The sequence below is a fragment of the Cricetulus griseus genome, chromosome 5, assembly GCF_003668045.3.
Source record: "Cricetulus griseus strain 17A/GY chromosome 5, alternate assembly CriGri-PICRH-1.0, whole genome shotgun sequence".
In the NCBI taxonomy this organism is placed as follows: domain Eukaryota; kingdom Metazoa; phylum Chordata; class Mammalia; order Rodentia; family Cricetidae; genus Cricetulus; species Cricetulus griseus.
Window position 1 is genome coordinate 147925950 of NC_048598.1, and position 72089 is coordinate 147998038.

General features: G+C 43.4%; 1 long non-coding RNA gene across 2 annotated transcripts; it reads right to left on the reverse strand.

The window, feature by feature from the left end:
• Positions 1 to 49442: 49442 nt before the first annotated feature.
• Positions 49443 to 54114, reverse strand: LOC107978579. 2 transcript variants are annotated; one of them, XR_003485401.2, is made up of 4 exons: positions 53995 to 54114; positions 53493 to 53570; positions 53260 to 53376; positions 49443 to 52014 (listed from the first exon to the last, which is right to left on the reverse strand). It is a non-coding gene; the product is annotated as an uncharacterized LOC107978579 (long non-coding RNA). The 2 variants fall into 2 exon arrangements; XR_004770298.1 differs by having other exon boundaries at positions 53905 to 54026.
• Positions 54115 to 72089: the final 17975 nt, after the last annotated feature.

Below are 72089 nucleotides of genomic sequence, written 5' to 3' on the forward strand. Positions count from 1 at the left end.
TCATCATCCCCTCCACCCTTATGAGGCTTATGAGGGCTTTTCTCCTTGATGGCCAAAGAAGACCAGCAGGTTCTAACTTTCCATCTCATGTTTGCAGAGCTCTTGGCTCTCTACCCCAGGAGGCCATGACATCGAAGAGATCCCAGATAAACATGACCTACTAGAAGATCCTCCATCTAGTTTATGGGACAGTGCCAACCATGGCAAGTACTGGGACCCTGGGACCACAATAGAAGAGGTCCTAATGATTACAGCAAGGGAAACTTCTGCTTTGATTCACTCTTAAGACACTGTCAGTTGGGTTGGGGGGTGCAAATTATCTTCATGACTATGTGATGTGGCAATGGGATGGAGAGGGAGCCTGCGAAGACACACGGTGAAGGAAGATCGGATACTGGCTCTTTGAGTGCTGCCGTTACTCTGGGGCTGCCAGTCTTTGCTAACGACCTGGAAGAGTCCACCGTTTTTCTTTTACTTTCTGTCACATTGGTCAGATTCTCTAGAGATGGGCTGATTCTACTCACAGTGGAGGGTTGTCTGAGGATAAGATGATAAGCGAGAGAAGCGTGATGTTTACAGAGTGAAGAGAGGAAGCAACTTACCTGAAGCACGTCTCCCTTTCCTAGAAGGGCTCACACTGTTGCCCTGCACGTGTGCCATTGGGCAGTTCACCTCTGAAGGAGCCCTGGGGCTCTGGAACACAAGGATGTTTTGAGATGAGCCAACCTTGGTTGTGCACCTTTTATTCCCATGGCCTCCACCTACATTTTTTTCTTCAATGCTAACAAATTCTTTCTGTGGCTCTGCACCTCAATACCTGTTTTACCCACCTGGCATGACCCCTGGTCACCTGGTCAATCTCCTGTCTCATCAGCATTGATGCCTTCAGTTTCCTTCTTGGGAAATCAGACAGATGCAGCCTCCCAGGACTGATGTGACAATTAACCCCATATTAACATGTGTAAAGATCTGGCAGGTCTGAGCCTTGGATGGCACTCAGTGAGTGTCTGTGCTTCCTTCTCGCCTTCTTTCTGTATACTACTCCTGTAGCCATTTGCTTGTGACTCTCAGGTTGACACAGGGATTAGTTCCTGTTTGTGTCTGTTCATGAACTTCTGAGGATAACAGCTCTCTCTTTATAGCACTGAGCTAGATCCAAGGCCAGGGACAAGGGACATGATCTAAGGTTGATGTCAAATGAACGACTAAAGGCAGGCAGACCTGTGGGCATGGACACTCAGACTGGTTAAGTGGAGGGCTATTCTGGTGGTTGCCAAGGAAACTGATCTAAAATTAGAAATACAGTATCAATTAATTTAGAATTTTTACGTATTGCTCCTGGTACCACTGGCAAAATGCCAGTAAATCTTTCCTTTGGTAACTTCAATGTGTTTTTTTTTTTTTTTTTTTTTTTTTTTTTTTTTTTTTTTTTTTTTTTTTTTTTGCCTCCCTCTGTCTTCTGAAAAGTATGACTTCTGATTATTAATTTTTTTAATGGGATGAACACACAAAGAATCAAGAGAAAGGTACTCCTCGGGTGCCCAGAATTGGACCAGTTGTACCCCATGACTCATCACTGGCTGAGACTTGATGCTCTTTTATTTTATATATGTATAAAAGAAAAAGCACCTCCCAACCCTCTCAATTCCAAGATTCAGAACACTAACAGGTACATTCACCATCCCGTCTTCCCTTTCCTGCCACCATTGCTTTGGAGTTTAGCATTCCTCTCACTCCTTTCCTTTGTAAACAAGTTTGGTTACACCTGTATTATGTCTTTAAAATACACTGTTTCGTTTACTTATTTTGTTCTTTGATAATAGACTATCATGGGGCTGGAGAGGTGGCTCAGCTATTAAGAACAATGGCTGCTTTTCTAGAGGGCTGGGTTCAACTTTCAGCACCCACATGTGGCTCTGAATTTTTGGTTAACTCCAGTTCTGGGGGGTGAGGGGGAATCTGATGCCCTCTGCTGGCCTACAAAGGCACTGCACACATTTGGTGCACAAATACACATGCAGGGAAAACACCCATACACATAAAAATGAGAGAGAGAGAGAGAGAGAGAGAGAGAGAGAGAGAGAGAGAGAGAGAGACTATCATGCTGTGTAATGTGGCCTTTTGGTACTCTCACCTTTGGTGATGAGAATATCAACCCAGGGTCTCATGTATGCTGAGCCTATACTTTACCACCGAGCCAGACCTTGAGCTAAGACTTGCTTTATCATTCTGCATTGTGCTATCACTGAGTCATTGACATTGTTGCCCAACTGAAGTCATTCATCCTAACTATTTTATACCAGTCTATACAGTGAATGTGTTGGAATATGTATCCCATTGATAGGCATTTGGTTTGTGTCCAGTGGATGCTTTTATGAGAAGCACTGACGTGACATTCTCATGCATGTCTGTTAATGCACCCATGCAGAAACAAAACTCTTCATTGTCAATGATAGAAAATGCTAAACAACAACAGCAACAAAAACAAAACACACCTTAAAATATGGGTGGGAATTATAGAAATGGGGTGTGAAGTTAGCAGAAAGTGAGAAAAATGAACACATAAAGAGATAGTCCATGTCTTAGTCATTGTTCTATTGCTGTGAAGACACACACGACCAAGGCAACTTATGAAGAGAAGCATTTAATTGGGGCTGTCTTACACTTTCAGAGGGTGAATGCATGACCATCATGGAGGCAGAGGAGTGTGGCAGGCAGGCAGGACACTGGAGCAGTAACTAAGAGCTTATATATGATAACCAAGGTGGCAGTAGGGTGGGACAGACAGGGCCTGGCATTGGCTTTTGAAACATCCAAGCCCCTCCCCCCCACCCTAGTGACATACCTCCTCCAATAAAGGTCCCACTCTGCTCAGAGACAAGAGGCAGTTTGCTCTGAGAACAGTCACGGAGGAGAAGAGGGTGGAGGAGGGCATGTGAATTAGAACCAAAGACATTTCCATTTTCTGTTACCATCATGTTATCTCTTCCACCTCCACTAAGCATATGTCCAAGAAATAGTAAAGGAGAATGGGGAGATGGCTTAGTGTGTAGAGTGCTTGGCTTGCAGACACAAGTGCCTGAGTTTGAAAAGCTAGGTGTGGTGTGTGGTATAGTTTTGTAATCTCAGCACTGGAGATGCTGAAGCCAGTAGATCCCTGTGGCTTGCTCACCGGCTGGCCCTAATCTAGTTGGTAAACTCCAGGCCAGTGAGATACTATTTCAAAACTAGAATAAAGAGAATTGGACATGTGTCTGATGAACCACCCTCAAGGTTGTCTTCTGACCTTCACACATACATGCACCTTCATATACATGTGCACTTGTACACATATAAACACACACATGCAAGCATACACACAACAACAACAGCAACAACAAAGTGTAAGTAAGCCCCCAATTAAATGTTCTCTTCATAAGTTGCCTTGGTCGTGGTGTTTCATCACAGGAATAGAACAGTGACTAAGTTGCTATTTCTGTGTTCTTTTTTTCTCACACCTGCTATAGTTCCTACTCATATATGAAGAATATTGATAGAATAAATTTTGAACCATCAACCTATTGAGTGACTTGTTTTGACTTGACCCTGTGAATTTGTGGATCAGTGAATGAATGAATGAATGAATATTCTTGGAATAAAGGAACATCATCAGCTCTTTCAGCACCAGCTTTTAAGGGGGTGACATCTCTGGCCTTTGCATTAAAGAGTATGCAAATGTGTGTGGATAATTGGCATGTCAGAATATAGTGCTTCTCTTTGAAGAAACTCTAGAAGTTATTTAATCTTGATTTAGGTTAGTTCTTTACCGGTACCTGACCTCAGATTACATACCTATAGTGAGAATCATGAGATAAGTCAGCAGAACCAAACTTTCCACAAATACGTTCTCTGCATTTTCCCTTTTGATATTTGGTAAATTAAGTGCTATTTCAGGTGGTGTGGTTCTAGGGAAATGACAAAGGCAACTTTATCCAGGCGTCTGCTCCTGTGTCCTATAAACTGAAGTGTGGCTAGTAGCAGCTTGGTGATGGGGGCGGGGGTGCAATCTTGTTCCTACATACGCCACCTGATTGGACTGCAAACAATGGTCCCTTCTTCCTTAGGATGCTCTGTATTGCTGTGGAAATCTGAGCATTTCCCACTTCAAAGCTCTTATTAGACCCCCGAAAACTCAAGTATTCGGGGTCCCAGGCCAGGTTCGCGGTCACCCCAATCACCAGGCGGATTCGAGAGCTTGCTGCAAACTGCACGAGGCTTTATTGTAATTTAACGAGCTAACCCTATGTTAGCTCGGGTCTTTCACCCACCCGCCATGGTGGACGGCTAGAAAAGACGGCTCCTACGGGCTCCCAAAAGATCTTATAGGGCAGCCTAAGGGGAGTGTCTAGGGGTACACACAGGCTTACGATTGGTGTGCTTCCAGGCTTGGAGGGCTTGCCCTGTGTTGATTGGTCAACTGGTTGTTATGGCCCATAGGCCCTCCCAGGGTGGTTGTTATGCCCTGTTCGTCATTGCTGTGCGCTTGTCCGTAAAGCACACCCAGGGTCGTAAAGCATAGCGCCACCAGGTAACTTCTGATTGGCTCCCTGTCACGAGACAGGCATCTGACTTTCTAGTGTCTAGGTCAAGGTCATAGAAGCACATGTTAGACTATTATGGCTGCCAAAAGGGAAGCCGGTTCCTTCACTCTGAGCTTGGTAATGATAAGAGGAGAGTGGCAACTTCTCTAGCTTCTATGAGGCAACATAAACAGTGGCCTGTTCTATTTAACAGGTGCCTTACAGTGAATGTTTGAATTTTATTATTTTTACAGTTATGAACCCAAAAGATCCATCTGTTTTGCTTAGTTGTCAAAGACAGTTTGAAAGTCTGAGCTCAAATTAAGAAAGGCTGTGTACTCATAAATATAACAACCAGGGGAGTGATCTTCTGTTTGCCCTTTTGGAGGAAGGGAGCTATTTCTTTTTACTTTTAAAAACTGACACATTGGTGGATATGATGGCACATGCCTATAATTGTAGTGCTTGAGAGGCTGAGGCAGGAGAATCGCAAGTTTGATGCCAGCTTGTGCTACAAAAGTCTGGGGAAAAGAAAAGACATGTAATAATGTACATTATATAGGGTACCGTGGGATGATTTGATGATGTGTACAATGTGTAATGATCAGACTAGAGCATCTCGAAGTCCTATAGCCTTAGCAATTCAGCATGTCTTTATCATGGGAACACAAACTCCTTTACTCCTTCGTCTTTATGAAGTACATAACAATTATACATAATAGATGGCAAGGCAGAGCCACCCTACTGTGCAGTAGAATATAGATAGAACTCATTCCCATGTAAGTTTTTGAAAGAATGCATTCACCAGGCAGCTCCTATACAGGGCCCACTTCAAAGGACTTTGGCATCTGCCTTTGTTGGCCCAGGGCTTGTTGAAGCACTCAACGGTCCTGGAGAGGACTGTTCCACACGGCACACTCTGCTTAAGAGAAGCAGTCTACTGCTCCCCCTTGCCCCCCCAACCCCAAAACCATTTCCAGGACAGCCTACACAATTTGGGGGTTCACTGCAGAAGGAAAATGCAGGGTCCATTGTTGACTAATAGAGTTGAGAGATGTCTTAGTGGGTAGACTAAGCCTGCCCAAGACCCAGTCCTCAGGACCCACATGGCAAAAGAGAATGGCCTTCTACACATGTCCCCCACCCTCAGCAAATGAGCAAATTAAAAAATAAAACTTTAGAAACTGAAGATGATAACAGCAGAATATTAAGGTTGGGCCTTATTCGTGGATCCCTGTGTGACTCACAGGTCACATGTTGGCACAACCCTCTGGGCTCTGACCTCATAAAGGAGATTGGGCAAGAAGGGAAATCCCCTTGTTTTTCTCTGAGATGATGCAGAGTTTGTAGCACGTACTCATGGGCAGGAGGCAGCAGCTTCTGAGAAGCAGGGAACCCCTCCATCAGGGCTTAGTGAGTGGGACAGCCAGGGGTCTGGAGTAAACAGCTGGAGTAAACAGGCCCCTTCAAGGTCCTTTCATTTGCTTTGTTAACCTCAGCAGAACAGTCTTTATCCTGAAGGGAGTCTGATTCTAATTCTTCTCTTCATTAATCTTCCCAAACTGAGAACTTACCTATTGTGACCCCATGCTGGCCATTTGTCATCATGGTGCCTCTGTTTCCTCATTTGTAGAAGGAGTCCTTACTTCATGGGATTAAACAAATGATGCATGTTAAGTAGAATCCAGGCACATTGTCAGCTCCCAGGGAACTGTGGCCATTATTGCTATTATTGTGGTAATCCCTTGCTTTTGGGAAAGTGTATGAGAGAGAAAGGCTGCCTTTGTGTACCAACCCACTCAGGCCCAGGGTGACAACTCAGTGAAAGGCCTATGGTGCCCCTGTAGACCCTTCCCTGACTTGCTTCTCTCCAGCCTCCTCAGCTTAACTCCTTTCAAATGTAGAGCCTTTTGAATATGATGAAAGTCTACACACTAAAAAAGCCACATGGCTGCCAGCAAGGTCACCCAAGGAGAGGCAGCCATGTCCTCTGGGCAGGAAGAACTACATGCATTGATTCAGACACAGGGAGACTTGTATTGCTGCACTGAGCTGTGCCTGTGTGATGGTGGTCTGACAGCCTGTCTTAGGGCCCTGGACATCTGCTACACTCTTAGAGGAGCTTTGCACAGATCGTCACTGCAGACAAGAGGTCCTAGTTGGCCCCTAGCAGAGTGTGGAGTTGCTGTCCATCCTTGTTTCCTTCTCTTCCTCCACAGAGCATAGGGTGGGATGGGACCCCTGTTATTTATTATTTGGCTTAAATTAGAAGCCTGGAGATGGAGATGGAACATGAACTGTGGAGGGTAAATTAAACATAAAGTTTATTACAAGGCTGGAGAGCAAGAGGGGGAGAAAGAGAAATGGAAGAACAGAGCAGGGCAGAGAGTAAGAGGAGAATTAGTGGTCGACCACTGGAAACAGAGAGAGAGCTGAGAGACGTGGGTGCAGGCTTAAAGGGAAGCTTGCACATGCGCAGAGTCCCTGCATAGTCCTGTAACGAGTGATGTAGCCATGACGTGGCCACGCAACACAGGGCCCTTTGAGCTGCCTAGGTATTTGCCTGAACCTTTCAGCCCCTAGTCAGAACCCTCGTAGAGCAGTGTTCTGGTGTATTGGTGATTTTTTTATTTGGAATTTTATTTATTTATTTATTTATTTATTTATTTATTTATTTATTTATTTATTTATTTATTTATTTTTCGAGACAGGGTTTCTCTGTGTAACAGCCTGGGACTCATTCTGTAGACCAGGCAGGCCTCCAACTCAAAGAGATCTGTCTGCCTCTGCCTCCCAAGTGCTGGGATTAAAGTGTGTACGGCCATGTCTCACTGGAACTTTTTTAGTGTCTGCACTTACAGTCTCAGAGCTGGAGGAGTCACTTGGACTTAGCAGGTCACCTCCTCTACGCCTCCAACTTGCATTGCATGTGACAGTGGAACTCAGGCTTTCCCTCAGGGACTCCCTGGTGTAGGCATCTCTGCATCCAAAGGCTTCAGGATGAAGAGAAGGATGCTCTTTTTTCAGCCAGTGGAGCATGCTATTAAAGTATCTGTACCCTCACTTTAGTTCTGCAGCACATGGCTGAGTGAGACTTTAGGCTTCCTGGCATTGTTGCTGTGTTCTTTATTTTGTCTCGGAAAGTGAGAATTACTACTGCTACTGCTATTATCTGTAGATAAGAAACTAAGGGCAGAACCCTCAGTGGTACCCGGAGTCCTTGGCAACCCAGGTTATGGCAATCCGCTCTATTATAAATGACCATAGTATCGGGGAACTCTCATCACAATGTATAACTTAACGTTTCATCATGCAGTCCTTTGATGGTGTTAGACCCCCAGATAAACTCAGGCTTCCAGGATCTCAGCCCATGACTGCGGTCACCCCAATCACCAGGCAGATTCGAGAGCTTGATGCAAACTTCATGAGGCTTTATTGTTTTTTACCGAGCTAACCCCATGTTAGCTTGGGTCTTTCACCCACCTGCCATGGTGGATGGCTAGCAAAGACAGCTTGAACCGGCTGTGGAGAGATCTTGTAGGGCAGCATAAGGGGAGTGTCTAAGGGTACTCAGAGGCTCACGACTGGTGTGCTTCCAGGCTTGGAGGGCTTTCCCTGTGTTGATTGGCCAACTGGTTGTTATGGCCCATAGGCCCTCCCAGGGTGGTTGTTATGCCCTGTTCGTCATTGCTGTGTGCTTGTCCGTAAAGTACACCTAGAGTCATAAAGCATAGCGCCACCAGCTAACTTCTGATTTGCTCCTTGCCACGAGGCAGGCATCTGACCTCTTAGTGACCAAGGCAAGGTCATAGTGAGCACGTGTTACTGTCATGGCTGCTGAAATGGGGGGCTGGTCCCTTCAGTGGGTGCCTATCTCCGTTAATGTCAAGTTGTCTCACCATTTCCACTGTGCCTAGAACAGTTGCCTGCCACATCCAGCAGATTTAAAATCTTTCAATGAATCAGGTCATAAGAAGAAGTCGGTGAAGTTCTTTCTAGGAGTCAAGAAAGAGTGTCAAAAGTCAGTCAGCGCTGCCTCCCCTGGCTCTGTGGATAAAATGTGTGGCGGATTCCATATTTATCAGTGCTCTGGACAAAGATCCAGAAAATGCTGTCTTTTGCAAATACAGCCTTTGATCCTCTTCACTTCCTAGAAATGCATTTATCTTTGGTTGAAATGCTGTATTGGGGCAATAAATATGTCCTTTTGCTCTGGCCATGGAGTTTTCAATCACCATTTCCCCTATTTAAGGCCAAAGGTCATTGGGAAAAGACAAAGGAAAGTGGATCTTCAAGCTTCACAAGGAGAACTAAGGTCCAGAAAAAAAAATGTTGGGGACTCGGTGAGCCATTTACAGCTGCCAAATAGCAAATAGTCTCTCTCTCTCTCTCTCTCTCTCTCTCTCTCTCTCTCTCTCTCTCTCTCTCTCTCTCTCTCTCTCTGCCCCCTCTCTCCATAGCCCTGGCTGTCCTGGAATTCACTCTGTTGACCAGGCTGATCTCAGACTCACAGAGATTCAACTGCCTGCCTCTGCCTTCTGAGTGCTGGGATTAGAGGCATGCATTACCACACCCAGCACAAACTATTTTTAAAACACATAAAATGTCTACATATTAATGTTTCACCACACGATGCCTCTTCATCCCCCCTTTTTTTCTTTCCTTTAAAAAAGAAGTGTTTGGACAGCTCTCATGTATACCAGGCTAGCCCCCAAATCACAGTGTAGATGGCCCCAGAACTTCTGATCCTCTATCTCCAGAGTGTGGAGCCTAGGACTCCCTGCCTGTCAGGGATGTGCTCTATTGGCTGTGACAGCCTCAGCATTACATGGTATTACAATATATGTAGACACCATGTTCTGTTTAAATCATCTTAACATGTCTGTTCCATTCAATAGCTTTTGTAAATTTTAAAGATATAAAAATACATAATTATCATCTATAGTACTTCTCACATTTATCCGCTGCAACTTACTACCTGTCAGTCAACCATTCTGCATGCCTCCTCCCCATTTCTTTCACTGGGTATCTGGTACCCAGCACCTTTCTACTCTAACTTTCTAAGAGATTAATCTTTTACGTCCCATATGTGAATGACAAGGGCGTTGCCTTTCTGTACAAGATTTGCTTTACTTAACATAATGATCCCCAGTTCCATTCATATTGTCACAAATAACAGAATTTCTTTTTTTCTGGCTTAGTAATAGTGTGTGTGTGTGTGTGTGTGTGTGTGTGTGTGTGTGTGTGTGTCACATATTCTTATCATATATTATTGGCTATTGTGAATAGTGCTGCAGTGGACATGGGTGTGCAGATGTGTCTCTGGCAGGCTGACCCTATTCCTTTTGGAGAATATATATATATATATCCTGGGACACACAGGAGTTGTCTCCCAAACCACCCTAATTCACACCCCCACCAACAGTGCACAAAAACCTCTTCTTCACACCCTCACCAGCACTGGTTACTTTTTGCCTCTTTGATGATTGCCATTATACCAGAGTGAAGCTATCTTTTGCTATGTTTTTGAATTGCATGTCCCTGATTTGTGATAGAAATAGGTTTTCTGTGTACCTGCCGATCATTTGCATGCCTTATTTTATTGCTTGATTTTAATTAGTTTATCTCTTGTTTCGTTCTTAAGCTTTTAAAATATTTCTATTAAAATTCTTCAAGAATTTCATATAATGTATTTTGACTATTTTCACTACCAATTCTTTCCCTGAACTCTTCCCTGGTGTTCCCCTGCCTCCCTATTCCCACAATTTAAAATCTGCTTGTTTCTTTTAGTCAATAAGCCTCTGACGTCAGTTGGTTCTATCCATATATTTCTGGACGTGGGACGATCCACTGGAGTAGAGTCTACAGGAGCCACACCCTTAAGGAACACTGGAATTCAGTCCCCTAGAACCCATCAATTGTCCACAGCTCCTCAGTTAGGGATGGGAGACCTTGAGCTCATTCCCCTTCCCACGCTAGAGTGTAGCCTCTACTGGTCTTGCGCAGGTCTTGTGTAGGCCACAGCTGCTGTTGAGTTCAGGAGAACAGCAATCCTGTCACATCCAGAAGACACTGTTTTTCTCTGGTCCTCCCAGACCCTGGCTCTTACAATCTTTCTGCCTCCTCTTCCATAAAGATTCCTAAGCCTCAGGGAAGAGTTTGAGAACAGATGTCTTGTTTGTGGTTGAGCGTTGTGCCGTTCCTTATTCCCTGCATTTTGGCCAGTTTTGAGTGTTTCTGAGACTTTAAATTCCTTAACTATTATGGGCATAATAGCTTCAGACACAGAGCTCATGAACATTCTTTCCCATTATATAGCAATTTTCTTCATCTTGATTGTTAGACCCTCGGAAAACTCAGGTATCCGGGGTCCCAGGCCACGACCGGGGTCACCCCAATCACCAGGCAGATTCAAGAGCTTCCTACAAACTGCATGAGGCTTTATTGTAATTTAACGAGCTAACCCCATGTTAGCTCAGGTCTTTCACCCACCTGCCATGGCAGATGGCTAGCAAAGACAGCTCGAACCGCTGCAGAGACAGATCTTGTAGGGCAGCATAAGGGGAGTGTCTAGGGGTACGCAGAGGCTCATGATTGGTGTGCCTCCAGGCTTGGAGGGCTTGCCCTGTGTTGATTGGCCAACTGGTTGTTATGGCCCATACAGGGTGGTTGCTATGCTCTGTGCGTCATTGCTGTATGCTTGTCCTTAAAGTACACCCAGGGTCGTAAAGCATAGGGCCACCAGCTAACTTCTGATTGGTTCCTTGTCTCGAGGCAGGCATTTGACTTTCTAGTGTCTAGAACAAGGTCAGATAAGCACATGTTCGGCCGTTATGGCTGCCAAAAGGGGAGCTGGTCCCTTCATGATGACTGTTGGCTTTGCTGTGCACTTTTTAATATGGGATAGTTGAGTTTCTCCCCTGTACCTTTAGAGGCTTGTGTAATCTAATGTCCTGAAGCGTTTCCTTTCCACTTTCTTCCAATGGTTCCGTTGGTTTCAGGGCTTATATTAAAATCTCTAATCCATCTGAGCTGAATTTTGCAGCTGGAGAGCAGCACAGATCTAGTTCCATTCTTTTGCATATGGATATCAAATTTTCTCAGCATCATTTACTGAGATCTGTTGTTGTTATTACTACTATTAGTGTTATTATTGTGTGTGTGTGTTTGTGTGCCTGTCTGCCTGTATGTCTGTGTCTCTTTGTCTGTGCAGACACCACTGTGCAAGTGCCCTCAAAGGTCTGGAGAAGGTGTTGGATCCCCTTGGCTGTAGTTACAGGTGATTATGAGCTGCCTCACATGGGCGTTGGGGATTGAACTCATGGTTCTCTCAAAGAACAGCAAGTTCTCTTAACTACCCTCAGCTCCACTTATTGAAAAGACTGGCTTTACTATGTCTCTGCCTCTCTCTAGCTGTGTAATCCTGTTTACTTTCTCTATGACTTCCTTGTCTCATCGCTAGATGGGGATGATTATAGCACACACCATGTGCAGGCTTCTGTGAAGGGTACCTCAGTTCATCTCACATGCTTCAGGAAATAGCAGCCGAGATCGTGAAGAGCAAGGGGTTTGGATCCCCAACAGCCAGGGTCTGAAGGAACCCTGACGCTGCTGGCTGCTGCCATTGCCCGGCATGGGGCCAGCTACTTCACTTCCTTGCCTAGTATCCTTTTTATGGAGATCATTTGGTTGTCATGAAAATGAGTAAGTTAATCTGTATAAAAGGATCAGGTGACACCTGTACTCAGCAAGTATTGTGGGCTGCAATTAACATGATGGATGATACAGCCCAGATTGAGTGTGGTTTACAACAGCCATGAAATAATATTTTCATTCTACCGGAAGCACAGATTAGAGACTGAAGCTCGAGGAGGGGCTCCACCCCTTGCAGCTCAACCGATCTCATGGTGTCTCTGTGGGTGGCTGAGCTTCATCTGCTCCCACAGGTGTGGTCACCATGGCATCATGCCTTTTTACTCAGTCATCATACCTTTGCTTCTGGAATAACCACCCAAGACATTGTTCCACCCTCAAACACAATGCGCTCAAATACAGCCAGGCAGAGAAGCGGCTACCATCCCCACCCCCTGTGTTGGGTGGCTGGCTGACAGCTTGCTGGAACCGGGACTTTCCTTTTGCCCTGGGCTCTGCCTGTGAAACAAAGCACATGAAAAATAATTTCCTTAAGGAAGCTGTCCTGGTAGACAATGCCTCTTTGTTTGCAGGTAAACGATGCTGCTGAGGCCTGAGATTTTGTGGTCTGGAATCTGAACAGCTGGGCTGTCTTTCTGGCATCTAGGGCCTGCTGGGAAGTTACTTCTCCCTGTGTCTCCAGTGTGCCCTTCCTTGAAACCCTGTCCTACTGGCTTTCACTTGTGCTGTTAAAGCTTGGCTTGCACTGAGAGACAAAGTGCAGGATGGGAGGTGGCTGAGAACCAATTCCCCTGCAGGGGAGATCCCAGAGCACCAGGGCAGTGGAGCTGCTTCCTAGGGTCCCTGAAGTCACACTCCTGTTTAACCCCTGTGCACCTCTTCTCACAAAATGAAGGTGACATTAACTGACTCTGGTGAATAGCCTGAGACTAATTAAATCTTTGGGAAAGAGTTAAGGAATATAGGTGATGGCTTTGTTGACAAAGCTGTTCCACTTATTAGACCCCCAGGGGTTTCAGGGCCCAAGGGCATGGGGAGTCAAGAAGAGTGCAGGTAGGAGGGCTGCATAATTCTTCCCACCTCCATTTCATCCCATTCTTCCTCCCCAACTGCCTCCTCTGAAGACCTTGGAGGTTTTCATGAGAGGCTGCTCCCTTGAGCAGGTCTGAGAAAGACACACATTAGTCTACAAAATTTACCCTTCTCCTGGAACTTTTCATTTCCTTTCACCCCCTAACCTCCCTAGGAGAATTCGTTGGCTTGACTTAACTCTCCTTTGGTTTTAAACAAAAAGGAGCCAGCAGTTGTTAGGGTCCATCACAGCTGCTACCCAGGGAGCCTGGTGTGTGTGGGGGGGTGGGGTGGGGGGGGCTTTTCCTCTGGAAACCAAGTCTGAGAGCCCAGAGAAGGGCGCATTTCATCCTTTGTACTCAGGCTGGTCTGATAACACTGCAGACTACAGCCATGCTGTCTCCTAGCTCTGGCATTTCTACAAGGCATCATTTCTCCTCAGAGGGTTTTAAAAGTGACTGCTACATTCCCATCTCGCATGCCTTGTGTGATGAACTAGCTTAGCAAGTAAACTCAGGATGCCCAACATAAAGCCAAAGAGCAGGAGGACGAAATAAACCCATCTCCTTCAAATTCGGACTTAAGGTAAAAATTCTAGTCAGCCACCAGAGGGTGCCCACAGAGTTCTCTGAAAATGACCAAAAACATGAAGAATTACAGGAGAAAAAATTTCCAGGGTGTATAAAACCAAAATAGAGCGTGCCCACCCCTGACTTAGGCAGAGACTGGTGAAGAAGCTATGAAAAAAGCAGGGGTGAGGGGGTCTTAGGATGGGAGAAGGGCGTGATAGAACTTACCAGAATTTGAGCTGAACATGTTGCTTCTGGATTTTAAATTGGCAATTGAAATAGCACTTTGTGTACTGGCCCAGGAAGCATTTTCATTTCTAAGCAAAACTCTCTACCCTACCCATCCCCCATCTCTGTGTACAAAGGAAATGCAAATACATGTAAATATTAGTCTAAACCAAAGGCTTCCTGGAAGGTAAGGCAGCTGGTACTGCTGCTGCGTAGAAAAAGAAAAGAAAAAAGTGAACTGTGATGGAAATGAAAGGATAGATTTTTTTTTTTTTTTTTTTTAGCCATGGGTCTTGCCCTAGGGTGAGATCTCAGAAGTAAGAAATGAAGGGACTATGGATCTTCTAATAGGAGGTCTGGTTTGAACTGAGTCAGACATCAAAGCACAGACCCTACCCTCTCTAGCAGGGCCTGGTGTGTAGGCAGTGTCTGGCATCTCTTGCTCCAAGGTCTGGCAAGATGACCTACAAGTAGTAGGCACCTGTGAATGTTTGTTGAGGGAGTCATGAGTGACTGGGAAGAGAGCTGGGCGAGATGGGACTGCCTATGCTGTCTGGGAGCATGTGCCAGGATGAAGACGAGACGTGGGAAGAGGAGTGGGCTGGGGTGGAAGGGCAATTTCCCTACGGGCAGTTCTGTTGCTGTTGACTCTTCCCTACAGGAAGTTCTGTTACTGTTGTGTCACAGTCTGTGCAGACAACAGTCAGGCTTGACCACCCATCCTGAATAAGCCAACTAAAGGAGCCAAATTAATAGTGAAAAGCAGAAAGAGGAGACTTACTCAATGTGGCCATTTGGGGAAGGAGGGACAAAGAATCCTAATGACTTCCCCAAGTCTGTCTTTGAGCGTTCTGACATGTTGAAATAGAAAGCAAGAGATACAAAACATAATGAAACAGTCTCCAAGGTGTGGTCCCCTCCCCTGCATCGCCTCAGCTCCAGCCTCTTCTGCAGGTGAGTCTCTCCTTCAAAGTCATCCAACATGTACGTGTTTCTCCTGGAAACAAGTTCTTCTCTCTGACCGATGCCCTCCATTTCAGCCATTCCTTCCCCAGCATGGGAGATTCCTGAGGACACTGCAGTTACTCTGTGTCCATTCTCTTACCAGTCTGATAGAGAGGCTAAGTGCAAGCATCTCTGTAGAACGTATTTGTTCCTGTTAGACAGATCAGTTACATGGCGTTGTGTTAAGTTTGTGTCACCATGACAAAATAATTGAGATACATAACATGTACCTTTTGGCTCATGATTTCAGATCATGACCAGGGGACTCTGTTGTCTCTGGGCTTGAGGTGACACAGACATCATGGTGGGAAGAACTTGGTAGAGCAAAGCCACTCACCTCAGTGTGGTGTGATTTTCTTGGGGAGATGTAGAGAAACACCATATTTGCTCCAGATGTTGTGCTGACAGATCAGAGAATGATTCTACCCGGGGCCTAGGCTTTGGGGACCAGAGAGTTTTGGGGTCACTTACCTTGCAAATGTACCGCCTGGAAATCCCAACCTTTTAGTACTGACACACAGGCAGCTGTACCCCAATAAGACTTGCACCTCTGCATATGCTAACACCCCCTGGGATTGGGGGAGGATTACATGCAACTGGGGAAGGGGCAGGAGGGAGTAAGGACTAGAGCTTGCAAGGGAATGTTGATTTCTTTGTTATTACTACAGACTATTATTCTGTTTATTTCAATGCCATGACTATGGACCAAAGTTTTCTATGGCTCACCATAGAATCTCTGCTTTGAGGTGGTCAAAGGTTGTCACATGTTCATGGTGGCTAGGAAGAAATAAAAAGGAAGGAAAGGAGAAACAAGCAAGCAGACCAGGTATAAGCACATGCCTGTGACCTAATTCCTCTAACTAGATCTCACTTTCAAAAGTTTCCACCAACCCTCAATAGCCCATTAAGCCACAATTTTATCAATGGATTAACCTACTGATGAGGTTAGTAGAGCCTTCCTAGTCCAATCACCATCCAAAGGAGTGGCCTCCAAACACTGCTGCACTAGGGATCTTGGGGACATGAGCTTTGGGGAAACATTTCAAATCCAAAGTAACGCATGCTCCTTCTAGGATTCCTCTACCTGCAGTCTTTGCTGTTAACGTCCAAGGCTGCAGAACAGAAATGTGAACGTATTGACTTTGTCCTTATGATGTCACTTGTCCTGTTTGAACACTCCATTCATTCACATATGTTTCTACTTATTCAGAGTTCTTGAGTTCTTGACTCTGGCCACTGCTTGTCCCAGAGAAGGACCACAGTCTCTCTTAGCAATTTTTTTTTTTTTTTGTCCTGTGGTAAACTAGGAAAGTAAATGTTGGAGGCAGTAAGTACCCAGCAGGATCTCAAGTTCACTGGGAATCCAGCCAATATGGAATGAGGCTGAAGAAATGGTTGCTGGGCAACTAGGCTGCCATTTATCTTTCTGGGTAAGTGAAGGCACTGTGTATATATGTGTCTTCTCTCTCTCTCTCTTTTAGTGTGTGTCTGTCTCTGTCTCTGTGTGTGTCCATGCAAGCTTGTGAGGGCTTAGTGATGTCTTGCTCTGACATGGGGTCAATCACTTACACAATGTTTTGGCAGCCTTTATTGTCTCTTCCTGGTGTGTACAGTGAGAGTAGATATGATTCACATTTAAATTTAGAAAGAACTGTAGATCTATAGTTTGGAGACAAGTTGTTTCCCTTAGGTTTCTGTACTTCCAGTACATCACAGAGGGAATTATGATGTCCATGCCTTAGCCATGGCATAGTAAGGTAACTCTGCATGTTCTCTTTTCAATATTTTCCCCTTGAAGTTACTTCTACATAAGAGAAGTGTTGTGTTTCTGTTTAAACTAGATATAAAGAAAAAGAGGAGTCCCAAAATGAGACATATTAACCAGGTTATTATAAGCCCAGCAGAGTGGGGAAACTAAAGGAGAAGAGAAACAGGGTAAATGGCTGACCGCCACGGTCGGTTGCCATAGAGAGAGAGAGAAGAGAAGCAGAAGCAAACAGAGAAGAGGAGAAGAATAGAGAATAGAGGGAAGAAGAAGCAGAGAGAGAGAGTGAAGAAGAAGCAGAGAGAGAGTGAAGTAGGGAAGTTGGAACTTTTTAAAGGGAAGACTGTGCATGCGCACTGATGTTCCACGCATGCCCAGAGTCCTCATGCAGGCTGTAAATGCGTGGTGGGTGATGTGGTAATGGCACATCCCTGTGCGCGCCCTGACTGTTGTCAGGGGGCAGGGGTGTGTGTGTCTGTCTCTTAAAGAGGTAGAGCCGATCAGCATTAAAGCCTGAACCTTTCATTCCCACCTCTACTTATTATTTTAAAAGGTGGGGTGCTAGACATGGCAGATTAAGGAATAAGGGCATCAAATTCTCAAGACTGCTTCCTGCTGACATGGGGCATTGACTATCTTTGGGGGACCTGAGAAGGTGTGGGTGCTGTCACGTCCTAGGGTAGCTGGTTGTTTCATTGCAGTCCAGGCTGTACAGAACTCCCTGGTGCCTCTTAGACCTGGCAAGATGTTGGCAGCAGAGGACAAGGTTAAGTTTAGAAATTTTTTTTTCTTAGGTCCTGTCACTTGAGGGGATGATTATAAGATGAGAAAGGGGTTCCTGAGGAGTCCCAACATGAGGGAAGGGAGTCCTGGGACCAGGGAAAGATTGAATAACTGGAGTGAATCTGACCTGTTTGTTTGGATCCAATTCAGCTCCCTGGAACTTACAAGAATCCTTAGAGTTTGTGGAAACATAAGTATTAGACACATTAGCAGCATATTCTTGTTAGAAGCAACTTGGCTGAAAGCATTGCCATTTTAAAATTGACAGATAATTTTTAGGACAATGAAAAGCATCTTAGTCTTGACCTTGTAGTTATGATCCTTTAGTGGTATTATAGAACTTTACTATGAACAGTATCATGAGAAAGAGAAATCAGGAACATATTTCATTCTTTTTAATGTCTCAACTCACTTTATCATCACTTAAGCCTTTTTATCCTCAGACCTTCATAACTTGCATTTATCTACTGTGTTAGACCTTTTCAACCTCAGATCTTTGTAACTTACATTTTCAGACCTTTATATGCCTTACACTTTCCTATCTTTACATAGGTAAACCCTAAAATACCTATTCCTGAAATCTGTTTTGCTTTAAGCTGGCAAGACTACCAGTCGTCAAAGCATCAGAGTTCTTGAGAAGGATAAGATTTTACCTGAATTAATGATTAAAGAATAACAGAGACTTGCCAGCAGGTGCATGGACAGCCATCCCCAAGGTCCTCCATCCATAGTAGGAGGATGCAGGACACCTGCCTTCCTGCTGATAGCATTTGACCTGTGGATTACGGACCACAGGAAGGCTCCCTACTGTTAGCCCAAGCAATGTAGGGAAAGTCCATTCCACTGTCCTCTTGTCCAAGGTCTGGAGTACTTTGTAGCAGTTGAGGTGAAGGGCAGGTTTGCTCAGTGACCAGCGTTGTCACTGACTCGAGATGAAGTTTCTTCAGTGCCCATCAGTCTTCTTGGAGGAAATGGGGTAGAGCCAGCAGCTGGCTGTTATAAAGCTCTCTGTTATAAAAAGCTTTTTAACAAAACATTTTAAATGCCATGTTCTCTAGATCTCTGAGCATTTTGAAGACTGTCTGTTTAGTATCTCAGCAGTTAAAAATCTGCCTTTAGTTAGAGAAAAATCCCTTTTTGTAATAAAAAGCTATACCTTTGCAAATGGCTTACAGGATGAACTGAGTAGTATAAATATTTTGTTAATTTGAAATAGACCTTTATGATTTTAAACTTTCATCATCATTTAAAGATACATGAGTTAAATTTAAGTTGTATAGAGTTAGTTTATATTTTAAATATAGTTAAATTAGACCTTATGACTTTAAATGTTTACCATCATTTAAAGATACATAGCAATTTAGAAATATGAGACTTAGCACAGTTTAATTTAAATTGTACATAGTTAGATAGGTATAAAGTTAAATTGCAGGTACAGAATCAAGCAGGACTGGATAAGAGTAAAAGAGGAACCAGAATGCAATCTCTGATCCATACATTGTAGCAAACACACAGGAGATTTAAAGAGACAGAGTAGACTTAAACAGAGGGCTCTTGAAAGACACAGTATTCTGTAAACATGAGCAACAGAGCCAGTGAAAGAAGAAATCATAGACAAAAAAAATAAAGAGCAAAAAGAAAAGTCCGGCTGCCAGATTTGATGGCACAGGCTGCTGGAGTGGACGTGCCTACAGATATGTCACATGGCCAAGATGGTGGCCCCCAGGTTAGCCCACATGGCTAAATTGACGGCCCCCAGGTCAGCCCATATGGCCAAGATGGTGGTGACCATAAGCTGCTTTTTTATCTGTTTATCCACCTGTTGGCTGCAACCAGAAAGGTTCTATATGCATTTCCCATTGGTGAGGCAAACAAAAATGGCAAAATGCACTCTCCTCAGCCTGGAAATGGTGTCAGGGCCATGCCCGAAAGACACAGGAGTCTGATGGGGAGCTCAGCAGCCCCGATACCAAGGAGGACCGACCCAGCAGTCCTAAACGAAACACACCGCTCCCAGAGCAGCATGCTAGACCTGACCTGTGGGAGAAGCACCCAACAAGTGAAAAAAGAAATCAGAGACAAAAAATAAAAAGCAAGATGTCTGGCGGCAGTGCTTGTCTGTGCAAGTCACTGCACTGAGAGGGCAGGCCTAAGCTAGGTCACGTGGTCAGGATGGCAGCCCCCAGGTCAGACCACATAGCCAAGATGGCAGGCCCTCGTAAGCACATTCTCAACTGCTGGAAGAAGTTTTTCTCCATGAGTGAGGCAGTAAGATGTGTGAAACCAATAGGACACCAGCGTCCAAACAGCACAACATCCAAAAAGACCACCATCAAACCTCATTCGTGTGGAAAAATGAAAACCAACAAACAAAAAAAAACTCTCAGAGCGTCTCGAGCAGACACTGCCAACCAAGGAGAAACACGGTCAGAGATAGAACAAACAGAAGATGAGGGACATTCCCAGGTGAAAGAAAGTTCCCACTGGGAGGCAGAAGAACTCTGCTCATTTACCTACTCGCTGGCAGTAACCAAAAGGCCCCGTAAAATGTATTTCCCATGGGCGAAGCCAAAAAATGGCACAGATTGCTCTGTCTGAGAGCACCCAGCAGAAAGCCTGAAAGAGGCTCAGCAGTCTAAAACCGAAAAATGGACCCAGTAGAAGGGGTATCTTACTGGACTGCAGCGAACAGGCAGGTGAGTGAGTTCCAGAGATCCTTAGTTTGAAAAGTGGCTAGTTGAAGTGTACAGAGTCCTGGCATCTCAGGCCGCTGCAGGCAGGAGGAAGTGTCAGGAAAAACTGAGAAAAGTGGATTATGAGTTCGGATTTTAGGATCCCTGAAATTTCCTGTGCCCCTGGCAGGAGAGGTTACAGAGAAAGCCTATCCTGCTAGCAAACTGCAAGAGAGCTTACGGAGAGAGCCTAAATCATGTGGGCGCCAAATGTTATGTATTTGTTTAAATTAGATATAAAGAAAAAGAGGAGTCCCAAGATGAGACATATTAACCAGTTTATTATAAGCCCAGCAGAGTAGGGAGACTAAAGCAGAAGAGAAACAAGGTAAATGGCTGACCGCCATGGCCGGTTGCCAGAGAGAGAGAGAGAGAGAGAGAGAGAGAGAGAGAGAGAGAGAGAGAGAGAGAGAAGAGAAGCAGAAACAAAAAGAGAAGAGGAGAAGAGTAGAGAGAAGAAGAAGCAGAGAGAGAGAGTGAAGAAGAAGCAGAGAGAGAGAGTGAAGCAGGGAAGTTGGAACTTTTAAAGGAAAGACTGCTCATGTGCACTGATGTTCCACGCGTGCCCAGAGTCCTCATGCAGGCTGTAAATGCGTGGTGGGTGATGTGGTGATGGCACATCCCTGTGCGTGCCCTGACAGTTGTCAGGGGGCAGGGTCTGTCTCTTAAAGAGGTAGAGCCGATCAGCATTAAAACCTGAACCTTTCAAGAAGAGTTTTAGGAGTTGTCCTGCTTCTCCCTCCCATGCCCATGGCTGTGTCTGTCCATCTGACTACGCTATAGTGATCATCTTTCCCCAGACAGACTGGGGATGGCTTCCTGGCCTGGAACCTCTTCCTTAGCAAATCTCACACTGATGAAGCCCTGATGATTCCTGGGTCCTACCTGAGCCCACTAGGGTCCAGTATATTTTGAGAGGTATTTGAAAGTATACATTGTGTGTATTTCAGTACATCTACAGTGCTGTTTAGCCAGAGAAGGTCAGACTCAAGACATGTTTGCTCTCAAGAGGCTGCAGGACAGTGAGAGAATCAGACAAGAGAGCAGACAGTAGCAGAGAGGCAAGCTTGTGACCACTGTTGGATCTCCTGGTCCATTGCTGTAGAAGGAGTCCAAGACTCACTTCACAAGTACTGGGTCAGAGATGGGCATCTAGTGATTGGCAGGAGTCAGGTTCCCTCCTGGAAAAACAAACAAACAAACCCATAACTGTAATGCTTAGATATTTGTTAGATGATGATTGGTGAGGAAGGGCCCAGCTCATTGTGGTAAGTGCTGTCCCTGACAGTTGGTCCCAGGTTGTGTAAGAAAGTAAATTGAGCAAGCCAGGAAATCGATCCAGTAAGCAGCCTTCCTCCATGGCTTCTGCTTCAGGTTTGTCTTGAGGTCTTGCCTTGAGTTCCTGCCCAGACTTCTCTGGACAATGTTCAGTTCTCTTACAACTCCTCAAAGCTGTAAAAGATGAAATAAACCCTTTCCTCCCCAAGTTGGTTTTGGTCAGTGTTTTATCACAGCAACAGAAAACAGAGAAATTGGTAGTAGCATTGTGGGATATTGCTATGACAGAAGTGATTTTGTGGGGATTGTGGAAGTGTTTTGAATTTGGATAGGGGTCAAAGCCCTTTAGTGCTCAGAGCTTAATTAGACATTCTGTGAGAGCTTGGAAAAGTTTGGGAGTTGTAAAATGAAATAATGTAGTCAATGTTTTATCACAATAGAAAACAAGCTAGGACAAAGTTTAATCTTTGGGTAACAGGAGAGTTGATGCTTTCTGAGGGAGAAACCATTACAGGCATCTCATCTGTCCATGGTATCCTTTGGTTTCTGAACACAGTGCTTCAATCTCTGCCTTCATCTTCACCAGGTTTTCTCTCCACTGGGCCTCTGAATTGTTATTCTTATTATTTTGTCTTTTAAGGATATTTTCAATTGGATTTAGGTCATCTTAATCCTGGATATTCTAGTCAAGAAATCCTTAATGTGATTATGTCTTCCAAGACCCCAATTCCTAGACCCCTACTCTATTTTGATGGTTGGAGTTGCCATACCTTTAGTGGGTAGACATAACTGAGAACACTACAAATAAATGGTGTGCATTTGTGGACACCAATCAACTGGTAGCTTGATTATGAGATGCAAGAGACTTGCAAGTTTGTCCCCCCCCCCAAGTACCTACTCTCTTCCAAACTGTCATGTGCCTTTGGAACAACTCAGCCTTTCCAGTTCTGGGTGGCCTGATTGATCTAAGAGAAATCTCATTTCCTTGTCAGTGATCGATTGGACATGTCCATCAGTTGTGACCCATGAGACAGAAAACTTCTGAGAAATGTCTCCTCGTTCCTAAGGGGGACAGAAGGAGACACTTTCTCCTCTTCTACAGTCTCATCAGTTCTGGGAGGGCACCTGGAAAAATCCATGCTGTATTTCCGTAGCCAGACATAGGATGATGGTCAAAACCTGACTCTGTGGTGACAGAGCAGGACCCAGAGCCTGTCTACTAGAGGCTGCAGTTCTGCCAAACAATGCATTTCCTTGTTGCTGAAGGCTGTTCCATCTGGGCTCTGTGACTTGAAACTGAAGGCAGTCTGACAGCAAGGCCTACTCTTTGGTAGCTTCTTGGCTTGAGTTTAAAGTGTCAGGCATAGGACTAAAAAGGTCATCTCTCTCTCAGGAGTCTGGTCACGCACTAGGATTTGGGAATGGGAACTATGGTGTCCTCTGGTCTGGTCCTCAAAAGCTTGAGCTGGCTTCATTTATTTGACTCTACCTCTCAGGGGGCAGACAACTGAGTAAAGCCTGGTTATGAACTGTCTGAGGGACTGCTACAAAGCCATGAGGGCAAAGCCAGAAAAACTCACTTCTGACTAACCACTGGCCAAAAGGAAAACTTGAGAGACATGAAAGTTTTTTAAATTGAAGTATAATTAGCTTGAATTAAGCTTTGGAGACTTGAAACAGTGTGTGTGGTGCATGGATAGAACAATAAAATAGAGCAGGGAATTGAGAAGGGAACCATCCACGCCCACACGTTCTATGAGTAGAAAACTCTGAATCAAGAAATTTCATCTGCAGTGACCATGTACAGATTCACTGTATCCATTGGTTTCTAAACAATGTAAGCAAATACCATATTATATTCTTTACATGCCTGGTGTCTACATGTAAGTTGCTCACTTTGTACCTTGCCAAACATTCTAGATGGATATGTAGGAGATTAGACACATAAAAATTGTGACTGCTTTATTTTTTTAGTTTAATTTTTAAGATTCATTTTTCATTTTCTTTATATGTGTATGCTTGTGTGTATGTGTGTGCCATGAATGTATGAGTGTCCTCAGGTGCCACATGAGGATCTTGAGCCCCCTGGAGCTAGAGTTATAGGCCGTTGTGGGGGTTGGGGACCTGTGGGAAAGCTGTGAGTGCTGCTAATAGCTGAGCCATCTCTCCAGCCCACGAAGCTTTTTAAACTAATTTATGGCTGAAAAAGATCCAAAGTACAACACACATCACAGCAGTCATTAAATAAGAGATTAAAAATTTAGCTACATAAAAACAACCCTCTTTGCATACAGAAATGGCCATAAGCAAAGTCAAGAGTCAATACTGAACAGAGAGGAAGACTTGCAGATCATTGCTACGCAATCAGTACAGAAAAGGCAGGCCCAAACACAGGATATTGTATCCTGAGTAGCAATTTGGCAGTCACTATCAGGATTGCAAATAACATACTCTGGTTCCGCAACTTGATTTGTAGGCATTATTGATAAGATCTACCTCATATGTTAGTGTCAGTTCTATTAAATGACTTGTACACATCTCTAAGTAGAAATCACTTGGGTAGAAAGTGAATTATTATGGATTGTTGGAATGATCACCAATAGAGAAAATGGTTGAACAGAGGAAGCCGTGCTAAAGTAATAGCTTACCATCCATCAAAAAAGATTGTATGCTGGTGTGGAAGGGTCTCTAAATTAGTGAGTGAAGACAATTGAGAGACAGAGCATAATGGCAAGCTACCATTTGTATAAATAAAAGACAGTGGGTGGTACTTTTATACAAACTCACTTAAATATTTCCTCAAAGAAAAGTAAGACTCCAATGCCCTGGCTTTGTATGAGAGTTGGGTGGGTGGAGCTACAGGGAGCAGGATGGCCCCACTAGATATAATTATGTGCCTGTTGAATTAGGAGTTATGAGTTACAGGAATGTGTTATCTATCCAAATCCATATGTTATACTTTTAAAATATTTTGAAAGACAGTATAAGAAATAAACTCCAACACTTGAGAAAAACTCATCTGGCATAGTGGCAGATGAAGGTTGAGGCAGGTGAATCATGGGTTCCAGGCTAGCTGGGCAACATAGTGAAACTCCACCTTAAAAATAGAAATAAATAGAGAAAACAGAAAATAAAGAATTATGAATCAGAGTCTGTGAAGCCGGTGGACCCATTCAACATGAACAGAGCCAAACATCCACATCTGAATCTCCCAATCTACCCACCTCAGGCCAGGCTGAGGCTTGACTAGTCAACTCCAAGCCCCTTCAGCCACTTCCTGTCCCTCCTGGTCAAAGACCAAGTCTGTCAACCAGAGATTTGCCTCTGTGCTTCTATCTTCCATTTGTTCTGGGAGATCTGGGGCAGAGCACCCAGGTGAGGTCTCCTAGCTTTCTCAGCTGGGCACAGCTCATGGGTGCACATGATTCTTTGTCTGAAGGAAAGAGAGAAGAGTGAAGACAACTGTGGAAAGTTTGACTAGGACAGAGAGAAATGACTCCATTGTACCTGAAAGATGCTGTAATGTGGCAGGACGGACCACTAAATAAATCCTAGAAGGCAGGAGAGCCGCCTGCTTACCACACTTCCACTGAAACTCTCTCTCTTAGAGCTCTGTGGTTGATGCTTTACTAACACTGGAGGAGATCTGATGGCTTGCTGTATTCTGTCCTGACTTCTGAAATGAAAAGGATGGAAAGTGAAAAGTATGGAAACCAAAAATCAATTGCGTTCTTTAGTTTTCACCATCCCTTCGAGGAGTCATGGACTAGAACTTTGAGTGCCTTCATTGTTCAGGTTATTAATAACAAAGAAGCCAAAGCATTTCAGTTCCTAAAGAGTTTTTCATCTCTAAGGAGCCGATGTAATTCACTAATTCAGTTACCTGAGCTACATTTGGTAATTATTTGAGGATCACTTCACCCAGAGGTGAATTCCAATGAGTGGTGTGACACAGCCCATAGTCACCTCATTCTCCAGTCAGTGCCAAAGAGAAATGCATAGCTAATCGGGATGCCCTCCTGGAGGATTTTCTCAGTGGAAACTTCAGGGAGATGGATGCTGAAAGAATGTAATTAACTGCCCGAAATTAATATCTCCAACCTTACTCAAGGTCTCCTGACCTCTTTACTAGTGTCAGGGTGGAGAGGTAGCTTGTTTCAGAATGGGCCTCTCTAGTGGCTGAGAGACCTGGGAACAGCAGGCACTTCACTGCTATTTCATTTCCACCTGCATCCAGTGTACCATTCTTTTAGTGTGTGTGTGTGTGTGTAGGGTTGCAAGTAGCACTGTGTTTATAATTATTTCCATACATTCACTTCCAGAACCTGAAAGCACCATTGATTTTGCAAGTTGTACTTGTGACCTTGCTGAACTCACTCACTGGTTTGAGAAATATTTTTGAGGATTTCTAGAGATTTTTCTCCTCCAGCCATCGTGGTGTCTATGAATGGAGACATTTTTGACTATTTTTATATCATTTATTTCCTTTTCTTGCTGTGTTTACCTGGCTAGCTCACAGCTGTCCGTTCTTGCAGATGGTTTTCTCCCTAAGACCTTCCAGTCAGAGGAGAAAAGTGTTCAGCACTCTGCCATCATGGAGAGCTCTAGAATGCTGTTTGCAAAATTTTTTGTTTGCTTTGGTTTGCGGTTTTGTTTTCCTATATTTTTTTGTAGATTTTTTAAATTTAAATTTCCTCTTTAAAATTTACTTATGTTTCTATATGCCTGCATGAGTTTATGTGCACTACATGCATGGAGGCATCTATGGAGACCAGAAGAAGGTGTTGGATCCCCTTGAACTGGAGTTATATAGGTGGTCATGAGCTGGGAATCAGACTAGGTCCTCTGTGAGAGCGGCGAGTGTTCCTGACTGCCAAATCACCACTCAGTCCCAACTGTAGAAGTTCTTTATCTCACTGGGGAAGTTGTTCCCTTTCATAGTTTCCAAGTCTTTAAAGATCACGAATGACTGTTTAATTTTATGGAATATCTATGGTGTCTGGAGCTCGGACTAGTTCCAAGATCAGTACTCAGATGCACTGGGGAGGGGCCTCCAGCTGAGTCACTGTACAGAGGCTTTCTGGGCTTTTTGAAGGGATGGTCCTTATATGGGATGTAGGTAGGACTGTTCCTTCCCCACTACAGAAGCTCTGTCAGCAAAGAAGGCGAGAGTCGATACGGCAGGGAACTGAGAGATGTGCACGCCCTCTTAGTGAACACATGCCTGGATTGTAAGTGATCTGTCTATTCTACCTACAAAACCAATTGTTCAGTGCCTGAAATTATGTTTTCCTAATCAGAGATACTCAAAATTCCTTTATTAGACACTTCAATTTTATTTTAGAAGACAAGGCTCATGAAAAAAAAAAACTAGCTTATTATTTGTTCAAGTTGCTTGTAATTCTTTTAAGGCATTGGAATCTCTTCAGGTCATAATCCTATTCTGTGAGAGAGGTGGCAGGTGACAAGGTGTAGGTCAGCAATATGTTAGTCTGTGATCAAAATGGGGAGTTAGATTGTGCTTCTAGGCACATTGATCGCCCCCCCCCCCTTTGACCTGTGTCCCTCAGGATTCTTTCTTGTTTCTCCAGGAGGCATCAGCACCCACTCTGTCTTTTCCTGTCTAACTTACAATTGTGATGGGTACCATTGGTACATAGTGAACTACGGATGCCCGGAATCCACGAAAGATGAAAACTGGGTGTGGGTTAAACTGATCTAGAAGCAGCTATACTCTTTTCAAGCTTTTTATAAACCTCATACCAGTTCCTTCATTTTTCCGGGCCTTGTTCCATTTTCTGTAACTGTGGGCTTAGACTAGATGTGCTCTGTGGACGCGATATTCTGAGACTGTGCTTCCTGCTCCCTTTGTCTTCCCTTGGAATGTGAGTCACAAACAGGGCTTTATTGAAGCTACCCACCTACTTTCTTTCCTCAGGAAGAAGAGTATTAAAAGCCGTCCTGCTTCCTAAGTTTCACTCATGGAGACTTGAGATTTGTTTTCCAGATACTAGAAGGTTTTCCCAATGTAAGTTTTTAAGTTGAATGCCCACAGCTGTGATATGATACCTGTTTGTTCTTGTCCTGTTGACTGTATGGTTGCTCATAGGAAAGGCTGAGACAAAATCAAAGTAACAATAGGATGAAGAACATTTCCCAAGAGGAAGAAATGGCATCTGGGTTGCTCATTGTCTTCTTATGGCTTCATTTATTAGCTGATTCTGTCAATCAAGAACACTGGCTGCCCAATACACCCAAGTCACTCACGACACGGGGAAAAACTGATTTCCGTGCTGACCTGGTCTACACTGCCAATTGCTACTGTGTGACATCATTCTTTGCCCTACACGTGGCACTTTTTTTTTTTTTTTTTTTTTTTTTGAGGCAGGGTTTCTCTGTGTAATAGTCCTAGTTGTCCTGGAACTCACTTTGTATATACCGTGTTGGCCTTGAACTCACAGAGATCTGCTTTCCTCTGCCTCCCAAGTGCTGGGATCAAAGGCATGCGTCACCACCTCCCAGCACATCTTGTTCAATCTTCACAAAAAAAAATATAATATGGGATTTTTTTCATAGAATTTTACTGCCTTTGTCTTCTCTGTTCTTATAGCTGATATAAAATATTAACCAAATAAATTATTAAGGAGGTTGTAAATATTCCCTTCCTTAATCATTTGTTTAGTTGATATTTTGGTGGCATATAGCATGTGCTGTGTCAGGGCTTATTGACGGGAGGGGGAAACACAGCTCAAACCTCAAAGGGAAAAAGTTTATTTTTGAGCTAAATGTATGTCATCATTGCCTGGAAGCACAGGGTCAGGTTACTACAAATATTATGTCCCAACATCTTCAGTATTTCATGAAGTCTTTGTAGTAACAGAACAAAGAAAATCATGTATCAGGTCCCCTTTGTGCTCACATTGGTGGATCTGTCTGTCAAGTTAGGTTACAGTGAAGGAACCGGCTTCCATTTTGGCAGCCATAATGGTCGAACATGTGCTTCTATGACCTTGCCCTAGACACTAGAAAGTCAGATTCCTGTCTCGTGACAGGGAACCAATCAGAAGTTAGCTGGTGGTGCTATGCTTTACGACTCTGGGTGTGCTTTACAGACAAGTGCACAGCAATGATGTGCAGAGCATAGCAACCACCCTGGGAGGACCTATGGGCCATAACAACCAGTTGACCAATCAACACAGGGCAAGCCCTCCAAGCCTGGAAGCACACCAATCATGAGCCTGTGCGTAAGCCTGTGCATACCCCTAGACACTCCCCTTACACTGCCCCATAAGATCTTTTGGGAGCCCGTAGGAGCCGTCTTTGCTAGCTATCCGCCATGGTGGGTGGGTGAAAGACCCGAGCTAACAGGGGGTTAGCTCGTTAAATTACAATAAAGCCTCGTGCAGTTTGCAGCAAGCTCTCGAATCCGCCTGGTGATTGGGGTGACCGCGAACCTGGCCTGGGACCCCGGATACTTGAGTTTTCGGGGGTCTAACAACAGCCAGGCAGAAAAGCCCTTTAAAAGCCCTTACATACCAGCTGATGACATGTTCAACTTTTGAGTTGGTGTGATCTGTTTGTACATTCCAAGGGGATTTACCTAATAGTCACAAGGATGTTAGACCACAGAGGTGGGCAATAAATGGAGTCAAGGTAGTCTAAGATCACATTCCAGGTCTCCACTATCATTGGAATTCTATTCAGATTCAGCCTTGAAGTGTGTTTAATGTGTGTGGGGGCCCTTCCACCCTGGGAACGTCAGCTAACATTATATATATATAATATCTGATGAGATTGTGAAGGGACCAGCTCCCCATTTTGGCAGCCATAACAGTCTAACATGTGCTTGCCTGACCTTGCCTTGGTCACTAGGAGGTCAGATGCCTGTCTCGTGGCAAGGAACCAATCAGAAGTTAGCTGGTGGTGCTATGCTTTACGACTCTGGGTGTGCTTTACAGACAAGTGCACAGCAATGATGTGCAGAGCATAGCAACCACCCTGGGAGGACCTATGGGCCATAACAACCAGTTGACCAATTAATACAGGGCAAGTCCTCCAAGCCTGGAGGCACACCAGTCCTGAGCCTGTGCATACCCCTAGACACTCCCCTTATGCTGTCCTATAAGATCTTTATCCCGGGGTTTCTCTGCCATCCGCTATGGTGGATGGATGAAAGGCCCGAGCTAATGGGGTTTGCTTGTTAAACAACTGCAATAAAGCCTCTTGTGGTTTGCATCAAGTCCTCGCCTCCGCCTGGTGATTGGGGTCGATGCATTCCTGAGTGGTCACCCCAGGGTCCCACCCCGTGAAAGGCTTTCAATTGTAAGGTTGTTAATCGTAGTATCCTGCCTAATCTCTAGCACAGGCTTCAGGCTGGCCAATCATGAAACTTTACATGCTTCTTGACAGGGGTAGAGCCTGGGATTAGGAAAGTGACAAAAGTAGGACTAACCTTTATGAGCCAAATACTATTTGCTGGAAAAGATCGGGCATATCTCTATTCATCTATGTTATCTACCCCACAATTACACTTGTGTTTTCACAAAGGAATAAGTCTCTACTGTTGGGACCCTGCTGGGCGACCTACAGTGCCCTTGGGGTTGGCTGTCCCTCCTCGTGACTAGGAGTTCCTGTTGAGACCCTGCTGGGTGACCTAAGGTGCCCTTGGTCTCTGCCCACCTCGTGACTAGGAATAGTTCACTTCCTCCTTCCGCCTAGACCTGAATGCAAGAATGCAAATTATCTGCCCATTGCCAGGGGGTTTGGGGACATGGACCTTGACGTGAGTAAATTTCCACCGTGGCTACTGTTGATATATAAGTCTACTCCCCTCTGAAATAAACGGTATTCTCCTAGCAAGAATGGCCCACTGTCTTGTCTTTATTTAACCCTCAGATTCCCTCGCCTGAACCCGTGAAATGTTGTAGTGCTGGCCGTTATTACACTCTACCATTTATTGCTGTGGTGGCTTAAACTGCTAGAAAAGTGCCATTTTTCTAGGTCGAATGTCAAAATTTCACATATTCTAACCTATTCATGACTTCTGCTGCCTGTGAGTGAAGCCTGACTGATAGGGTGGTGTCATCATCTTCAGCTCAGATAAAGAAAACGAGGCAAGAAGAATCTAGGATTTCCAAATATGGTTAGCAAGAGCTCATACCTGGTGATGTCAGGGTCCCTCTTCTTAATAACCCAAGACCAGTCCTACACAGAGTTAGGCAAGCTGAACTCTTTTTTTTTTTTTAAATGGTAGCACTCACTTGGTGAAGACAGCCGTGAGCTGATTTAGACCCTGCTGTAAGTTGCTTGCCTCCCCCTGGACTGGAATTAGTCCAGGGTTCTGATGGGGTTCTGCTGTGGAATATCCTTGGTACTGCTGCCCAGTTGACAACTCTTCCATTTGGGGGGATGTCGATGGAAGCCATGGGTGTACCATGTGATCTTGAACCCTTCTTCTTTGAGTCATAGCTAAATGCTTCAGGTCATTTGTTTAAGCCAAGCTGATGTCTTGAAAAAGAAAATGGAATAGATAAAAGATAAATGAAAAATTGAAGAGGTGTTAATATTTTAACAGCAGCAGCCACCAGCTCAAGATGGTGAAGATGTGGTTCAATGGTTAGAGCCCTTGCCTATGCCATGTAAGATCCTGGTTCTGTCTCCCGAACTGTATGTCTTGGGAGTTGGGATTATCAACCCACAAGTGCTTATTTCTATGTCTCTAGAATTGCTGTAGTCCCCGTACTTTGAGGTATACCTATTTAGCTCTACTTTTTGTGTGATTACCAATTAGATGTTGAAGTAAATTTCTCTTGTTCTAGGCCAGCTAATTGGTAATCACACAAAAAGCAGAGCTGAATACGTATACCTCAAAAGTACATTAGCTAATTTAAAATATGGGAATGACCACATCTGTGACTCTGGATTCTGTCTATAATCTCCAGTATTTGTTGGCATATAGAGATCATTGCCTATTATTCCCTGTCCCAGTATAAAGGTCAATGGCTGTGCTATGGGGAAGTCCCAGTATAAAACTGGAATAAAGAATTTATGATGAATTTTCTATCCCTGAAGACTTGTTGAAGGAGGCAGCTAATGGGGAGTCTGAGATAAATGATGTTCAGTAGCAAGTTGCAGCCTGGGGTAGCAACAGAAGGTGAGGAAGCCAGCATGTCACGCCCACTGTTCCAGAACTGGGGAGAGAAACCACAAAACAGTCAGAGCAGTGGTGTTAGGAGGCACTGGGTGAAACCTTCTAGTCCTGATGCTTATGTCATTATTTCAAAGGCTGCACAATTGTCACCCGCACATTTACCCTGGCCCTCTATGGTCTTAGCTCTGAATGGGTTCCTCTGCTTTTAAAGGCTCTCCAAATGCCACTAAGCTAATCCTTACATCCCTTTGTTCTTTCTATTTATAAAGAAAAGCGCTGGCAGTAACAGACACACCTGAGAGGTATAGCCAAGAGTGCTGCTATCCCTACAAGTGCTGTCTGAATAGAACAAAAATTAAACCTGGCATTCAGATGTCTATGCTTATAATTCTCCCTATTTCCAACCTCTTCCTGGACAGATTCTTCAAACTCTGATGATTAAGGTACACAGCTCCTTTTTAAAATTGTGTTGCTGGACATGTATGGAGCATCATCCATAAGATTCCCCACATAATATTATATACCCAGTATTTTTATTGTTCTGAATTTCAGGGCTAATCTAAGTTTAAACTCTTTATCTTCGAAGCCACTAACAGCAGCTAATTAGCACATCTCATTCTGGGTGTATTTGCCAACCAATTTCAGAGACTCATTTGCCTGTTAAGAGATTTTATTGAACACCAGCACCACAGTCTCTTCTTTCTTTCTAGTAAACAGCTCATGCTTATTATCTTATTACAGGAATGCCACTGGTTAAATCAGACTCTGAATATAAATAGCCATATTACTGCCATCAGGCATCAATGTTTATTTAGTGGCTGTGAGTCATGCATACCTCTTTGATCGGGTTTGGAATGAGCCATTGCAGTTTTTGTTCAAAAAGGCTATTTGCAAAGGCTACAGAAGTATCAGTTAGATTAAACATGAAATTAATCAGCAAGGAATTTTATCAGCCATTTCAGCCACTGAATACCAGGTATCAGAGCATGTGAAAATGAGGGCCAGGGCATAATGAAGTCGGGACAGCTATGTTGGGAGGTAGGAAAAGATTCCAAGAGATCTGTTGTGGTTTGAGAACTGTGTCCCGCAGGCTCATATATTTGACACTTGGTCCCCAGTGGATGGTGCTGTTTGGGCAGGTCATGGAAACTTTAGAAGGTAGAGCTTTGTTGGAGGAAGTACAGCAAATTGAGGGCAGGTCTCGAGGATTTATAGCCCCAGCCCTCTTCCTGTTCTGTCTGCTTCCTGTGTGTGAATGAAATGTGGTCTGCTAACTACCTACCTCAGTGTCATGCCTTCCCCGGCACGATGGACACTATCCTTTGGAACTGTAAGCCAAAAATAACCCAGTGTTCCTTTTTGTCAGGGTAGTCTATTGTAAAAACAGAAAAGTAGCTAATACAATGGCTGCCATGCTGGTGGAAGGAAAGACTGAGAAGAGGAGAGAAGAAGGGAGGGAGAGAAGAAAAAGGAATAAGGGGATCTTACTGAGGGTCTCATACGTCCTCTGAACTGCTCGGCCATTGTACCTACTGTGTCCCATAGTACATGTATTAATTACATTTCTCACTGTGATAAAAACAGCTGGAAAAAACAGCTTAGGAAGGAATGGTCTGAATTGCCTTGTGATCTGAGGGACCACAGTCCTCCACGCTGGAAGGCATGGCAATGGGAGGTGAGGTAGTGGTCACATTGCATCTGAAATCAGGAAGCAGATGGAAATGATGCCGCTGCTCAGCTAGCTTTCTTCAATCAGTATTCAACCTAAGACCCCAGTCCATGTGTGTCATCCACATGGAGCATGGATTTTTCCTTCCTAGTTGAATTCCCCTGGAAATACCTTCAAAGACCACATGGAGGTGTGTCTTAGGCAATTCTAAGCCCCGTCAAGCTGACAGTGAGGACTGGCCGTCACAGTAGCATGCCTGAAATGGGAGTTAGGTAACCCAAGAAGCCAAGTACAGAGGTCTACAAAAGAAAGTTTGCTGCCTTCTTGTATCCTGGAAGCAGATGTGTGCAATACATAATGAGCCTGTAGAAAAACAGGGAACCTGTACTTTCCACCTCAACATTGTGCTTGTGTGTGTGTGTTGTGAACACATGGGTGTGCGTGCAGGTCAGAGGTGAACATTGGGTGTCTTCTTCAGTTGATCTCTACCTTCGTTTTAGAGACAGGGTTTCTCACTGGACCTGGAACTCACTAATTCGGCCAGACTGACTGGCTGGTGAGCTCCAGGGATCCTCCATTGCTCTGTCTCTGTCCCTAGCACCGGGGTTATAGATAGGTCTCCATGCCTACTGATTGACATGGGATCTGAAATCAGGTTCTTATGTTTGAGCTATCTTCTCAGCTCCCCAACTAAACTTTTCCCCTTTTTTTGTTAAGATGAAAACTATCACAGAGGGTAAGACAGATGTATGTGGGCTTGCTGGTGGAACTGTGGGAGTAGATGAGATGTGGGGGATATAAGATACGGCCTTTCAACTGGAGAGTGCACTTAAACTGGGGGCATTCATTCTTTCAACATCAGCCGATACTTCAGTTTGACAGCACAAGGCTGAGACTGGCCATAAATAATACAACACCCTGTGTTTAGTGCTATGGTGATTCCCATCATGAATTCCTGCTGAACTCATTCCTAACTAAGCCTTCCATATGGGTCAGCACTCTGGACACATCCCACGGGTGACTGTCCCTTGTCCTCCAGCTTATGTCTGATATTCTGCACTGTCTTCAAGCTTTTGTCTCCAATACTTTTTACTCCATGAGATGTAACCTGTACCACGAAAATAAATTCATTCACACTCATCTTCTGCTGCTGCCAGCCAGAGAGAGGACACACATTTTCTCTTTCTACCTGTGATTGGGACCCCATTTCCTCTCAGAGTTCTTCCATCCAGAACTTTCAGTTTGTGCCTCTCAACTAGCTTGGGCTTTTTTTTTTTTTTTTTTTTTAATTATTTAGAAACCAATCAATCACCCATCAAAATCAAACAAACCAACCAACCAAACAAACAAACAAAAAATCAGAACAAAACAACAGCAACAAACCCCTTAACAGTAGTCTCTCCCTTGCTGATGACAAGTTCTTGAATGAATTGTCTGCTGATGACTCTCACTTCCTCAGGTTCTCGGGAAGACTGACATAGATATATGCTCGCAGGTGGATTATTTGGGAGTGCTATTCGGAGCAACTCCAGTACAGGGGGGGGGGGCAGGAGGAAGGACTGGAAGAGGAGGAAATAATAGTGTAGATGTAATAGTGGCATCGCCCAGTTCCCAGGGATAGATGGCTTTTAGATGGCCTGAGCTGAGACATAGAGAACAGGCTTTCCAGCTCTGCCTTAACCTGGTACTGCACACACAAAGCAGGTGAAGGCAGGACCATCAGGTCCAGGTAATTCCTACAGAGGGATCAACTGTGAGACACAGGCAGACAAATGAGGCAAATGAGGGAAGGAGAGCTGAAATCTCGCCAGGGACTGAGGGTGACACAGCTTAGCACACATTCTGCTGACATGTCAACCTTTTGTATCCTGGTGTTGTCTCTGCCCAACCTTTATTCAGTGTGGAGTGCAATTCCCATTTGGATACCACCCAAGAGTGAATGAAAAAGTCTGCTGTGGTAGCAAATTCCAGTGCTTGGGAGCTGAGGCAGGAGGATTGTGAGTTTGAGGTCAGCCTGGATTATATATCAAGACCATGTCTCAACAACAAAGTGTCAATAAAAAATTCAAAAGCAATGTTCTTCACCTTCTACCCCTCTACTCCATCCTTAGGCTTTGTCTAAGGGAAGACTGGTAGGTAAATTACACACCCCCTCCCCCTGCTGTGTCTACTTCAAGGTGTTTTTTGTTTTGCCTTTCTGGGAATTCTCTTGTGTGGGGCACATCCCAAGTGAAGCCATGGCTTCTTGTGTACTCATTCAGGTAGCATGGCAGACTGTAGCTGGCTGTTGTGATTGCTTACAGCCTTCTTTGCTCACACTCTCCCGCCTTGTCACCTGGGCTTGCCATTGTCATATAACTTCTTTGCGCTCTAATTCTGACCTGGGCCTGGGGGGAAGATGCCACCTTTTTTTTCCAAATCTTCCACTGCAAGCAACTTTCAAGACATATCAACTCCAATGTCTAGAGAGATGCAGATACCAGAGAGGGCACTGGATTCTCCGGAGGCAGAGTTACAGGTGGTTATGAGCCGCCTGACATGGGTACTGGGAACCGAGCTCAGGTCCTCTGAAAGAGCAGCAGACAGCCTTAACCACTCAGCCACCCCTCTAGCTGCATAAATCTGTCCCTTCCTCAATGATTGTACTACTGCCACCCAATCCCACTGTCATTACCACTGAGCACAACATCCTCCTCACTGCCTCCCAACATCCCTTTTTACTCTCCTACCAACTATTTGCCAGCTGGTAGCATGACACACAGTGACAACATAATATTACTGGCGAGAGTAATGAATAAGTTTATCCCAGGGTTATAACTAGAGTATGTTGCAAAACATTCCACTGCAAAAAAAAAAAAAATGTCTTGGGTGTAGTAATTACTCAATACCTTGTCTTTTCTTCTTTGCTCTTTCTCTATTTCTAGACTCTCACCAGGTTCCTAGGAGTTTTAAATGAGTAGGACAGGTATAGCATGGGGCAGTGCCAGGCACACACTGAGCACGGAGCCTTGTGTGGTTATTGAATCATCTTCTCATGGATTCTTATCCTCTTCCTTCCTCCCATCCCCTGAGAGGTAAAATCATTTAAAACATTCAATTCAAAACTGAATAAATTCTCGTCAGGTGTGGTACTGCGCACCTGTAGTCCTAGCACTCAGAAGAACCCTAAGTTTAAGGATAGTGTGGGCTATTTACTGTGTTCCATATATACAGATATATATATATATATATATATATATGATATAAATATACATATCTGAGGGAGGGAGAGAGGAGAGAGAAATTAAATTCTGTTTCCTACAGCTAACAGTCCCAGCAACACAACAGAAAGGGCAGAGCTCAGTGATAGAGCTGGGACTCCTGCACCTTCAATACCTGGTGAAGTGATGCCAGAGGAAGAACAGTGTGCCAGGACAGCTGTAGAACGGTGACTCTTCTGCTCCTGGTCCTGCTGGCTTTCATAGGAATGAGCTCTTATCACTTCCTAGTCTATGTATTCCTGCTTATGGATTTCCCCTTATATATTGTGGTTTTATATATGTGCTTGAGAGGCTGAGGCAGGAGAATTGTAAGTTTGAGGCCAGTCTAGACTACATAGAAGACCCTGTCTCAATAGAACAAAGAATCAATGAATTAAATTCAAAGCCCTTTGCCTCTGCTCTGTAAGTGGAGGAATGGGGTGATTTAATAGCACCCCTTATATCTCCCTTGTGGTTTATTCAGTGTGTGTTTATTTTCAGCCTTTCTGGGGAGTCTTATATGTAAGGCTCTGGGTCTGATCCCCTAGTGCTGCAAAAACAAAATGTGATAGGAACCTAAGCTGTCATCAAATAGCTATCAGAGCCATTGATGTGTCTGCAACAAATTTTTGTGGATAAAAAGAGCAATTTAAACTCATGACTTGAGGCTGGAGAGATGGCTCAGGGGTTAAGAGCACTGGCTGCTCTTCCAGAGGACTCAGGTTAAATTCCCAGTACCCATGTGGCAGCTGACAACATAGCTCACAACTGCCTGTAACTCCAACTCCAGGGCATCTGACACCCTCACACAGACATAGATGCAGGCAAAACACCAATGCACATAAACTAAAAAATAAACTTCATAACTTAAAACTTATATTGAATTAGAAAGTAAAATATAAAATAAATTCAATTTTCTTTAAGCTTTTAATTACAAGTTAGTCTTATTTTATGAATAAACATAATAAATATTGGATTATAGCTTATTTGACCAGATGAACAGGCCAAGTATCTTAAAACAATTTTGTCCCATTTATATCTTAATTACAAAATTCTTTCAAATGTTTAGATTGCATTTAAAAGTGGAATATATTTTATATTTTCTTTTTTCTTTTTGTTTTTTTGAGAAAGGGTTTCTCTGTGGCTTTGGAAGCTGTCCTGGAACTCGCTTTTGTAGACCAGGCTCGAACTCACAGAGATCCGCCCTCCTCTGCCTCCCGAGTGCTGGGATTAAAGGCGTGCGCCACCACCGCCCAGCTTATATTTTAATTTTTATCAGTGTATGTTCATTGTACAGAACAATGGGTTTATTGTGACATTTTTATTTTTATTTTTTAAAGTCATCTCTGCTCACCTCACTTGTTAAAGCCTTCTCACATTAATAACTTTTTAAAGTCTTAAAATAGCTAAGTTGATAAATGTGGTCCATATTGAATTAATTGTATAGTTTCCAATTTTGTTTACAAGCTGTGATGGTTAATAGCATCTGCCAGGTCCAAAAGAAACCTAGGACAAATGGCTAACTGTGGTGCCTATTAGCATACCAAAGCCCTTTGTTCTAGGTTCTCTCTTCTAGCACCTGCTATAGAATCCAACAATGGCATCCTGGCTCCTCTCAGCTCTTCTCAGCTCACCCCCTACCCTAAACTTCTCCAGCTCATGGGCATGGCTTCCTTTTCCAGCTCGTGGGCATGGCTTCCCTCTCCAGCTCGTGGGCATGGCTTCCCTCTCCAGCTCATTGGCATGGCTTCCCCCAGCTTCGCATTCTTGTATAAACCTGACATTCTGGCCATGCTTCCTCTGCGCCCTCTTTGCTTTTGGTTCCCTCTCTTGACACACACTCCTCTTTGTTCTCTTTGCTTCCTCTCGAGTTCCCATTCTCTCTCTCCTCATGACTTAGTTTACTCTACTGGCCATGTTTAGTCTACTACTTTCTTTCCCTGTTCGGAACCCTTCCAGATGCCTCTGACGGTTCTCTCTTCTCTCCCGTAGTGACTTTCTCCTCAACCACCTCTTGGAGTTGCCACACCCTCATTTCACTCAGTATTCATTTCACAGGATCTAGGATCACCTAGGAGACATTTTGGGCTTGCTGATTAGGCCAGCATGGCCACCCAGGGAGCCTCTTGACTTTCTGTGTGAACGCTAGGGTCAGCCATCAGCTCCTCACACGTGTGTGCCAAGCACTTTACCAAGTGTGCCATCCCCCCCCAATCCTTGTTTTTACTCAGTTAGCTCTTCTGGGCATGTCTGTGAGGGTGTTTCTCTGGTGAGTTACTTGATATGGGAAGACCTACCTAACTGTGGGCAGCAACATTCCAGGGGCAAATGTCTTGGACTGAATAAAGTGGAGAAAGGCAGCAGCATCCTCCCTCTTCCTGATTGTAGATACAATGTGACCAAACCAGCTGCCTCCATGTGCGCCTTGCGATGAAGGTTTGTACCTTCCCACAGCAAGCCAAAATAAATGTGCTTTGCCAAGTATGTTTCCAAAGCCACCAGAGCTTTGAATACTTCTTTCAACTTAAAACCTAAATCTAAACTAGCTGTTAGCAATTTTCAGTTAAAACCGAATGTCAAAACCTATAAAATCCCTTAAATATTTCCCAAACTTAAAGAATAAAATCTGAAAAATTATGAGGAGCCTGATTTGATTGAATTGGCTCTTTTGCATTCTAAGCAGGTCAGAGATGACAGATAGCTTTTGTCATCCCAGGTCAGTTGAGGTTTCTGGCCAGGGGTTTTAGTGTGACACTGCTGTAAGATCTGGAAGCTGTGTGACCTTTCTATGCACCGGAGGAGATGCTGAGCACCTGCCAGGACTCACTGTGGGACAAGGGACACTTTGCTCATACTGTGTAATCAGGGATATTTCACAGCTGACCTTCTAGCTTCAAATTAGACCAGGTCCTTCTCATTTGAGACTGTGGCTCTGGCTTGTTTACCTCCTTGGTTTTATTTTATTTTTTTCAGTACTGGGGCTTAACTCAGGGTCTTGTGTGTGCTGTGCATGTACTCTACCACTAAGCTATACCCACTATCTGTATGTGTGTGTATGGGTAGGTTCATGTGTATGCACCTGAGTGTACCCAAGTGTGTGGAGGTCAGAGGTCTACTTTGCGTGTTATTTCTCTAGAGATTTCCACCTTAGTTTTTGAGACAAAATGTCTCACTCAGATCTGGGGCTTGCTGGTTTAGGCCAGGATGGCTAGCAAGGAAGCCTCTTGACTTTCTATGTGACCACTGGGGGTCAAACTCAAGTTTCTCATGCATGTGTCACAAGCACTTTTCCAACTGAGCCATCTCCCTGGACCCTGAATCCTTATTTTTATTCAATGAGTTATTATCTATTATTACAATTACTACTCTTGATGCTCAGACTGCCTCAGATTTGACCAGTGACTGTACCTCCCAGTAGGTTCTTGTGTTCTTTTGAAATAATCTGTTAAGGCCTTGTTTTCTTTCTGATATAAGATAGCCCAGGTTCATCCCATCCTTTCTCTGGCCTCTCCCTGCTGGGGAATGATATTTCAAATCCACAATTTGCTATATTCTCATTGTTGCTAGAGCATTAAATACTTTAGACCCTTCAGCACACAAGCTAAGAAGCACGTGAACACATATGCACATATATGCGCGCGCGCGCGCGCACACACACACACACACACACACCTGTTTCCATATCTATATGATATGCTAAAAACCCATAAAGCTATGTTGTAGTCAACTTTAATTCAACAACCCAGGACCTTCATTTCCATGTATGTAGCTCCTGCCCCCAACAACAACAACAAAAAATACATGGTTCCCACCATCCACAAAGTGTTTTCTTTCACAATTCCTGGGAGATAATCTCAGAATTGTTCATCTCTATAACCAAAGAAATGTAGGTACTATTGTTTAATAATTGCTTGTAGTTCTTTATGTCTTTAGATCAAGATTAAACAGGTAGAATGTTACACTTATTTAGTTTTTATTTCTTCAGTACATTTAACATTATTCATTTAAATTTACAATAAAGGTTGTTTCTGTTCAAATTTTACTCCAGGTTTCTTGTCTACATTCATTTTTATTGGCTCAAATTCATGGTTTTTGATTAAATGAAATGGTAACTTGCTTCGAAAGGTTAAAATTATACCAAAAAAACTCCCAAATTCTTACTTTCTTCTCTATATCTGTTATTATTTTAGAGTTTTTGTCCACACCAATAGATAACCAAAGTTTTACAAAAATAAGCAGATACATGCAGATTTTCTTATCATTTATCTTCTTACACAAAACATAGCATGCCATCTCTATTCTTTCATTTCAGTATTTAATCCTACTACATATTCTGTAAACCCCCACTGCCTTCTCCAAATCTTCTCTCTAGTTCTTTTGGTTATCCTTGCTTCAGTGGGGGCTGCAGTTTATCCAAATACTCTCCTACACATGAGAATTTAAGATGCCATCAAAGCTTGGCAAATTGTATCTGCCATTATATCCATATGTCTTTCTAAACTGTGAAGGCAAAGTTTGAGGATAAAAATCATATATGGGGCATTGCTAGCCAAAAGGTAATAAAAAGATAATATGTGTGTACAGCCATTAGATACTACCAAAATTTCCCACAATTAGTGTGTATTGTTTTTGCCTTTCAAACAGAAATGTAGGAGATGACTAATACCCCCATAGATTTGCTAACAGAGTGTCTTGTCAAGGTTTTTAATTATTGACGACTTGATAAAAAAAAACAAACTATATCAGTTGTGCTTTGATTCACATATCTGTTATTGTTTTAGTTTTGAACACATTTCTTCATCTTTATAAGCTGTTTCTATACATTTTTATTTACAATTCAGACACTTCCTTAAGTTGCTTTTGTGTTGTAACAGTAGAGAGAAAAGTAACCAATGCATGCAGTCACACTGTTTTAGAGACTTGATGACAAGTATCCTTGCAGGGCTAATTGTTGGTATGCAGACTCCTTTGAGAAATGGCAGCAAAGTCCATGCACCTTCAACCTTGGAGATGTTGCAAACTGACACATTCTTGTCCAGCAGACAGTTAAGGGACCTTGCCCGGTGGGTCCCTTTTAGAAGCAAAGCAGGCAGCTGGCACAGTGAGAGGTCTGGTGCTGTCCCTGTTTGGCTTGTGTTCTGGTTGGCTCACAGCATTGTCTTAGGGCAGAACCAAAAGAAGTGAGGCTGTGACATTCCAGGACAATGGCGGCAGCCAGAGACTGGGTGTGTACAGTAGGTAAAACCAAAGGATTCAAAATTTCTAGGAAAGCTGGCCTTTCCTGGATCCAGATTCAACCTCATCTACCCAGTTTCCAAGTGGGAAACAGAGGCTTCAGGGGGTGAGCAGCTCCCTCTGAAAGATCCCCCACGGGGTGGGATCCCTGGGTGACTACTTGGGAATGTGGCGACCCCAATCACCAGGCAGAGGTGAGGACTTGATGCAAAACACAAGAGGCTTTATTGCAGCTGTTTAATGAGCAAACCCCATTTGCTGGGGCCTTTCATGCATCCACCATGGCGGATAGCTGGGGAAAGTCCCCGAGAAACCCTGAGACAGAGATCTTATAAGACATCATAAGGGGAGTGTCTAGGGGTACGCACAGGCTCAGGATTGGTGTGCCTACAGGCTTGGAGGACTTGCCCTGAGTAGATTGGCTAACTGGTTGTTATGGCCCATAGGCCTTCCTAGGGTGGTTGCTATGCTCTGCACGTCATTGCTGTGCACTTGTCTGTAAAGCACAACCAGAGCCGTAAAACATAGCACCACCAGCTAACTTCTGATTGGTTCCTTGCCACAAGGCAGGCATCTGACCTCCTTGTGACCAAGGCAAGGTCAGGCAAGCACATGTTAGACTGTTATGGCTGCTGAAATGGGGAGCTGGTCCCTTCACCTCAAAGTCACAAATGTAGTTTCATCCAAAACTCTTTAAGTCTGAAAATTAATACTTAATATGTAGATAGTCTGTAAAACTAATAAGCTCTTTCCACATAATCCATACTAGAAATCTGCATTTAGATAAATTTTATATTGTAAAGTCATTTTGGGTCAACTTTAGTTGTAATTTTAAGTGGTGTGGTCAGAACTTTTCTGAATTTCCCTTATCAAAGGGGCCAGCCTCTGCCTTTATTCATTCATTTACTTAAAGAATACATGTTTTCTTCTGATTTTTTTGGGGGGGTTGCTCTTTTATTAGACATCAGACAGACATAAACAGGTTTTTGTTGTTTATGTCTGTTTCATAAAAAATAGATCTCATTATAAATAATTAGGTTCACTTTCTTTAGTTACATTCTACTTTTCAGAATATTCTCAAATTAACTTAATTGGACTCCTGTGTTCCTTAAGTCTTCTAGAGAAGCCATTTTTACCTAGATTAATCCAGTCTATTATGCTCGAGTTTCCCAAAGTGATGATAATCACAGGGGTGCTCGTTAGACATAGACTCCCACCCTCCCCAGACCATCCACATCAGAGGCTTCTCAGGACCAGAAATGCATAATTTTAATACAGATGCACATTTGAGAAAATGATTTTGTACTAGTTTGAGGAGTTTAACTCTCAGCTGGCAGTTTCACCCTAAATCCTCTTACATGTGGATTATCTCCAGGCTTTGAGTGCAATGCCAATAAAACTTTTGGCCTATGGCAGAAACACTGGAGAAAGCACCACCTCTCAACTCTGCCAGTTCATTCTTAGCCTGCTGGATCCTTGAAAGGGAGAGAGCTCCCCAGAATGTGTAGGTATGTGTGTGTCAGGTCAGTCACAGTACTTTAGACAGCAGTGGGTACAAACGAAGCAATCTTGGTTAGCCCACAAGTCTGCCATGACAGAGGGAGGCAACCAGGGCAGACATTCCTTTGGAATGTGTGATCTGATGGCCAGAACACCTGATGAGTCAGGTAATGACATCTCAGCCGGGCCCATTCATTATCCCATTTCTGTTCTTCTGTCTCTCCTCTCTCTCTTATTAAAATTTTAAATGAAAATAGATTTTTTTAATACAATATAGTCTGATTATGGGTTTCCCTTGCCCAACTCCTCACAGGTCTTTCCCATTTCCCCATCCACCCCAAACCATACCCACCCTTTCTTTTTCTCACTCCCATTACGGTACAGCCATCTAAAAATAAATAGTAATGGTATTAAAATAAAATTAGATAAAATAAAAACAAACATACCAGACAGCATAAAACAAGCAAACAGAAGAAAAACAGTGTCTAGGCCACATGCTGAGGGACCGTCTGTTGGATCTGCCAGCTAATCCAGGTTTGTACCTGAGAAGGGGAATGCAAATTAAGGAAAGAAGCAAACAAGAAACAAGAGATAGAGCTGGGAGGACATCTGGTGAGTACTGAACTACCCAAGTTTATTGTTCAAAGCCTTTTTGTACCCCCATAAAAAGAAGGGGAGAAGTCAAAAGACTTCCTTTCCAATGATACAAGGAACAAACAGAGTAATTACCCCTTCAATACTTGAAACATCAAGTAACCATATCCTGAGCTAAGTATTCTGTTGTTTAGACAGGATAAACAGCAACCACACCTTAGGCCATGCATCCACATCTTAGACCAGATACCTTTGTTGTTTCGACTTAGAGGAGCAAGGGCAGGTAAAAACCCTCTGATCTTAAATCAAAATGGAATGGAGTCAATTCTGTGGGCTCCACACAAGAGCCAAAGAAAAAGCTCAATACACAGAGAGAGAAAGAGGGGCGAAGGAGAGAGAGAAAGAGAGAAAGAGAGAGATCTGCACACACAATCCCATAAAAACACAAAACTATTCTTAGACTCCAGGAAAACTCAGGCCTCCGGAGTCTCAGCCCAGGACTGCGGTCAACCCAATCACCAGGCAGATTCGAGAGCTTGATGCAAACTGCACGAGGCTTTATTGTAATTTAACGAGCTAACCCCATGTTAGCTCAGGTCTTTCACCCACCCGCCATGGCAGATGGCTAGCAAAGACAGCTCCAAGGGGCTGCAGAGAGATCTTGTAGGGCAGTGTAAGGGGAGTGTCTAGGGGTATGCACAGGCTCAGGATTGGTGTGCCTCCAGGCTTAGAGGGTTTGCCCTGTGTTGATTGGCCAATTGGTTGTTATGGCCCATAGGCCCTCCCAGGGTGGTTGCTATGCTCTGTGCGTCATTGCTGTGTGCTTGTCTGTAAAGCACACCCAGAGCCGTAAAGCATAGCGCCATCAGCTAACTTCTGATTGGTTCCTTGCCATGAGGCAGGCACCTAACCTCTAGTGATCAAGGCAAGATCAGAAAAGCACGTGTTACTGTCATGGCTGCCGAAAGGGGCAGGCATCTGACCTTAGTGACTAAGACAAGGTCAGACAAGCACGTGTTCGGCTGTTATGGCTGCCGAAATGGGGAGCTGGTTTCTTCACTATAACATACATGAAAAGCACTTGTAAGGAAAAAAATCTGAGACAAGGAACACCCAAAAATTCCAATGAGTTTGTTTTGTGTTGGCAATCTAGGGCTGGTTCTGGGGCCTGCCCTCAAGAGTGATTTGTGTACCTAGTGAAAACTACTCTTTCATTTGTGAACAGCTAACAGTTGGAGATAGGTTAAGGATATGGGCTGATGTTCATTTCCTCTCTCAGCTCTGGGACCCCATCAGGCCCAGATCTGCGCAACCCTGTGCATGCTGCTTCAGAATCTTTTTTAGTTCACCTATGTATGGGGCCTGCTGTGTTTAGAAGGCCTTGTTTCCTTGGTGTCCTCCATCCCCTCTGGCTCTTCCAATCTCCCTATTTCCCCCTCTCTGGGATTCCCAGATCCCTGAGGGGAAGGAATTGATAGAGACATCCCATTGAGGACTGAGTGTTCCAAGGTCTCTCACTCTCTGTATATTGTCCATCTGTGGGTCTTCATATTTATTCCCATCTACTGCAGGAGGAAGCCTCCTCATTGATTGGTGAGCACTGATCTATGAGTATAGCAAAATGTCATTAAGAGTCATTTTATTGCTGTGTTTTTAGCAGAACAGAAGTATTTGGTTTTCTCCTAGGTCACCAGTCTATCTGGTCTCAGGTTCTTGGCCACCTGAGCAGTGTTGGGGATGAGTTCATCTCGTGGAGTTGGTCTTAAATCCAATCAGGTATTGGTTGGTTGCTCCCACAGGCTTTGTGCCACTATTACACGAGCGAATCTTGCAGGCTGGTTACTGTCATCCCAGTTCCCTTTCATTACAGCAATAAGGCTGTCAATTTGAGCCTTACATGAGTTCACCTTTTTGATTTACACATCTTTACTTGGCACTTTTTTAGCATTCAAAATTTAACAAATGAGAAGTTATTTAATACAATGCATTATGGGGTGGGCAAGCAGGATAAAAAGCTACTAAGAAAAACAAACAACCAAGTTATTGAGGATATTAAACTACTTGGGCAACAGTTCCTGCTCTAGAGGAACTTAGGTCTACTTGGAGGATAAAAAAATAAATAACGGTTAAAACTTGGCAATCAGCACAGCCAAGGAAAGGCAGGACTCAAGAAAGCATATTTATTGCATCAATTAAACCAGTTTGGTTCTGGTGGGGGGTTATTAATAAAATTGAAGAGTAAACATAGAGATAGAATTAAGTATAAGCATAATTATGTGTAAGCATAATTGATATTTGATAGACTTCCCTTTCAATTTGATAGGGAAACACAGATTTTTCAATAAGTTATTAGAGACAACTGGTTAAACCTTTGTAAAATAAGTTAATTATGTGGTGCCCATGCTAGCACACTGACCATAGAGGCCAGAAGAGGGCATCAGATCTCCTGGAGCTGTAATTACAGGTAAATTGTGAGCTGCCTGATGTGGGTCCTGTGATCTGTTTTCAAAAGCAATACTGCTTGTAACCACTGAGCTATCTTTCCTGAGCTCACAGATTTAAGGCAAGCCTAAACAACATGGTGAGACCCTACTTCAAATAAAGAAAAATGATTTTTAAAAGTGTTTATAAGAAAGGAAAAAAATTTTTGACTCAATAACCTGTCATCCATTTCCTTGTTTGGGCCTGTAGTTAAGCAGCATGGCATGGCAGGTGCCCATGGGGGTACACTATTGCTTTCATCATGAACCATGGAAAGAAAGGGAAAGAAGAGGGTCATGTTCCACAGTCTCCCTTGAGGACACCTCCCTAGTGACCTAAGGACCTCCTATCGAAGGCCTGAGTTTTCTAAAGGTTACCTACCTCCAATGGCACAACCCTGAGGACTTCAGCCCTTAATACATGGCCCAAAGGAGGACATTCGGTGTTAAACCTACAGCAGGGAGTGTAAGCCACCAAAGCAAAGTTTTGCCTCTTTGAAAGCAATCTGGCTTTTTGTGCCCACATATTAGTTGTATCCTGAGGGCTGTCTTAGGTGAGGTAGCCCTGTCAGCAGGAACCATTCACTGAAGGAGTGGAACAGATAGGAGTCCTTGCTACCACCTGGGGAAATCCTCAGTAAAGGTTATCAGTGTTGTGGGATATTTGATCACACTGAGATTGCATTATTTAAATAAAATCAACCATAGGTCAAGAGGTGGAGCAAGCAACCAGTTGACTGGAAGCAACCATAGAGAGTGAAGGGAAGTTAGGAGGTCATAGAGAGATGCACAGGAAGTAGAGGAGAGGGACATCTGGTTTTTGTTTCAGATGTTGCAGGAGAAAAAGACTCTTTGGGGGATTACAGCAGAGGAGAAAGGTCAGCTGGCTGCTTTCTCTGCCTCTCCGAGCTAGCAGGGTTTTATTCCAGCATCTGCTTCCTGAGTCTTTATTGGTAAAATAGGACGATAGAGACTTAGTTTTGTTTTGTTTGTTTTTTTTAATGGCTTGGGAAGTGAAGGTGACTCAGGCAAGAGCAGAGGGATCCCTGGGGGGATGTGAAGTGCCCCTAGCCCCCTGGGCTGCATGCTTGGAGGTGGCTGCTGCTATGGAGGCAGTCATCAGCTGAGGCAGGGATAGGATCAGGCGCAGCCTGTGTGCTGCAGATAAAATGACATATCGGAGCTTTGGTTTTTGTTTTGTTTTGTTTTTTGAGAGAAAGTCTCACTATGTAGCCCAAGCTGGCATTGAACCTGTGATCCTTTGCCTCTGCCTCCCTGCACTGGCTATATAAAAGGCACTTTACATCCATACTGCAGAGGGTAGAAAGATTGCTGTGTGACTGGCTTACAGGAGACAGGGCCTACCTTTAGAGTTATTGGTTGTAACGTGGTCTGAAATCAGTCCCCATCAAAATACAAAATGTGATGGTATTGAGGGGAAAGGCCCTTTGAAGACTATGAGGGTTCCCTCCTGATAAGCCGTTTAAAAGAGTCTCAGGGAGCCTCCATGCCTTCTGCACTATGAGGGTGCAGCAAGAAGGTACCACCTAAGAATCCCTCACGACACACTAGTGAGTTGATGTGAAGGGAACAGCTCCCCATTTCAGCAGCCATAACAGCTGACCTGACCTTGCCTTGGTCACTAGGAGGTCAGATGCCTGCCTATTTGGCAGCCATGACAGTAACATGTGCTTTTTAGTAGATTCGGAAACTGTATAAAATTTACCGTTCTCAGATCTCTGAAATATTAATGGTTGTCAGCTTGACAACATCAGTCAGTCAGATCCACAAGACTATAGTCAGCATGTTAGCTGATAAAGTAGTGACTACCTACTGTTCAGTCACAAGCTCAAGGTTTTTAGGTTTATTTTGGTTATCATCTAAGTATAAACTTAAAGGCTTTTCATCAGGCCAATGGCACCTCTGTCCAATCCATACCTGGCTCTCTGGACAGAAGAAAAATGTACACACTTCTAACCCAAATCTGTAGTTTTTGCTAGGACTCAATTATAAATACGTTCCTGGTTTTTGAACAGATATCCAGATATCTGTTTCTTCTGCACTATGGGCTTCAGTAAATAAGTTTTAATGTCTGTTCCCAGTTTAAACATGTCTTAAACAGGTTTCTGCTTCTGGCAGACACATCTGAGTATCAGTTGCTGACTACAGGCTGTGCCTAAGTAGACTGCAAGCCCTGGACATGCTGTGAATGTGAACCAGTCCAGCTGATGTGGACACGCCCTGTCTCTGCAACAGAGTCTGCCAACCATAAGCTCCTGATGGATTCCCCATTGCCTAAATTCCCTTTTTGCTTTTGACTAGCATTTCGACCTTCTTGGGTCCCTAACTTCATCTCAAAGTCAGAGGAAGTAGCATGGGAAAGAATATGTCACCCATTTTCCCTGGTTGAAATGCTAAGTCAAAAGGAACTCCCTTACATGGGGGGTGCCAATATCTCTCACTCCCTGATGAGGACGCTGGAGAGACTGCAATTCCATGATTTGAATCTCCAAAAAAGAAAATGGGGGAATGAAGGGACCAGTTCCCCATTTCAGCAGCCATAACAGCCTAGCACATGCTTGCCTGACCTTGTCTTGGTCACTAGGAGGTCAGATGCCTGCCTCGTGGCAAGGAGCCAACCAGAAGTTAGCTGGTGGTGCTATGTTTTATGGCTCTGGGTGTGCTTTACAGACAAGTGCACAGCAATGACGTGCAGAGCATAGCAACCACCCTGGGAGGGCCTATGGGTCATAACAACCAGTTGACCAATCAACACAGGGCAAGCCTGAAGGCACACCAATCCTGAACCTGTGTGTATCCCTAGACACTCCCCTTATGCTGCCCTATAAGATCTCTATGCAGTGGCTTCTCTGCGTCTTTCCTAGCCATCCACCATGGTGGATGGATGAAAGGCCCAAGCTAACATGGTGCTAGCTCGTTAAACAACTACAATAAAACCTCTTGCTGTTTGCATCAAGTTTCCACCTCCCCCAGTGATTGGGGTCATCGCAGTCCTGGACCGAGATCCTGGGGGCCTGAGCCTCCAGGAGTCTTTCAGATGACGGATGTCTTAGCCATCAGAACTGATGTTTTTCTGTTGTCTTAGTGGCTACATGTGGATCTACTAATATTTTAATTATCATCTATGGCTCCATGGCCCTGTAGTCAGTGCCCCACTGGCCACTCCGGCCTTGGCCTGGCAGGATTTCCAGAAAGCCAGGTCTGTGATATGTAGGTTTAAATGAAGTCTCTATCTTTTTATTTATAAATAAGACTCAAGATTCAAAGGCTGGGGTGAAAACCTGTTAGCTCAGAGAGGTTGGGTAGCAACAAGATGACCTTATATCTCTTCTTCCCAGAACCAAAAAAAAGCTCAAACTCTAGTTCCTGCCTTTTCTTTTCTGTGCATCTTCTCTATCCAAATTGCTGGCTTCTCTATGGCTAGTTCTGGTCCACTAGTTCCTGGGTCCACTCCCACCCCTCCTCCCCTATACAAGGTTTAACTGTTATTTATTTAACAGTCTTGGAGTGCCACAGTGTGATCAAAATATCCTACAACAAAGCTGTTAATCAGGAGTTTCTGTTGTTTATAAAGTATTGAGTGTCAGTTATTTTATCTAAGCATTCCTGCATGAAGTAATTCAAGTAGGCTCCATTTTGCCAGCCAACATTGCTAGGAAATTCAATGGTAATACAAAAACAGAGAATGAGGTGAATGTCTGGTGGCCAGGCACACAAGAGTCTCCATACCCCTTAGCTACATTTATTCATCCTTCTCTTATCCTCTCAGAGTACTCAGTGTGGCCTGTGATTCACTCGTTTATTAATCTCTAGTGACTAAAATGCAAGCGCTATGAGAATAGGAGTCTTATTGCTTACGCTCATAGCTGAATCCTACAAGTCTATGTGGCTATGACCCCAATAAATGCTGACTACATTTCAGATGGTACTCTAAAGGTATGGAGACACACAAAGAAGGAAAAGTAATCATGAAAGGGATTTTCAAATTATGCTCCCTGGACCACAACCGGCAGCAGAAACTGGGGACTAGTTATAGATGCAAATTCCCAGGCCTTGCTCCAGGCCTCATGAATCAGAAAGCCTTGAGCTGGGGCCCAGCAGGTTTTACACAACCTGGCCATGTAGCTTTGATATATAAGAGTTTATCATGACCACTGTAGCCTGGACGGGGATTTATGTTGAGCATGTAGTGGGAAAGAAAACTTGGGGGTTGGAGAGATGGTTCAGTGGTTAGGAGTGCCTACTACTCTTGAAGAGGACCTGTGTTCAGTTCCTAATACTCAGTGTCAGGCGGCTCACAATGGCCTGGAACCCCAGCTGCAGGGGATCTGATGCCTCTGGCCACCTTAGGCACTGGAATCACATGTACATACACATACAGACATAATTAGTAAATCTTTTAAAAATCCAAACAACTTGGGACCATATTATTGTGAATTGTGATTGGGCAATGTTAAAATTTAGGGCTCAGAAGTAGTTCAATGGTAGAGTACTTGCTTAGGATGTGGGAGGCCCTGGATTCATTCCCGGCACTCACACACAAGATTAATGTAACAATTGCTCTATGCATTATGGGTTTATATTTACATCTCTGGAACACAGGGGAAAGAAGAAAATGGAATTTGTCCTCTGTTATCAAAAGAGTGGCTAGTTCTTTGAATTCTAGTGTTTAGAAAACTGGAGTGGGTGGAGTTAATGGTAATTTTGTTGTTTAGGGGGGAAGAGGTCATCCTACAGACGTGGCCATGCCTAATTACCCAATCTTCATACTCATTTACAATCATATGATTCCTGAGTTAGCTTAATTCTTTTTTTTTGTTTTTTTGTTTGTTTGTTTGTTTGTTTTTTTGAGACAGGGTTTCTCTGTGGCTTTGGAGGCTATCCTGGAACTACCTCTTGTCTCGAACTCACAGAGATCCGCCTGCCTCTTCGTCCTGAGTCCTGGGATTAAAGGTGTATGCCACCACTACCTGGCTGAGTTAGCTTAATTTTTAAGGTAGTTTTTTTTAATTTACATAAAAATTGCCCAGATGGTATGGAAATTTCCCTGTCCCCTACATGCAGTTTCCGCTATTAAATCTTACATTAGTATGGTATATTTTTCATAACTCATACACCAGTATTGAGGCATAATTACTAAAGTCTCAACTGTATTCAGGTGTCCTTGGTGTTTACCAAATGTTCTTTTTCTGTCCTGGGATGCTTTGAAGATTCCTCATTTTGTTAAACCATCGTGTCTGCTTTAGACTTCTTTGGCAAGAAGCAGTGTCAAAAACAGTCTTTGGAGCAGTTTTAAGGAATATGGCACAGTGGTTTTCAGACGGTCCCTCAAATTGGCCTTGCCTGGTGTTTTCCTTCTGATTAAACTGGGATTGAGGTTTGAGAAGACAGACCACGTAGGCAAGCTGCTATCCTCATCGCACAGCATCTCAGACACTCATGACCAAATGATGGATCGCTGCTGGTCTTGACCTTAGTCAGCCCTAAAACAGGATGGAAGATGGATTTGTGAAAATATTACAAGGGAGAGTTATAAGAACTTTGCTTTGCTGGTGGTGGCTCATACCTTTAATCCCAGCACTCAGGAGGCAAAGGCAGGTGGATTTCTGTGAGTTAGAGGCCAGCCTGGTGTACAGAGCAAATGCCAGGACAGCTAGGACTACACACAAAAACCCCATCTCAAAAAAAAAAAAAAAAAAAAAAGAAAAAAAAAGAAAACTTTTCGAGTCTGGAGAGATGACTCAGAGGTTAAGAGCACTGACTGCTCTTCCACTCTTCCAGAGGTCCTGAGTTCAATTTCCAGCAACCACATGGTGGCTCCCAACCATCCCTTATGAGATTGGGTGCCCTCTTCTGGTGTGCAGATATGCATGGAAGCAGAATGTTGTATACATAATAAATAAATAAATAAAATCTTTAAAAATATTTGCATTAGTTGGTTTGGCAGAATGGTTTAGGGGAAGGACAGAAGAAACAAAAACAAAACAAACAAACAAAAAACAAAGAAAGGAGAATAACCCAAACCTTTGCCAAGATTTCTAATGCGGGTGACTGGGGCCTTATCTAGTGCATGCCAACATGGCTGGGGTGCCAATGGTCTACTGGGTAAAGGACGTGGAGACAATGTTCTCTTCGGAGCTGGGAGAAGCCTGGGGAAGGAGAGTTCCTGGTTGAAACATTACTAGCTGAGGTTCTGCTGCCTGGAACACAGAGCCTGAGAGGTGTGATTGGTACACAGTCCCCTCCTGGCTGTACCTGCCACTCAGACCACCTGGCAGAGAGACTTCTGCTTGTACCTGGAAGTAACAAGGTCTTTCAGATTTGGACTCTGAATTTGTAGATGTAATGGCAGGAATTGGGGACATTTCAGTAATCCCCCAGCTATTTAATCATTTGGAAAATCAGTGGATGCCTCAGGTCAATCCAGGGAGCTGCGGCTGAAATCTCCTCAGAGGAAGTGGACTAGACATCCATTCCCTAGATAAGTGTGGCTGCAGAAAGAACTGAAGGCCAGCAATGAGCATGCTCACAGCGCCTCGCTGTGTGCTGGATGCCAAGGCTCTATTGGTTTCCTGGGACAGGGGTGTGTTTTTCTTCTAAACAACAGAAATTTGTTGTCTTGGAGCAGGTATGGCAGGACACACTGTAATTCTAGCTCAGAACCCTGCCTCAGAAAAACAAAAAGACACTGGTTGCCTCAAGTACTGGAGAAGTTTGCAATCCAAGACCTGGTCATATTCCTCTTGAATACTGGAGGGGCAGGTTCTGTCCAGCTTGGTGGTTTGCAACAGATCTTGGTGTTGTTTGGGATGTCACTTCAGGCATCCAGCATTCGTCTCTGAAATCTGTAAAATTCTGCTTATATGTCTATATTCAAATTTCCCCTGTCTTATAAGGCTATTAATCATATCACACTTAGGGCTCAGCCTATTCTAGTAGGACTTCACCTTAAGTTGGTTACCTCTGTAAGGGCTCTACTTCTGTTTTCCTTTCATAGGTTCTGGGTGGACACGAACTTTTGAACAGATACTCTTCAATCCTATAAAAAGTAAAGATATTTCTTTTTTATGCATCTGTTTTATCTGTTTCTTTTTGTAGCCCACACATTACTTCTATACTAGCAAAGAGCAAACAAAAGTTGCAACCCCCTCCCAACCGACAATGATTATTCTAGTTTGAAAAATGCCCCAGGCGTTGGTGGCTCACTCAGGAGGCAGAGGCAGGTGGATCTCTGTGAGTTCGAGGCCAGCCTGGTCTTCAGAGCAAGTGCCAGGATAGGCTCCAAAGCTACACGGAGAAACCCTGTCTCGAAAAACCAAAAAAAAAAAAAAAAAAAGAAAAGAAAAGAAAAAAGAAAAAATGCAGCAAATTACATTTAGCGAACAGTCAGTACTGCAAAGGTTACTGGTGCCAATCACAGTGCCTTGTGCTAGGAATCTCCCTACAAACCCTGCCAAACTCACATTAGAAATATAGGAAGGAGTGTTAGCTGTCTTGCCTGGGGAAGGGTTTCAGTATTTCTTCCCAGGTCAGAGTAGAGGGAGGCGTGCCCTGTCTGCTAGCTTCCTGTATATGGGACTTCCCCTGGGATGGATCAGATGCGTGGGGGGGGGGGGGGCGTACCCTGTCCTGAACAAACATGCCGGGGAAGCGGGTCAGCTTGGAAAGTGTGAACGAGATAACTGCAGCCATGTTCCCCCATAGCTGGATAAACACTCCCCGCGAGGCTGACTGTTTTCTCAGACTGTCAGGTACTGGGGGCCCAAAGGGCGATTTCTTTCATGCCAGCCACACCCCACCCTGGCTTTGATTAGTCACAGCACGTGCTTAACTCTGCCTCATTCTGTTCCCCTGATAGTCTGCACGTCCCACCATCCAGCGGTGCTGCGTGTTTACCACTCCCCGGAGCTGGTTGGGTGGAACAAGATGCCTGCATCACTCTCCCTTGGAGCAGCTGGGAGACAGGGTTAAATCTTGGATTTTCAGCACGTTAAAAGTCCCTTAGATGTGTTTGTTTACGGGTGCCAAGAAGGAAGCCTAGGTGTGCTTCACTAATTAAAAATGCCCCCAGCTTCTTTCCGAAGGCCCGCCTGTCACAGTGGGGTTGAGGCAGAGCATCCTATGTGGAGACTAAAATTTTCAGGGAACCGTTTGACCATTAAGAAACAAAAACACAATGGCAAAAGATGTGATAGTCAGAGGGGGTTGACTAGGGGGAGGGGGTCCTAAAGGGAAGTAAGAGGGAGGGACAAGAGAGGGCAGTGGGGGAAACGTTGCTTGTCTTGTTTCATAGTCTGAATGTAGATTTAAACACATGCACATGCGCCCGCACACACAAACATACACCACATGATGTTAAAGCAGAAAGGGGACTGTTTGTAGGGAGAAAGGGACCCAGCATGGGGGGTAGGGCAATTATGGGGGCAAATATGAGCAAAGCACAAAGATGTATGTCTATGAAACTGTGAAACCCATTATTTTGTATACTTAAAAATGAAGGAAAAGATAAGCCCACAACTGGATCTTTAAGGGGGCAGTGATGATATTTCTTAAACAACTGTTTCTAGACCTAAAACTCTTGAAGAGTGTCGGTATCAAGCAATCTTTCCTGTGACTGAGGTCCTGCTTTCATCCTTTCCCACACGGCTGTGTAGCTCTTCAGCAGAGCAAAGAACAACCCAAGGATAAGATGAAAATCTCCCCCAAACAGGCTTCATCTTTGATCCAAAGACACCGGTCCCTGATCTACACGCAAGCTCCATTTCCCAGGACTTCCTGTGGCTACTTTCAGATGCTTTGCTTCATCATGCCGTTCTGTCCCCTCGATAGCACTTTGATTCCCGCTTCAGAGAAGAGAGCAGAAACTCATTACATAACATGCTCCACATCTTAGTCATTGGCATCCTGAGTCTAGCTGTGAGTGACTCCAGAGCTGGAATTTTGTTCACTCCACTGATTCTCAGAGGAGGCAACACCCAGAGAAGTGTTTTCAGCCTCTGCTGAGAATCACGGGCATACCAGCTTTTCATTTCCTTCATCACCATTTTGTCAGTGTGACTACTCAATAGCTCACCTGGTTTTCAGCACTGTGTGTGCCTGCGTGCTGTCTCCTATCTCAGTGGCTCCAGTGTCACTGGGTATTTTCCCAGCAGGTACCCAAAAAAACACTGTATTTTAGAGATACCAAGAACTGAAAGATGCTGCAAAATATAGGAGTCAATCAACAACACCCCAAACAGCAGAACCTGTGGCCAGTCTCCACCCCAGGGTGGAGTGAGAGGAGATGGGGGACCATTCTCTGTCTTCTACTGTGACTAAAGTCTATGGGTGTGAAAGTCTGACTTCACCCAAGATGTGTGCTCCAGGCCCTCCCCTTTATGCATTTGTCAGAGCGCTTACCCTTGGAAGCATAATTAATTTTAACTTGAATATGCCGAAGAGTCCAAATGAAAAAACAGTGGACACCCATAGTCCTGCAACCCACAGTTAGCCACAACTGTTGACATACTTACATCTAGGATTGGCCTTTACCTTAAAACAAAATAAGCTGCCTCATATTCAAGTGTATCCTTTGAAGTAATCATTGCAGCATGGAAAAAGCTAAATTGCGATGGTATCGTGACAAATGCAATCTTCCTCTATTCAGAAATAGCAATAAGTTAAATGCATTCTTTCAGTATTAAATATGTTTACATACCCAAATTATATTAGCTTGTACTGTCTATATCTTCTTTCCTTACATAGTATCATGTTACAGATGTCATTTTGCATCTTGCTGTTTTATTCAGTGTATTTTTGAGACATAACAGCTTTGATGCACATATATACAGATTATTTCTTATAAAAGCTGTAATGGCATGTTACTGTGCAAATGCCCCCATATACAACTTACAAACAAATGCATTTGAATGTCTATTATTTTGCTACTACGAGCAGTACTAAAACGGTCACACTTGTCCTTGGGATTCTCACCCTGAACAGCCCAGGAAAGCTATATCCACATCTATGTGACTGAGCCTTCTGGAGTTGTGCAGTGCACCACAGCTTGCTCTACTGTGTCTGGGGACTTTTAATTTCATCTCCTGTATCCACATTTGAAGCAATATTTATCGAGTGCCTACTAAACATGGGACATTACTCTGTTTTTTTCCTTGTCTTAATATATTTACTTCTCTGAAAAGTCCTAAACGTAAGTCCTGATTTCACGATTCTCCTATTTTGAAGGAGGAAAATGAAGAGCAATGGTGGCCGTTAGTTGGCTAAGGTCTCACAGCCTGCAAGCTGCAGAACCATCACAGAATCTAGACATTGCAGCCACTGTCTGGGTGCTGAACCATTCTTTTAAGCCTCCTTTATGTCTACCTCTACTTGGTTAGCAGCTTCCCTCAGCCTGGAGCCCTGAAGCAGGGTCCTTGGGGTAGTACTTATTTTTCCACTCTGAGTTCAAACAGTGGCTTTCATTCTGGGGCCCGTATTGCTCTGTTAATCTTTTTTTTTTTTTTCTGGGTTCCCTTCCCTTCTCCCCTTCCACATGTATTTCTTTCCCTTCAAAAGCATCCTTCTGTCTCTGATAGCTCAACCCTTCCCACAAGTTTTGAAAAAGTAACATTTTGGGGCTGGTGAGATGGTTCACCTGGTAGAGGTGGTTACCGCCAAGACTGACCCTCTGAGTTCAGTACCGGGGTCCACGTAGTGGAGGGAGACAACAGTCCACAAGACAGCGGTGCCATGTTAACACTCGAACACTCACATAGGCATATACACAAATAAATAGATACAGAAAAAAAGGACATTAGGCCAGCTGTGGTAGTGTATACCTTTAATATCAGCACTAGGGAGGCAGCTGCATATATATATATATATATCTGTGAATTCAAGGCTAGCCTGGTCTATGTAGTGAGTTCCAGAATAGCCAGGGCTATGTAGAGAGGCCCTGTCTCAAAAAACCAAACCAACAAACCAAAACAAGAAAAGAAAAAAGAAAGAAAAGGCGGGGGGGGGGGGGAGTGATCTTTGCATTACAAATACATGAAGAAAAAAGCCTTATAATGTGTCCTAACTTGGGGAAAATAACTTGGGGGAAGAGTAAAGGAGGTTTGAAATTCCTTGTGCCCTTGGGAGGCCCCAGCTCGCAACCCTGTAGGTCCAGAACTTAACAGGAGGTCCTGCTGCGTTCACACATTCAGCAGAGTACTTCTAATTCTGTCCTTCAGCTGTCAGGCACGTAGGCAATTTCCTTTTATAAAGTCCGGTGGTTAGGACTAAACAGGTGCAGGTTTCAGGAAACACAAGCCAGTCCCTACACCAAGAGAGATGCGGTTGATAAGGGGCTCCCCGCCCCCTTTCAAAGATTTGTCAGCTCAACTCCCAGTCCGTCCGGGTCGTGACCCCTACAGCACCCTTCTCTCTCCCTCTCTCTCCCTCTCCCCATCTCTCTGTGTGAGCCAGCCAGCCAAGCTGGGGATCAGGAGAAGGTCAAGATTGTACTGAGGAAGGACCACCCTCGGGCTGATCTCTGCCGGCCTCTGGGGGCTGGGGGATGCCTCTGGGCGTGTGAAAGCCGCAGGCGGGCCAAGCGGGGCGTCCCCGACCCAGGAGGCCGGCGGGCTGCACTGTGAGGATTGTTTCTGACTCACCCTCCTGCTACGTGAGCCTCGGGTGGCAGGCAGGGCCAGGCTGGGCCGGGCGGGACCCTGGACTGAGTCCTGCCTTGCGTCTGGCCACCAGCCCAAGGCACACCCCTGAGGGACTTCACCCCGGCCTGGCTGCAGCCCCACGGCCCGCCCTGCTGGCCCTACGGGTGGCTTTACAGTGGAAGCTGATCTTTGGTCTCAGGTGAAAGCTAGGTTGGAGCTGTCCGGGTTTCTGTACATTGCCCTCGCGGTGAGCCTCTCCTTGGCCTTCGGGAAGTTCACAGAAACCCCAGAGCTGGCCCCTAGCTTCTTTCTTTCATAGCCTCTTAATCTAAGTGAAGACACTTGAGAGTTAATGCAGGGTTTTGCTGCTTTTAAAATCTCTTGATTTCTAAGCAATCTGAGGAGCTTCATCCCTTGACAGTGAGGAGCTCAAGACTGACTTGTTGTTGAATGTTTTATCAGTTGACACCAAAAAATACTTTTTTGCATAGGACCAAGCTCTTGACATTAACATAACCTATTTTGGTCACAGGTCCTATTCTCTTGTTTCGCTGGAAAGTCAAGTGAGGAGAAAGGGGGCAACCAGGCATATTGGTGTACGCCTGAGTCAGGAGGATCAGAAGTTCAAGGTCATTCCTACCTACATAACAAGTTCAAGGCCAGTATAGGCTGGGACTGGAGTCCTTGCCTCAACACCCTTCCCACTCCACCAAAATTGAGTAGCAATTCTAACTAATAGGTGTTAAACCACCCTGCTCTTCCTTTAGTTAAATCACTGCTGCCCTTTCTGGTAGAGTTAAAGGGCACAGTAGTGCTGGCAGGGGACTAGGTGGGTCTTTGGGTGTGGTGGGTGAGGCTGACTTTCAGTGCAGGTGATCCCTGGGCTGGTAATTCCAACAAGATAGCCTAGGCTGCCTGAGGGTCACACTGTGCACACTGAACTTGCCTCAGGGCTGCAGTAAAGCGCCAGTTGCCAATGGTGTTTCCTTAGAGATCGTGTCAGTGAAAATGAGACAGGGCAGTCTTTTCCTTGTTTAGGATAACTGGATGGGGAAAATGCCAGTCACTGCCTACTTCAGAAATGCCTGCCATTGCTCTTGTTTGCTCATCTTAGGGAAAATCATGGAGAGTGTAGTTTGTAGGAAGTCAGTAGGAACAAAAAATGAATTGAAGGTGGTAGAAAACCTGCTTTAGGCAGAGTTCTGGGTTACAGGCTCCTCATGGTGTACATGAACTAAGCCATTTGTAGAGTACCTTTCGGTTTTGCTTATTGTGTATTCTGGTTTGTTTTATGGTTTGGGGAAGGGGGATTTTTCCAAATGTTCCCTAGAGAATAAGATTAGTACATACTCTAATAAAAGAATAAAGTGAAATACCCAGAATGAGAAGCAAAGAATCCTTAAATCCCTCACTAACACACAACTTAATGCTACTATTTCTGGCATACTTCGTTCCAGGTATTTAATAAACTAATTTAACATAATGGAGAACACTATGTAAGGTACCAAATAGCGCCCACATTGACGAACCTTTTGCTGCAACTTTTAGTTCTTTTCAATAGTTCTGCTATTGTTGGCCATTAGGTCGTTTCTCCTTTTTGGCTAAATAATATTCTCTTAAGTCTTTTTACATGTAAATATTTGACCACTTGGTTAATGATTTGCTTAGCTGGAATTTTCAGATCAAATGATGTAAATGATTTTGTGACAAGATCACATTGCTAGGCTTAGTCTCTGTCCCAGGGACACCTTCTCCTTCTGGTGTCTAGCACTCAGCAAGATGGTATTTAATTTAATTATAGCTGGATCTAACCAGATGAAATTGATGAAGGACCATGAATTGCAAGGAACCCCACATGACCTGTTTGGAGACATTTTATTGGTCAGTGGTCATAGGATTTATTAAAAATAACTGCCTGTCTAGAATGCTGGTTTGCAATGCTTAATTAGAATAACCAACAGATCACACCCCACCTTGTAGAATTTGAAAAAAATAAATAAAAAAAATACTGAACTCTGGATTTTAAACCTTCAACATTGAAAATTTATGATTCTATAGCTGGCCTAAACATACAAAGGCTAAAAAGGAGTCTTTCTATTTCTCTGTGAAATCAACAGATTCCTGTAGGAGTCTAATGACTAATGTTAATTCCAAAAATTTGAGGAGAAATACCACCAACCCCAGTCATCGTGGCCAAATTAATTAAAGCGAGCTTTTTTATTTATGTATATAGGCTGCCTCTCCCTAAGGCAGCACTCAAGAAGAGGTCAACACTGGACATGAGCAAGACAAGGGTTTTTATAGCTCAGGAGTAGGGGGTTTCCAAATGGATTTGACAGGCAAATAGGCAGGTTATAGAAGCAGACCATGACAATAGGTGATTATAATAACCTTTTGAAACAAAGATAGGGTTACAAGATGGTCATAACAACTTATTGAAACAAAGGCATGGTTGCCATTTCCTAGAACAGGCAGTACAGCACCATTTGTAGTTAAGGTTACAGGTGGGGCATAGACCAGTCTTGAGGAACAGATTTAATCATAAACAGGAATGAACCTAGTTTGCCTTTACTAAGAGATGGCTTTCAAGCCTAAGATAGAGGCAGGCAGGTTCATCAAGGGCACAGAAAGATAATTCCCAGAAGCTATGGCTTTTATTTATGCTTTTTAAAAAAGACCACAGTGGTTGAAGAGTGTGAATGCACATTGCAACTCTATCCTGGCCCTTGTGTAATCAACCTGTAACCTTACATTTTGCATATTTATTTTTCACATTTTTGTGGTTATTACATATGTATGTACATGTAACAATATACAGTTCTATGTCAGGGTCTTGCTGTGTAGCCTAGGCTAGTCTTGAACTCATAATTATACTGCCTCAGCCTCCCAAGTGCTAGTATTACAGGGCTGTGCACCACAGCTAGGTTATGGGAAGTTTTAAGGGTTGCTACTTGTTTGTTCATAAAAACTGCTTCTTATGTGGTGACTTGTTGACTCAATTACCATTGCTAGGCCACCATAATTTTCATTTTTCCTAGGGTTCTGAAACAATGGGATATACAAAGCAGAAGTAGTTCAAACAAGGTAAAGACAGAATAAACAATGACAATTAGCCAAAGAACAGCTTGAAATGCCTGTTTCCTAAGTGTTGAGATCAGGCCTTGCCTCACTCTAAGTTATGCCATCTTATGTAAAACTGTGTGTTTTCAGGCTGTGCCTTGCCTGGGGAGAGTGTTTCACAAGTAGCATTGAGCTTCATTTTGAGTGCAAACACGAAGACACATGACTCTGAACCGTGTGCACATAAAACACCACCATTCTCCCAGCACCCACAAAACACAGACTAATAAATAACTTCTCCATAAAGTAAAAAAGGTGGTACCTTATGCATGTATCGAAGCACATTGGGATTCTAGCAGCACAGGCCTGCAATAGTCAGACCAGGATGACTAGACTTTTAGGGATCATATCTACGGTTTCTTACTGGAGATGCTTCTCTGAATGGGTAGAGTGCTGAAACCATCAGGAGGGGATGCAATGTCCTCTCTTGCACATGGGTCTGGCTCTTAGTGTTACTTTGTTCCTTTATGCCTTTTTCCATCTGATTGATTGAGGTGATGTGAAATTAAAAATAAGAGGTGACCGATGGTCCTTTTGTCAGAGCAGTGAAGGACAGCAAGTGTCTCAAAGGAGTGGAGACTATGTACCCAGGAGCAGGGGCTTGGGGTTTGGGAGGGCAGAAAAGGAAGTTTAGCAGTGGGAGGTTCTGCACTCGGATCTGTCCCACTGTGTCTCTAAGTTGTAAATAGCACATGTGTTGATCTTCTTATCAGGGGTTTCCTGTGTCTTAACATCCTTGAGATGGTATCAGCTGTCAACTTTCCAGTCAGCTTACCTGAACTTTATCAGCCCTTAGCTCCGTGCTCCCTCTCCTCTTTTGGAGGAATGAGAAGGGGAAGGGGCAGTCTGAAGGGGAAGAAAAACAAACCACGCCAAGAAGACCAGGCCCAAGAACTTATCAAACACACCAGGACCAAGGAAGGGGATAGCTGCCTCACCTGACCCCATAAAGGTGACATCTACCAAATGGATGTGGCTGCACATGCCTCTAATTCCAGCACTCGGGAGACAGAGGCAGGCATATGTGAGTTGGAAGCCAACCTGGTCTACAGGACAGCCAGGGCTACATAGTGAGATGCTGTCTCAAAAGAAAGGGGGTTGAGAAAAAGAAAAAGAAGGAAGATGACATCAACCTCTGAGATGGAACGGCCCCACCAACCTGTCATCTGACCACCTGGAGGTATGCTAAGTGACTGACAGGCAAGAGCTGACTTATCTCAGTTCTTTCCCTATGGATCACTTGGCTGACTTGAGTTTCCATTCTTTCTTCTGCCTCTTTGTCTAGACTGGGTTCTGTACTCTACCTCTGCAAACTCCATGGTATTCCCCCCGCCCTCTAGCTTCCAAAATTCAGCCTCAAGACTGGGTTCAAACCTGGGGCTCTGCAGCAGCACCCACAGGAGATGTCCTCTCTTTCTTTCCGGCTGATTTTCAGCAAGGTGCATTATCTCCTGCCAATTCTCTTCGCATCTCTTTTATCAGTCTGCCTGCCTCCAGGACTTGAGGTGGGCCTCTCTGAACTTGAACTCTGCTGCAGCCTCACACGCTTATATAGACATATTGACGGTGTGATATGTAATGTGCAATCTGAGAGTTAATATTTGTAATTAAGATCATAATAAAATAACTTATGTTTGCTAGTAGGAAACTATCAAGGGAAATGGGGACTACTTAAGTCGCTGCCAATAAAACTCACATAGCTTGTGAATTTGTTGTCATTTCATAAATTCAGATTTGGGAAGACATAAACATGGCCATCTATGTTTCAGACATGGCATGTTCATGATATAAAGACAAACAAATAAATATTATACTTCAGAAACTGTGGGCACAGGTCAGTAATGGAATACAAGGGTCCAGGTTGGATCCTCAGCCTAGAAAAGTCAACTATATTTGAGCCTGGGTGTTGAAGTATACTCCATAAAAGGTGTTCAGTGACTGATTTAAGGCAGAGTCGGGGCCATTTTAATTCTCCCCAGTTTGAGTCAGTGGAAAAGTCAGAAACTCATAACTCCTTTTTGTTTATTTTTCAAAATCTGTCAGTTCATTCTGTTTTGTGTTGATTCTTGTTCCACCTGATTCTGGTTAGAGATCTTTTTCTTTCTTTCTTCCTTCCTTCCTTCCTTCCTTCCTTCCTTCCTTCCTTCCTTCCTTCCTTTCTTTCTTTCTTTCTTTCTTTCTTTTGCTTTTTGAGACAGGGTTTCTCTGTGTAGCTTTAGAGCCTGTCCTAGCACTCCTCTGTAGACCAGGAAGGCCTCGAACTCACATAGATCTGCCTGCCTCTGTCTCCCAAGTGCTGGGGTTAAAGGCGTGCACAGTCACCACTACTGCCCAGCCAGGTTAGTGATTTTCTAACCCCACAAGTCCCCCCATTGAAGTTCTGGAGCTTCCTGTGAGGCCAGTGCTGTGATCTCAAAGTTAGCAGAAGCCCACCTTTGCCAGAGTTCTTCCCTGGCATTGTTACTTGCCGTATTGCTGTGATAACACATACTGACAAACAGGACTTAAGGGATAAAGGTTCCTTTAGGCTCAGAGTTCTAGGCTGTAGTCCCTCATGCTGGCAGGGACTTGAGGTGGCTGGTCACATTGCATCTATAGTCAGGAGGCTGAGAGAGGTGAACACTGGTGCCCAACTTGCCATCTCATTTTCTCCCAGCCCAGGACCCCAGCCCAAGGGAAGGTGTGGGATGGGTCCTCCCACAGTAAGTAACCTAGTCACCTAACCTAGGAAATTCCTCACAGGAATGCCCAGAAGCCTGAGTGTTGCTAGGTGATATCTTGTAGGAGATTTTAGATCCTATCAAGTTGAAAATACTATCTTCTCTGTGAAACTGTTTGTTTGTTTGTTTGAGACAGAGTTTCTCTGTATAGCTTTGGAGCCTATCCTGTCACTTGATCTGGAGACCAGGCTGGCCTCGAACTCACTGAGCTCCACCTGCTTCTGCCTCCTGAATGCTGGGATTAAAGGCCTGAGCCACTACTGCCCAGCTCTGTGAAACTTCTTAAAGACATACTACTTATTGTGGGATTGATTTTTCGTTGTTTGCATGAAGCTTTGAGAAAGGAATTAGAATAAAACAGTTTCTTTGTGGACAAGACTTAATGTTGCCATGGCTAAAGAGCTGACCTCACATAACAACTGACAAGTTTGGCTACTCCTGTAGCAGACAGTAACTATGTACTTAGAAGTCTGACTGGTAACATAGAATGTTATCTATGCTATATCTGATACTGAGACCTTAGCCATCTCTAGGCATGTTAATTTTGTATACATATTAATAACACTTATATAAATATAAGTCTAATGGACTTTGAACTTTAGGGGGCCCTCTAGAAATCCCAAAGTTACTTGCAAATAAATTTTTTCTCTTAATTTCATTTTGATAATTTATTAAAAACACAAAAATATTGAGCCTGTGAACTAAAGGTTTGCAAAGCCAACTGAAGGTTATACCATTTTAAAGAAAACTTAACATTTTTAAGATTGAGAAGTCCCACTTTCCGTAAGAAAAATTATTAAAAATAACACAAACGGCAAAAAGTTATCTCAAAATACAGAATCTTTGTTTTCTAGGTTATTTACCTAAAAATGAAGAAATAGTACAAGTTTACACTTTCTATTAAGAGAAAAATCAATGCTATAGATAACCTTTTTTTAACACAGAGGATTATATTTTGGTTTTACATTACTGTGACTTTGATATAAAAGTTTAATCTATAAAATTCTTTTTAATTTTAATCAACTTGACCAAGCATAAAATTGCTTTCCTAAGAGTCCCCTTCCATGAGCCTTTTCCAGCCTTCTCAGGTCCTCCATGGTTTGCTTAAACCATCAATTTTGTCCAAGAACTTTCTCCTTGTCATTTTGAATTCAATAAAAACTATTTCCTTATCATTTTCTTTTAGTTAAAAATTATGCTCTCTTCCTTTGCTAAAAGCAATCACTTAAAACTTTTCCATACTTATGCATGTTCCATACTTACATTTCTTTATAAACTATATTTCATTTTCCTTAGATAGGCCTGTCCCCTCCCCATTTTCTGGTATTGGAGATCAAATCCAGGGTATCCTGTGTGAAGAAAAGCACTCTGCTACTGAGCCATTCCCTCAACTATGCTGTTTTCCTTTGTATGTTTAGACCTCAACTATGCTGTTTTCCTTTGTATGTTTAGTTAGTGTATATTAATACTCAGCAATTATGAATCAGCCTATAGGCCAGTAACAATTTATAAAAGAAATAGTATTTTTTTTTACTAACATAGTACTTGAATGTGGAAACAGACTTTATATTATCTTTTAAATCACATAAAATAAGATTTTAAAACATATAAGTTTCATACTTACATTTAATAGCCAACATTTTAGTACTTTAACTTATTTAGAAATGACATAGACATCTAATGAAAATTATTGAATTGGAAGCTGGAGAGGTGGCTGAGTGGTTAAGAGCACTTGGCTGCTTTTACAGGGGACTAGGATTCCCTTCCCAGCATCCACAAGGTGGCTCACAATCATTCATAACTTCAGTTCCAAGGGACCCAAAGTCCTGTCCTGACCTCCAGGGGCACTACACAAATGTGACACACAGACATACATGGGGCAAAATGCCCATTTACATAAAATAAATAAAAATCTGAAAAAAGAAAATTACTTGGTTGATATAACATGACTAAGATTTTTCCAAGCCAAATAAACTTTGAAAACTGATTTTATTTAGGGTGATTATTTATTTATTTATTTATTTATTTATTTATTTATTTATTTTGGCTTTTCAAGACAGAGTTTCTCTAGGTAACTGCTCTGGCTGTTCTGTAACTCGCTTTGTAGACCAGGCTGGCCTCTAACTCACAGAGATCTGCCTGCTTCTGCCTCCCAAGTGCTGGGATTAAAGGCATACACCACCACCACCTGATTCTATTCATTTCTAAGGCAAATTGATACTGTGTAGATAATGTGCCCACTGTATTAACATAAACATACATGTAGAAATACTATATACACATTTACATATATAAATAAATATAAAAACAAAGAATTTATAGTTTTCATTTAGATTTATTTGCAAGCATTTAGATAGTTTTGAACCCTTAGATTAATGACATTTGTTTTATTGTTGTAAACAACTTTAGATAGGCAACCCTAATTATGACTTTTTTGGTGAAGCATGCTATGTACATTTCATTCTAAAGAAACAGAATTTATACGTGCATAAACTGTCATAATGAAACTCACTATTTGGTAGAATAACTAACTATATGCTAATTTTTAAATAAAATAATGCAGTTTAGAACTATGTACTACTATTTACTAAGATAAAAGACTCAGATTGTCATTCAGAACTTACAAGGGAGCTGCAAGATCATTTCAGGCCACGACTGAACCTTAAAATGAGAGAGCATTACAAGTGTTGAGCCCTATTCGGCATGATGGGACCTTCCCGTCAGACCCTGAGAGGAACTGTGTTCAGAGAGAAAACTTCCATGTATATATTGATTAGAGTCCAGAAAGGAGAGAGTCTTCCCTTCAAAGCCAGAGAACACTTAGGACTCTTATGGGTTTCCAGGGTGATGGGTAGTTTTCCTAACATGGAATCCAGTCTGGTCTGGCTTAAGTGCCAAGAGAAACAGAGGCAAGCATTGGGTAGGACCATAAACTAACTTTGAAGCTGCAGCAAGTACAAAGGGATGGGCTTTCAGACCCCAGCATAGCCATGTGCCTTTTTATCAACTGTGTATCCAGGAAAGAGCAGCTTTTCTGCACCAAGGCTGGAGTCTCAGCAGGTGCCCTCAGTTATTTACCTAAGGGATAGACTACTGGGAGGGTGCAGCCTGATTTCTGAGAGAGAAAGGCATTTGGGAGTCTGCAATCTAACTGGTAGAATAGGAATTTTGGTTTGGGGACAGTCGCAATTACATTTTGATTTACTCTTTGGTGGGAGACTACCTTTTTAAAGTAGTGTACAAATATACTAACTTCACAATTTCTTCATTTTGGCCATCCTTCAAATGGACTCCTTTCTGGGTACTGTTAAGTGCTGTACATAAACCTAGATGGATTTTTTTTTTCTTTAGAAACTATTAAAAGGAAGCTCAGGCATTGTGGACCAATTTTCCATAACTATGACTCTTGGGGGGGATGTGACTGAGCCTGGGCTGAGAGCCAGATCAAATGAGCTAGGAATTCCACACCCCTCCACCAACAGATAGTACTCCTCAATCTGCTTTGACTTGGGCTTGCTCTTTTACATGTCTCCCAAACCCACTTACTTCATAGCAAGCAAAGTGATTAAGGTTTAAGTGACTTCTAGATCAAATCACCGCCTGCCCCCCCCCATATGTCCACCCTCTGGGGCTAGAAGGAGCAATATTTGTTGCATGATGTTTGATCACACTGTATGAAGACGTGTCTCTCCTTCCTCACCTTCTAATTGGTTTAATAAAGAGCTGAATAGCCAATAGCTAGACAGGAGGGGATAGGCAGAACTTCCAGAGAGAGAGAGGAAATTGCAGAAAGAATCTGAGAGGCTGAGATTTGCCAGTGAGGCACAGAGGAAATTGGACATCCTGTATGGAGAAGAGGTAATGAGCCACCTGGAAGGATGCAGATTAATATTAACAGGTTAATTTAATTTTTAACAGCTGGTTGGGAACAAGCCTAAGCTAAGGCCAAGCTTTCAGAATTAATACATCTCCATGTCATTATTTGGGAGCTAGTGGTCCAAAGAAAGACTGACTACAAATATCCTTTTTTATTTCTTTTCCTGCAGAGTGAGATTTGTTCTCATTTGTTTTTGTTGGAGTCATGAAGTAGTACTTTCTCATTGGGACCACCAGCCCTCACCCCCAGACAATAAGAAAAAGTCTAGAGAACATAACACCCACATTTACAGGAGGTATAATGGCTTTGGTCATCTGGTAGGTTATGTATGTTTGTCATTGTTTAGGGGGCTAGTTGCAAGTTGTTATTAGTCATGGAGGGAGGAAACTAAACAAAGGAGGTTAGAGTCAGGGATCTTTTTCTAAAAAGAAAAGAAGGATGATATAGAAATGATAGAGTAAAAGGATAGATTATTGAATCTACTTTCAAACTTAAAAAACAATTTTTAATTGAAAATGTTTTACATTGGTATAGATTTTTGTATATTGGTACAAATTTCAAGTTATTTTTGTTATACTGCATATATGTTTCTATTTTTGTTTAATATATTGTAACTATTTAGCTCATTTATAAATGTAATATAAATTTCTAGTTCTTGAAAGCTATTATAACCAACTATTTAGAATAATTAAGAAATGCAGGTTAGTGGTTAGTCATCTATGACAACTAAACATGTCATGTTAAGTATGTTTTCAAGGTCAAACAGAGATACATTTTAGATAGACAGGTCATCTTCAAATACTTCAGAAACCTACAGAATATGTTATTTAAGATTTTCTTGAAAGATTTTATTTATTTATTATGTATACAACATTCTGTTTCCATGTATATCTGCACACCAGAAGAGGGCACCAGATCTCATAACAGATGGTTGTGAGCCACCATGTGGTTGCTGGGAATTGAACTCAGGACCTTTGGAAGGGCAGTCAGTGCTCTTAACCTCTGAGCCATCTCTCCAGCCTGGCATTTAAGATTTTTTAATAATATAAGGCTTTTCATGACAGTGAGCCATCCCTGCTTCTGGCAGCACCAATCTACTTCATAGAAGATGATGAGCATCAAAGGACCTCCATATGGAGTTTGCTTTCAATGTGGCAAGGCTAGCCATTTGGACAAGAAACTGACCTTGCCTGGACTGCTGACAGTATGCTGTCCAAAATGGACAAGCAGGACACAAAAGAAAGCAACTGCCAAACTTTGGCAAGACACAGCAGTAAGTCCTTCAAAATTCCTGCTTCCCAGAAAAGTCTGTCAGATATTCTAGGCCTGTAGGCTAAAGATGAATGCCCCAATGTTACAGAGGAACGTTGGGTGACTGTCCAATTAGCCTGCTGTCTCTGTCATAGTTTTAGAAGTTATTTGCTCTGTACCCTCTGTTTACCCAAGTAATATTGTATCCTTCTTGGTCTTTGATGGAGCTGAAGACTAGCTAGGTACAGTTATAGTTTTCCTTGTTATCAAATTCAGAAAAGAAATTCACAAAAGAGATATTAAGTGTATAAGGTGGAAAGACATAAAAGCTTAAATTGTTTACCCAAGAAATTGTTTGAGGTCTTAAAAGATACTTTGGGGTTGGTAATACAAGTTAGGATAGAAAGTGAATTAGACTGCCATGTAGTGGTGGCTCATACCTTTAATCCAAGACCTCAGGAGGCAGAGGTAGGCAGATCTTTGTGAGTTCTAGACTATCCCGGTGTACAGAGTGAGTTCCAGGACACCCAAGGCTACACAGAAACCCTGTCTTGAAAAACTAAACTAAAATAAAATAATTAAAAATAAAAAAGAATTAGGTACAAAACTTTGGACTCACCAAGATAGGTGATACTGTGACTGTAATTCTTACCTGGTAATTGTTCTTATTGTATGTAGTTTTACTGCATTGAGTTAAAACCTTTCCTTTTATTTATACAAAAAGGGGGAAATGTTGTGGAATATTTTGATTGCATGTACTCTGACACTTCTGAGACTGACAATAAAGTCAGTCAGAAGGTGGAGGTAGCTAATAGTTGACCAAAATTAGCCATACAGGTTTTTGAGGACTCGGGACATCTAGAGAGACACAGGAAGTAGTAGGGAAGTCTGTGGGGCATTTTTTTTTTTTTTTGATTAATGATTGATGTGTGAGAACCTGACCCATTGTGGGTGGTACCACCCCTAGGCAGGTAGTCCTGGGTTCTATAAGAAAGAGGGTTGAGAAAGCCTTGGGGAGCCAGCCAATAAGCAGAGCTCCTCTACAGCATCTGCTTCAGTTCCTTGGGTCTTGCACCCCTGTTCCAATACTGATGAGTATTCAACCAAGGGCCTTACACATGCTAAGCAAGTATTCTATGCTTGAGGCATACCCTCAGCTTTTTGGCTGAGCTTTTAGAGTCAGGGAATATAATAGGGCCAGTTTCTGGTGACATAAATGATGATTCTAGAAAGAGCTGCCTATGGAACCTTTAGGTGGGACCTGTCTGATGGATGTCTGTCAATGGAAGTGGGTTATTTGAGGATTATAGCCTGATCTTGCTTCATGCCATGGTCTGAGCTTCCGAGTCCAGTTGCTTTGTGAACAGCATTGGCACACAGTCCATGCACGCATGTGACCTCCATGCCTTCCCTCCCTGATGACCTGAGACTCCCCTAAAAACATGACCAAAACACCCCCTTCATCCTTTTGTTTCTGTCAAGTATTTGGTTGGCATGACACAAAACAGCTAACACCCAGGAGAACACGAACTCACATGTGTCCCTGAACTGAATTCCAGGGGACTGGGTTTTTATAAATTAAAGACAAAACAAAACAAAACAAACAAACAAAAAACACAACAAAGACTGCTTGTCATTTTGTTATTGGTCAACAAAAACAGCATAGCTGATTGGTCATCAGTCCCTTATGTTATATGTCCCAGTTAAGAACTGTGACAAGCAAGAAAAGGCTTTTCACGTTATAACACCAGGGAGTCCTCAGGACATTGCTGTCTTACATCAGAAAGACCCAGAGGCCAGAAGTCTCAGCCTTTATGTTTCCCTCAGGCTATAGAATTTTGTTACCTTGCTATTGTGACATTTAAGATCCTTTCTCAGTTTACTTAAGTGAGGTCTTGACTTCTTAGACTTAAGTGAATATTCTTCTTGTATCTCTTCATAAACTTTCTCCCTCTCTCTGCTGTGTAATTCAGCCTCCTTACCATTTCCAAAACCTTCAGGGTGCCTCTCCATGTCTGCACGCCCCATTTTGAAGTCTCTTCTTTCCACCCGGATGTAGTCCTTAGTGTCCCATGTGTAACTAATGTGGCATATTTTCCTCTTGGTGCTGTAGAGAAAAGCTCTTTACTGTCCCCAACTTTGATCTGATAGACTTCTTTGGAAAACCAAACATAATTGTTTCTTTTTGGGAAAACAATATGATTGTTGTACTGTCTCCCAGCTCTCTTTCAAATACAGCTATAGATATTGGTTGGGGGGATTTCAAGGTTGGAAGGGAGACACCTGAGCCCAAAGACAATTTGTCTTCTCATATAAAATTCCAAGAGTCCCTCCATCCTAGCTGATCCAGCAGCAAGAAGGCAGTCAGGTTTTAGAGACAAAAATAAAGGTTAGGCTTAGTGGCCACGGCTTTAATCCCAGCACTCTTGAAGACAGGTGGATCTCATAAATTCTAGGCAAGCCTGGGCTACATAGAGTGTTCTAGGGCAGCCAGCCAGGGCCACATAGTGAGACCCTGTCTCAAAAGAGCAGGTGAGAGCCATCATGCATCCGTGCCAGGGCTTGCTTGGTTGTTGATGAAAAAGAGGGTTGACACTGTCACTTAGGATGCTCAGATCAACAGGAGGTGAAAATGGAGGAGAGGTGAGGGAGAAAGAAAAATAAAAAGAGGGAGGGGGGAAGCTTTTAACAGAGGCTTAGGAATTTGAATGCGAATTAAATAATAATTTCTAAAAAGCCTATTCAGTGAAGTGTTCCAGTTAAATAGAAACAGCTGAGGTGGCAGCAGCGGGGACAATGGAGACAGGTGCTCTGCCAGGTCATCAGGATCTGCCCCAGCATGTGCCAAGAGCAGCAAGAGTGCCACCAGGCAGGGGTCTGACACTTTTCTGTACACTACAGGTAGTTTTTATGGAGAACATTTCCCTGTGAGCACAGGAGAGAGGGTAAGGGAT